The sequence below is a fragment of the Notothenia rossii genome (genome assembly GCF_949606895.1).
Source record: "Notothenia rossii genome assembly, chromosome: 1".
NCBI classification, from domain to species: Eukaryota; Metazoa; Chordata; class Actinopteri; order Perciformes; family Nototheniidae; genus Notothenia; species Notothenia rossii.
In genome coordinates, this window is record NC_136912.1 from 66,455,350 (window position 1) to 66,527,438 (window position 72,089).

Here is a 72,089-nt window from a genome sequence, read left to right on the forward strand (position 1 = left end):
TGATGTGAGCCAGTCGTTTTGTCGCACGAGACGCAGCAGAGATGTGTGAATGAGCATTCTGAATTTGCATCTTTTTTAGATACGCGTTCAGAGCCCTCAAATCTAGTATTGGCCGAATTCCGTTCCCTTCCCGTTTGGGAACGAGGAAATACTTGTAATAAAAGCCGCTGACTCCGCTCGTTTTCTAGGAGCGAGAGAATTTCTCTCTCCAGAATATGGGCTGACTCTCCCCGGGCCTGTGAATACAGAATGCCCAAGAAGCGAGTGGGGGGGGGGGGGTGACAGTGGGTTGGAGACCGTAGCCCCATGTTACTGTCTTGAAAACCCAAGCGGACATTGTGAGCATCTTCCACTAATTTCTCCCTAGAGTCAGCGGAGATGTCACGTCTCCTACCCTCAGAGTCTCCATTTGTTGTGTCATGGGGCCCTCTAGTGTCTGAACATGGTGGTACCCCATTTCAACAATCCCCACCGACACTGCGCATGCGCGTGACGGTGGTGTTATTACAACCCCAGCCGGCACTGCACCTGCACGTGACGGTGGTGGCTTCATAGCCCCAGTCGCCACTGCGCCTGCGCGTGACGATGGTGGCTTCACAACCCCAGTCGTCACTGCGCATGCGCATGGCGGAGGTGCCTTCACAGACCCGTCCAATGTCCGCCTTTTGAGAGAGGCCGTAGCTGCTCTCAAAAGGGAACAATAGGCGGACTGTTTATTGGTTTTATTGTTTTTATTGTTTTTTTTAGGGATGCACCGAATATTCGACCACCGGAAATTATTGGCCGAAAATGGTTAAAAAGGCCATTTCCAATGTGGCCACGCCTCCCAAGATGACAGCACGTTGATTTGTTTTCTGTCTCTGTTAGTGTTTGTCTCATCCTCGTTCTTCTTGTGCATACTGACATTTTATAATTTTTATTTAGCTTTTTAGACCCGTTTTTAAATTGGTCTGCTGCGCTTTTAAAAACGTTTTAAAAGCTTGAGTTTTTGGGCTGTTTTGTGCCGGTGCCTCGCTGTGACTGGATTGTTTGCTCTCTGCCTGAGCTTTCGCTCCTTCGGACTCTGGATTGCTGTCTGTCCTGCCGTGCTGTCGGGGGCTGATGCACCTGAGCTGCGGATTCACCTGAGCTGCGGATCCTGAATTGGGTGTGTTAAGGCACTATGTTGCCTAAAGCTACCCTTGTGTTCGCTTTCTTCCTGGGATTAATTGTCAGACCGCATGTCGGCAAAACTGACGGGTTGCCTCCCAGCAATATCTCTATTCACTTCGGACTTTCAGATGGTGGAACCTCTGGAGCGCTGACTCCATCGGATAGTTTTTACCAAAAGCTGATGTTTCATGGCACGAAATGCGCTCTCCCGTTTGCCCTATTTACTCTGGACTCGCTAATATCGAAGGATTGGAGGAGCCCCGCCCCCCCGAGGAGCGACGCGTCCAGAGCCCATGTGAAAAAATCATCTTCCAGACTGTTAATATTGTTACTGCTACTACTCTCTGGTAACGTTAACATTAACCCTGGTCCTGAGTGTTTCCCTGCTTCCTTGCATAATTTGCCAACTCCGAATGAGTTTAGCTGTAGGCAAGGATTGGGTTTTCTGCATGTTAATGCTAGAAGCCTAGTGCCTAAATTAGATGTTTTCAAGACTTGGTTTTTAGTTGCTAAACCTGATATTGTTGTAGTTTCTGAAACCTGGTTAAAACCGTCTGTCACTGACACTGTTATTCACATTGATGGATATAATGTATTCAGAACGGATCGTAAGGGCAGAGCTGGTGGTGTTGCAATATACACTGCTGAGAAACTACAGTGCTCAGTCCTTCACTCTATTTCAATTCCAAGGCAATTTGAGTTGCTAGCAGTCCAAATAACTATAGCAAATGCTCCTCTCACTGTTATTGGCTGTTATAGGCCTCCATCGGCCATCATGGATGCAACTACTAGCCTTACTGAATTGTTGTCTATGTTTTCTTCTGAAATCATATTAATGGGTGATTTAAATTGGGACTGGTTGAGTGATAAATCTTCACAGTTTAAGCAGGTTTGTGATTATTTGAACTTAACTCAGCTTATTGATAGTCCCACTAGAATAAACCCTGCCAAACCCAATAACGATACCCTTATAGATGTCATTCTAACAAATGCAGATCATAAGTATGTGTCTGTTGGTGTTTTTCCTAATGATATCAGTGACCATTGCACTATTGCTTGCGTTAGGAGCACTAAGTTGCCCAAAGCCAAGGGCCTTATTGTCCTCAGGCGCTGCTTCAAACACTTCTCTGAGCAGGCTTTCCTACACGATCTGGCGGAAGTTAAATGGCACTTCATAGCGTTAATTCCATCTGTTGATGTTGCCGTCCAATTTTTTATTGATCACTTTTTATCGATTATTAATAGACATGCCCCCCTTAGAAAATTCAGAGTCAAGAATAGGAACACTCCATGGTTTACTAGAGAACTATCTGATCTAATTCATGATCGAAATAAGCGATGGTCTTTAGCTAGAAAGTCTAACACTAGTGATGACTGGCTTCTTTTTCGTGTCCTCAGAAATAAATGTTCAGCCCTTATTAAAAAAGCTAAAACTGATTACTATCTGAGCTTAACCACTGATTGTTTTAATGACCATTCTAAGTTCTGGAAAACAATTAAATCACTTCAGAACAAGAAAGTTTCTAGTTTCCCACAAAAACTGAAGGTCAGTGATTATTTTATTTCAGATTCAGATGGTATGTCTAATGCTTTCAATGCTCACTTCAAAAAGGCTGGTCACATTTTTGATGAGCAAAGTCATGACTCTCTAAATGGTCGTACTCACAGCCCTAGTCAAGAGATGAGCTCCCCTGTTTTTGATTTTGCTTCTTTCTCGGTCTCTGAAGTCTTACAGGGTTTGCACTCAATTGATCCTAAAAAGTCTGCAGGGCCTGACGGCCTCGACCCATTCTTTTTAAAAATTGCAGCTCAGATTATAGCACAACCAGTAACTGATATTTTTAATCTCTCCCTGTCCACTCACACACTGCCAGCTCTGTGGAAGCAAGCTCTGGTATCGCCCCTCTTGAAAGCTGGTGATCCCACTGAGTTAAATAATTATCGTCCTATCTCAAATCTTTCTGTGTTATCAAAGATTCTTGAGTCCCTAGTTTCTACTCAGCTAAAACTTTTTTTAAATTCACACAACATCCTTAACCCTATGCAATCTGGATTCAGATCAAAGCACAGTACTGTGACTGCCAGTCTGAAAGTCTTAGATGATATCAAGGCTGCTTTGGATAACAAATCTGTTTGTGTTGCATTGTTTATTGACCTAGCCAAAGCATTTGATACTGTAGATCACCACATTATGTCTAATGTTATGTTGGTGTCTCGTTTCGGTCATAATGCCATTTGTTGGTTTCAGAGTTATCTAACCGACCGTACTCAATGCGTCAGGTTGGGTAGCACTGTCTCTGACCCTGTCACCTTGGAGAAGGGCGTTCCACAGGGCTCTATTTTGGGGCCTTTGCTCTTTTTATTATATGTAAACAATATTTGTAATCAGATGCAATTTTCTACCTATCATATGTATGCTGATGACACTATTGTATACTCATGTGCTCCTTCTCTGGACATGGCCGTTTCCAATTTAAAATCTGATTTTATCACGCTGCAGCATGCACTTCTTGATTCCAAACTGCTTTTGAACAGTAAGAAAACCAAAGCAATGCTTTTTGATCCCAAGTCAGCGTCCTCTTGCCTCTCCATTGACACCCTTGATGGCGTCTCTGTGGAGTTTGTTGATATCTACAAATATCTTGGCTTTTGGTTGGACAGTAATCTGAACTTCAAACACCATATCGAAGTTCTAACAAAGAAATTGAAATTCAGTCTTGGCTTCCTTTACAGACTTAAATGTTGTTTTTCAACTTCATCCCGTAAAAGGTTGGTCTCTGACTTATTCCTGTCCCAGCTGGACTACGGTGACACCATTTATAGATTTGCCTGTCCCACTGTCTTGGCCAAACTTGACCCACTCTACCATGCTGCACTGCGTTATATATCAAATGCACCCTATAGGACTCATCATTGCACACTGTATAGCCTAACTGGATGGTCCTCACTCACTATGCGTAGGATGCAGCATTGGTTTTTATTAATGTATAAAGCCATTTTAGGAAATCTTCCACTCTACATATGTGCCAGATTTGCTCCAGTTTGTGACTTTTACAACCTCAGATCCAGTGCCTTGATACGGTTCCAGGTTCCTGCTGTGCGGACTGAGGCTGGAAAAAGGAGTCTCTTTTATTATGGTCCTTGGTCTTGGAATGACCTTCAATCACGCCTCAAACTGACGGCACTTGTTTCTATAGCCTGTTTTAAATTGAAGTTGTCAGAAGTCCTTACCACCAGCTGCTCTTGCAGTAATAAGTAGTGCCTTTCTTACTGTCCTAATGTGCACAATGTAGTAACTGCTTTTTTTCGTCTTTTGTTTTCTTAGTTATGTTCTCTGTATTTTATATGTTTGTGTTATGTGTTATGTGTAACGTTGCTGCCTTCTTGGCCAGGTCAGCATTGTAAATGAGATTTTATCTCAATGCTTTTTATCTGGTTAAATAAAGGTTAAATAAAAATATAAAAATTTCGGCTTTTGGCCGAAAAAGTTTTAGTACCGAAAATATATCACCGAATTTCAGAGAACAGGGTTACGTTGATCATACTCTGCATATTTGTCCGGGTGTTTTGATTTCAAGTGGTGGAGTAATCCCGAAGTGGTGAACGTCTTTGCAGCTACACCCCCTCGAGAAATGTCAGCTGAACACGTTTTACAAATCGCAATCCGCGCCTCTCTCTCTGATATTTTTAAATATCTCCAAGCGGCAGACATGTTGGCTGTGAGCCAGCCGCGAGCATGGTCGCGCGCCGTACATGTCGTTTTGATTACGTCATCACAACAACAAGTTAGGTTACCAAACTTATAGGTGCATTTGTTGTTGTTGAAGGCCTGGCTGTTACAGTCTTTATTTACACTATTTTGTTGTAGGCCTACTGGCCTAGATGTTTATGCAGTTTTAAAGCACCTTGGCTTTGTTCTGAATGCACTTTGTTGTAGTTATCCTACAGAGAAAAGAAAATGCACTTGACTTGGAATGAATGTACTGTATGCATTCAAAAGTGCTGAATAAATGTTTTATGGACCCGTAATAGTGATTATTATTTAAGTTAAGTTTTGCCATAATCATGTCTTTTTCCATAATCAGGTAGCTGAACAACATTGGTAAAAAATGTATACAATATATATATATATATATATTTCTATTAATCATTTTCGGCCTTTCGGCATTCGGTTTTCGGCCAACTGTTTCCTATTTTCGGTATCGGTTTCGGCCAAGAATTTCCCATTCGGTGCACCCCTAGTTTTTTTCTTTCATTTTTTTGAGCTGCGTCCTCGGCCTAAGCCTGGATGCGTCAGCGGAAATGTTTTATACAGAAAAAACACAACAATATGTGACAGACATGTGTTTTGTGCACTTGAGGATGGCGTTGATCACAGAGGGGAGAAGAGGAGGCTGCCAGGTTGCCCGCTTCTTTCTTCCCGTCAGGTGGCTGAGGATCTGGGTCGGCTGTGCCTGCACGGCTGCTGCCATAACCGGAGATCTGCTCGGCCAGCTCGCCCTCGTCTCCTGCCTGGGCTGGGGACTCGGGGCGGGCTGTGGCCTCTGCTGCCTCGGTATGTCGAACCGGGCAGGGTGTGAGGCATCTCATGCGAACGACTGCCGTGAAACCGTTACAGGTAGCGGCTGGACCTTTCGAGGGAGACAGAGGTGGAGGGCCTCATCTAACCTCCTTTTCGACTCACGTCTCCGCTGCATTGAGACTAGAGCGGAGCCGAATATACCCTCGGGAACGATAGGCATGTCCAATACATCCTCCTTTTCCCGGTCTGGGAGGTTGGTCAGGTCGAGCCACCTGGCTCTCTCCTGCACCACCATTATGCCCATTATTTTGCCCGTGGCCTGGACCGCGCAGCGCTGCACCCGGAGGCAAATGTCCGTAATCGCTGCGATCTCGTCCCATATGGCCGGCCCAGATTCGCTCGACAGATCCCCGCAGAGCTCTGCCTGGTAGGCAGTTAGCAGTGAGGAAATGTTGAGTGCCCTGGCGGACAGCGCTGCGGCCTTGTAGGCCCGATCAGCCAACGCGGACTGCAATCGGTCTGCCTTCACCGGTAGCGTGGGGTTCCTGCTCGGTGTCGGAGCCAGTCTCGATTGGAGGTGAGCTACCACCAGCGGTTCCATGGGCGGTATGCGGAGCAGGCCGAGCCTCTCCATACCGTCACAGTCCAGGGAGGAGGCACCCTGGATTGGGGCCTTATTGCTGAAGGGACGGTCTCTCGAGGAGACCAACACCTCGTCCAGCATCTCCGGGAAGAATGGAAGGAGTTGCCTCTTTCTCCTCAGTGCTCGGGGCACAGTTTTCCCCTCGTAGCGGGACCTAGAGGTCTCCTTGGCCATTTCAGGCCATGGAATGTCTAGCCTGGACGCGGCACGTCGACACACGGCCTGCAGGTCCATACCCAGACAGGGCGAAGCTGGTGTGCTATCGCCCGGGGGAGCAGCCATCGCTCCTGGCATTGCAGCGTGAGCTGATGACGTGAAGATGTCCTCTTCCTGCACATCCGAGTCAGAGAGTAGGAACTCAGAGGAATCCTCTTCGTTCTCCACGCATTCCGACTCCAGGACATCATCCGCGAGCGCGGCCATGGTGAGGTCCAGCTGGGAGCCCCAGCTTGGTGTAGCGTGGGGTCCCAATCTCACGTCTCTAGCCGCTACCGAGTTCCAGCCTGACACAGGGCGGGACTCTGGTTTCGCAGCTGCCGCTGTAGATGAGCCCCAGACCGACACAGTGCGGGGTTCAATCTTAGCGGTGGGCGCCCTCGTGTCCTGATAGCTATCTGGCGCGCTAGCCGTCGGCGGAGGCTCTTTCGGGTGAAGCGGGAGCAATGTCCGCACGAGCTGGGGTTGTCAATAGCCTCCTGGGCGTGTTCCAGTCCGAGGCAGGACGAGCAGACCTGGTGTGTGTCTGTGCTTGAAATGTTCAACCCACAGTCGCAGAGCCGAGCAACCGAGGTCCTGACTCCTCTGGTGTGAGGGAGAGAGGCGTCCATCTTGCCCGCCGTGGTGACGGCGTGGAGCGGGCCCGCTCTCAACAGGAAAGTTGCCGAGGAAAAAATCTTCCAACCCGTCCTTAATCCGGAGAAAAGCGACGGTGTAGATTTATTTCCAAAGAGTATTAACTGGTATGTTAATAGTCGTTTAATCCCTTTCTTCTCTGGTGTGAGAAGAGATTAAAAAAGTCCTCGCCGTGGTGTCGATAGCGAGGGAGACAAGCTAGCAACGTGGTGTGCTGCTAGCTTGAAGTCAAAACCTTACCTTTCGATTTCCGGAGAAAATAAAAAAGGTGAGGTCGAATGTGGTACTAACTGGTGTGTTACCGACAGTCTTCTTGCAGAAGGATATATAAAAGTAGCCGGCGAGCGCCCGTCGACCGAAGTTAGCCTGGTTAACTTGGTTCCGTCTGGGGACTGTGTGAGCTAGGCCGGCTACCGATATAGAGATGTGCTCTGAAGCGAGAAGAGGTGTTTGAATGACGCATGCGGCGTAGCGCAAGCTACTTATAGGGGGTGGATTCCCTGACGCTGACGTCAAGATCACCTGCCAATCAGGATTGGCGTCATGAGATTGATGCTTCTGTTTGCTCCGCGGATGAGACGCATCCCATAGTGAGACATCAAACGGAGTGTTATGAATGAGAACTAAATCATACAGGTTTTAAGGGGTTTATTTGTGTGAAGACGGCAGCAGCCAGTAAAGTAAAGGGCGTCGTCTCTTGTCCTCGGCAGATTACGTCACTTCCGCCTAAAACCCAGGAGGTATACGATCTAGCCATGTATCTAGCCCATCTAGCCTAACCTACTCAAGATGGCGCAGAAAAATCAACTTCCGGTGAGACCGAGGAGCAGGCCCGGTTCTACGGGGGTGCATAAGGGTGCATTGCACCCTCAGTTGAGTCGTTATGCACCCTCATTTGAAAAATGAAAAGTGAAAAAAAAGAAAGTGACAAATATTACATATATATAATAATAATAATAGTAGTAATAATAATTATAATGAGAAGAAGAAGAATATAGTTGAAATAAAATACATTGTAATTGTGGTTAAATAACATTGTCTGCTGCATTTTATGCGGTGAAATTGCGGGAAGTTGCGAAATATGAGGAAAGTTGCGAAAAACGAATAGATTTTAAAAAAAATATTGGGCTGTCTTATTTATTCTCTCTCACACACAACCTGCCACTAACGTTAAACCGCTTTCCTATTAAATTAAATACATTCAATGTTTATTTATTGTAAAAGCAATTGGGCTATTTTAATCACTCTCTCTCTCTCACAGACACACACACACACACACACACACACACACACACACTTCTCCGCCTCATTCTGTTTTCATTTACTCGTTCGTTATCCGACCAGCTTCAATCTTGTAGGCTACTCACTTCATTTCTTGGAGCCCTCGAAAGCGTTTTGGAGGTTGATGCCTCGGTGAACGTGAGTTGTTTGGCTTTCTTGTCCGCAGCAGCAGAAAGCATTTTCGAATGTTTGAATGAATCAAAGTGGGTCGTCACCGTCGACTTTCTCTTATGCTCCAACACACAGTTGCACGGGGTGCAGAATAGTTTCCCCCCACTTTCGTGAAAGATATCGGGGTACTGCTTTGCCCGGTCTTTAGCAGAAATGTTCGTCGGTAAATGAGATGGATCAGATTTTTTAATCTTGGTGTTTTCTCTCTCGTGTGAGTTCCACACGTTCACTCTATGGTGTTGTTTATCTTTCTGTGATGCGCAAGCTGATGACGTCACGTCATCATCATCACTACTTCACGTCAAGACGAGTTCACTTTTTTTTTTCTCAACTTTGTGTGGAAAAATGCGGGGATTATGCGGCCTTTTGATAAATATGCGGCCTTTTAAAAATTTGCGCCATTTTGCTGATTATGCGGTAAATTCTGCGAACGCAGAATCGCATTTTTCTGGAGGGTCTAAATTTAAACGGTAAGTAACGTTATTATGTCAGGTGCGCGTTACCTGTGCCGCTGCGCGTTCATCATCTGCAAGGTGCTTACACAGCAGTCAAGGATGGACATCAGAAAATGGTTAAAACAACCAGCCCTTATCGCCAGCAGTAACACTGCATCTACTGCAGGTAATAACAATTTATTTATAATAATAAATTGTAAGTGGCTACATCCTGAGATCGAATGCTGTGGTTTTATTAAATGTGCCAACTGCTAGGACTGTCTTAGGGAAGATAGCTTTTAGATGCGCAGCTCCACTAACTTGGAACAGTCTGCAAAAGGAATGGAAGCTGAGCAATTTGGTTCCACTAAATGTTTTTAAAGCAAGGATAGATGCTATCCAATCGGAAACTGTTGGAACCTGTAAATGTCACTAGCTATGTAAACTGTAGTCGCTGTAAATATGCTGTATGATGTCCTTTTTGTTTTTCTGTTATGTTGATAATATGTATTCATGTGCACTTGCAGCAGGTTACCCTTGAAAAGACATCAATGATCTCAATGGGATTCACCTGCATAAATAAAGGTTTTAAATTAAATTAAATGAATAACAGTTCAGATCATGGGGACATTACGTTACCCGCGGCCACTGTCGGGGACACTAACGTCCTCCCGCCTAGCCCACGGAGGCAGAGCAGCCGCAGCCGTCTTCGTTGCCCCAAACACCGCCACCCCTCGGCGGCCCGCAATTGCCAGAGGACCTCGGCAAAACAGAACCTGCAGGTATATTTAAAAAAGTACACAACTCGCCAGGCCAAGGTGCTCATTTTGCAGCTCATGGTTTCAAAACAGTGATTGGCTGGAATATTCATGTAAAAAATATGTCATTTTCTGCTATACATGTAGACATTTCGGTCTTAAAAGGGGAGTAATTTGTAAAATATCCATAAAGAAAAAGTAAATCTGTTTACAGTTCTGTTTCATATGGGTGTTGAGATGTTTTCATAGATGTCTTCATTTTGCTCTCAAAGTGCACCAGATTGATGCTTTTAACTTAAAAATCTTCCTGGGGGAGCATGCCCCCAGACCCCCCTAGAGGAGGTGAGGACCCCCCTAGAGGTCGTTAGGTCCACTCCCCACTTAAAAAAAATAGCACTTTACCACTGCACCCTCTCTAATCTCAGATGCACCCTGAGTGAATATTGTTCTGGAACCGGGCCTGCCGAGGAGCGAGGAAATGAAAATAGTCGACCTGAGACGTAACCAAGGAGACAAGACAACTGAAGTGTGTTTTGCTATCGGTCCACTCAACTCATGCGAAAATAAGATACTGAAAGCTGGTCATCTCTCACAATATTGTATGTATTTACTTACTTACTTTACCATATGTACAGTACATTTGACAAAGTTAGTTAGGGGCCTGGATAGTAAATCACCTGGAAATAATAATGAAATATCAGAATGCTAAAACAGCCATGACACAGAGTTTTGCTCCATTCTATTGTTTATCTTTCCTTTGGTTGAGGAAGTGTCCTGGTTGCTGAGCAACTATTGTCTCTATCAAATAAACGTTGCTAGCTGTTTGTATATGCTTATTTGTTTACAAATGTAATAATACTTTTGGAGATAATAAGGAGCCTTTAACATTTCTGAAATGAATGAACGGATGGAAGGAAACATGATTTCCTTGGAGATGCTTCATAGTCCATACCGAGGATAAATAGGTGGTCAATTTCATTGGAGACTACTGCAGGATTAAGTTGAAGTATTAAAGTAACGTGGTATGGCAGGAAAGTTAAATCTGGTATATTCATTTTAATGTCACCTTATATATATTCATGTGTGTTAGATTTGAAGGGACAAAGTATATTTTCCCTCCCCAATATATTGAGGTGAAGTCTTTTTGTTTAGAGAAGGATGGGAGCAGGGGACATCCTAATTTGGGGATAGCTCCAAGACTCTGGAATGTGCCCCTCGTAAAAGAAGGGGGTGCGTTACACATGCTTGGGGCAAATATGTGTGTTTTCATTGCAGTAAATATATGTGCTACATGATTACTGTTCAACTATACCTCTGTTCTTATTCTTTCATGTGTGGGTACTAAATGGCTACAAACATTGTGGAGAAATTAGCTTAAACATGTTTTATTACTATATATGAAATGGAAGCAGCTTTTATGACAGGGAGGAGAGAGCTGGGGGAGGGGACATTCTTCCGAAGATTTTCAGCATGTCAATTATCAGGGAAATCTACTTGTTTTCAATAGATGTGTGTGGTTGGTTACTTTGTATTAATAATAACAGTATGTGTAAAGGAAGCTGGAAATATACAATGTGAAACCTTTTATTTGAAGTAAAGGTGGGAACGATAGCTCAAACAAATGGAAAGGCGGTAGGACAAATGAGTGTGTTCTCTATATTAGGCCTGTGTGAAGTTTGACTATTTGAAAAGCATCTCTAATACTGCTTAAGAGCATAGGTAATGTGTTCCTCGTTATTATTGATATGAAAGTAATTAACATGTATTACGTATATTTAGCCAACTATAACAACTATATCTTAAAACATACTTTTAACTTGTGTGTGGCAGCCTGAGGCGGGAAGATGGACAAAGGGCCATAAAGGGGATGTGTGTGTGCTGGCTACAAGTTGTGAAATAAGATAAGGAAACTTGTTGTTGAGAGCAAGTTCGTACCAGACACCAAAAGGTGTCTGGTCTTCGTCAAACTGAAAGAGACTTTTTGTTTCCGGGTTTCTTCTGCTGTGTCGCACTGATTGGGTGCGACAGGCCATGTGTTGGTCTTTGCCAATAAGATGACCTCGGGGGGAAAGCACGCACACACCTCCTCCTGTGTTTTTAGTATGAAACACTGTGTTTTCCAGGGGTTCGACCTCTTTTTCTTCAGGCTGACCAGGAGAGTAAGACAGGAGAAAGAGCAGGAAGTACTTCCTTTGTATTTGTATTGTTACCTTGTATCATTAAAGCAAGATTATTGTTTAACTTGTATTCTGGTGTTTTCTTAATCCCTTCCTTTTTACGAATTTACCCAGCTTATCAAACGACACGCGGAGACGAGGTTGGTTTTAAACATCCACCAAATCTCCAACACTACGGATCCATATGTTCAAGGTGCCCTGCTCTATGGCCTGGTCTAGTTCAGCTGTTGCTATTATTATCATTACTATTATTATTACTATTAGTTTTATTTACAAAAAGGTGGAGCAAAACACACAGCTGCAAACTTACTCAGTTAATGGAAGAGTTTGAAATCAGACAGAGGTGGAAGAAGTGCTTAGATCTTGTGTAGGAATACTCTATACAGTAAAAGTTGTGCATTCCAAATGTTATTCAAGTAAAAGTAGAAAAGTATTATCATCAAAATATACTCAAAGTACCAAAAGTAAAGGTAGTCGTTTTGCAGATTGGTCCATCTCAGAATAATATATATTATATGTTTTATAATGATTGATCATTAAAGTGTTCTCAAAGCTGGTAAAGATGCAGCTAGTTTAAATTACTTTGTATACTGCAGGGTAGATTGTGAATTTACTACAGGTGTATAAAGTCTGATTTAAGAGTTGATCATATTTCACATCATTAATCCAAATCTGTAAAGTAACTAAAGGTATTAAATAAATGTGGTGGAGTAGAAGTACAAAGTAGCATAAAATAGAAATACTCAAGTAAAGTACAAGTATCTCAAAATTGTACTTAAGTACAGTACTTGAATAAGTTTACCTAGTTAATTCCCACATCTGAAATCAGATATGACTTTTGATCCTTCAACTTGGCCTCAGAAAATGCAAGGACTTCACAGTTCTGGCAACAAGTTTTGGAGAAAGCAAATTGGAGGCTTACACAGGGACAGGGAGGTACAGTACATCTGCAGCATCTCCATTATCTACCATGCAAGAAGTGTAAATAGAGGACAGTGAAGGAGACACTGAGGAGGACAGTGAGGAAGGCTGCACTTATTAAAACCACGCTTCGTGTGGGGTGAGTACCAAACGCTGTCTCCTGGTACTCATCTGAGTAACTCACTAAAAAAGTGATGTGCACCCCAGCAGTGGCGGTTCTAGACCAATTTGACTGGGGGTGCCAGGCTGGTGCCAGTTATTTTCTGAGAGGGTCACAATAAATGCAAAAAGAAATACGAAAAAGACAAAGACAATATGAAGTAATTGCGCATAAGAAAACAATGCAATATAGTTATTGGTACACATATGTATTTCAGATACTTATAGTTACAGTTTTTACGCTCTAATGCAGGGGTACTCAAATACAAATCTTAAAGGTCCAAAGAAATTTTTCAATAAGACAAAGGTCCGTCTATTACGGTCATTGAAACGTTTAAACAAGTGCAACAAGATTCTTAACACGAGGTTGCAAAAACAAAAATAATCTGTATGCAGCAGTTTTCATTGTTATTGCGTCTGTGCTTGATCCCTCAGAGTCGCAGTGTAAGAGCTGCACAATTATGAATAAAGGCAGCTGCACCCTCTTTCATTCAGCATTCCCATTATTGCTTTATACATGTCTTGCCCCCTTGTGTGTTCACTGAGGTTCGTCAGGCCCAACACATCTTCAACAAACTCCCCCTTTGCCCTCATCATAAAAACTCACAAACATTTTCAGTGGTGTCAGTGGACTCATCCACAGCTAAGGAAATGCACTGTGCATTTTGTATTCCATCACAAAGCTGATTAATCAAATCACCAGCCAGTATTTATGTTCTTCTGGTTGCTGTGGAATCTGAGAGGGGGATTTGCTTGACCTGTTATTTCCTCTTTTTGTTTGCCTTCAAACATGGTCTCCATCACTTCAGTCATGCATTCTTTTATACTTCAGTTATTATCCAGTGGAAAGCCCTTACCTACTGGCCTAGTTAAATCAAAGTGGTTACTTTTTTTTGGCTGTGCAGTGTAGTTTTACACACCGTCTTATTTGACTTTCTCAGGAATTAAAACAGTTTTTTGGGGGCAGACCCCCACAAAGAAAAATATATATTTACACACGTAAGGTCATCATCTTAACAGTTTTGTATGCTCATCCGTGAGCAGAGCATCAAGTTGACATGTCTATTGGTCCACCGCCGCCCCGGTAAAACTCTCAATTTGCACTGTTTTGTGCATATAATGATCACAAGTGTCTCCGTTCTTCCAGCGTGACGCTGCTCCCTCTTCAACGGGCCCTCACTAACCTGAGTAAGGAGGCGGGACTTGGCGGATTTTTAGTCCAACTGTAATCATGATTGCGTTATGAACCAATGAGCTTTGTTCTTAAAAGTGTCACACTCCTAGGTTTATGTCACGGTTTTAGTGTTGTCTGTCTGGTTATGGGTTTTGTAAGTCTGTTCATTCAGTGTTTTGTCTTCCTCCTTGTGTTTTGTCTGGTCCTCCTCCCTGTCGTTAGTTTCCCTGGTGTGTCTGATTGTCTCATTGTGTTCACCTGTTGCCCTTGTGTTTCTCCCTCCCCTGCCCAGCTGTGTCTTGTCCTGTGATTACCCTTCTGTGTATTTAGTCTAGTCTTCCCCTGTGTTCCATGTCGGTTCATTGTTTCCCCTCCATGTTATTCCACGGTCTGTGTACCTTGTGCTGCTCGTTTGTTTTTGGATATTTTGGATACTGCCTTTTTTGCCACAGCTTTTGTTATTTAAAGTGGACCTATCATGCTATATTTGAATAATATAGTGTTGGACCATACCTATATAAGGCATATTTATACTTTAATTTTTCAAAATACCAAACAGATCATTCATTTTAGCCAATCCTCATTTCGCTCAATTTAACACTGCCTTTCATGCTCGGATTCAGTGAGAACAGCACCATCTGGTGGCCTGAAATATGTACTACAGCGTCTCCAGCACTTTGGAATGTCTGTGGCTGTCTCCTCCTGATTGGTGGAGTTGGCCCAATAGCCGTAGCGCAACTTCTGTGACGACATAAAAGTGTTCAAATCTGGATCAGTCTGTATCAGATCCGTTGCAACCCCTTTTTTTGAGATTTTGGTATGGAGGAAAATAGAGAGGGTTGTGTTTTCTGACACTTTTGGGACACATTATTGTATAAAAGACGTACAAAATTGCATTTTGCATGATAGGTCACCTTTTAATAAAGCTCATTTTTCGTTAATACTGCTTTTGGGTCCTACCTTTTCCACGCACCCTAACAGAAAGAACCGACCAACAATGGACCCAGCGGATTTTTATGATTTTGAGTTGGATCTGTTGGATCTGGATTTCTCCCTACAGTGTTATCATGCCGAGTGGAGTGGAACCTCTTCTAGAAGGGACAAAGAGGCTATCCTCAAAAAGGCACAAATGGAGGTGGCCGAAATGCCTTGGTTGAGGAGTTCGTTGCCTGAGTGGCTACAACTTTTCACAAGTTGTCCTGAGGACTTGTCCGAAGCTTCTAACCCTTTCCTGGGATCCGACTACTGTCCTGTTGGAGTTCCACGGAGTCTCCAAAAAGCCTCTAGGAGACGCAGGGCCAGGATTCCAGCCCGTGCTCCAACAGCCATGATCCTGGCTTCAGTTCCGGTTTCCACAGCCATGGATCCATGCACCAGTACTGGCCCGCAGAGCTATGTTTCCTTGCTCGATTACCTGGCCCACACAGCCATGGTCCAGGCCTCTGTTCCTGTTCCAGCGGCTCCAGTTCCAGCCTCAGACCTTTTCTCAGGAACCCGTCTGGCGTTTGGAGGTCCATGGAGCCTCCAAAAGGTCTCTGGAAGATGCAAGGACAGGATTCCAGCCCGTACTCCAGTGGCTCCGGCTCCAGTGCCGGTCCCAGCAGCCATGGTTCCGGCACCAGTTCTGGCCCCAGCAGCCAGCTCCCCGTGTCCTGTCGGCATACCGGCCGACTCCAGCACCTCGTCTCCTGCTGGCTCTCCAACCGACGCCAGCTCCCCGTGTCCTGTCTGCGTAACGGCCGAATCCAGCACCTCGTCTCCTGTTGACTCTCCAGCCGACGCCAGCTCCCCGATTCCTGTCGGCGTACCGACCGTCTCAACTCGCCTCTCGAGTTCCCTCTCGAGTCGCCTCTCGAGTCCCCTCTCGAGTCGCCTCTCGAGTCCCCTCTCGAGTCGCCTCTCGAGTCACCTCTCGGGTCCCCTCTCGAGTCCCCTCTCGAGTCACCTCTCGAGTCCCCTCTCGAGTCACCTCTCGATTCCCCTCTCGAGTCTCCTCTCGAGTTCCCTCTCGAGCCTCCTCTCGAGTCTCCGTTCAAGTTCCCTCTCGAGATCCCTCTCAAGTCACCTCTCACGTCAACTCTCAAGTCACCTCTCGAGTCACCTCTCAAGTCTCCTCTCAAGTTCCCTCTCAAGTCCCCTCTCGAGTTCCCTCTCGAGCCCTCTCTTGAGTCTCCTATCGAGTTCCCTATTGAGTCCCCTCTCAAGTCACCTCTCGAGTTCCCTCTCAAGTCACTGCTCGAGTTCCCTCTCAAGTCTCCTCTCGAGTCTCCGTTCAAGTTCCCTCTCGAGATCCCTCTCAAGTCACCTCTCACGTCAACTCTCAAGTCACCTCTCGAGTCACCTCTCAAGTCTCCTCTCAAGTTCCCTCTCAAGTCCTCTCTCGAGTCCCCACTCAAGTCCCTACTCAAGTGTCGTTGGAGGTTCCACTGGGGGTCCTGCCAACTCCATGTCCTGTCCCGTTGGGCATCCCGCCGACTGCTCTCCTGCCGGGGGGTCTGCCAACTCCATGTCCTGTCCCGTTGGGGGTCCCGCCGACTACTCTTCTGCCGGTGGTCCTGCCAACTCTATGTCCTGTGCCGTTGGAGGTCCCGCCGACTACTCTTCTGCCGGGGGTCCTTCCAACCCTATGTCCTGTGCCGTTGGAGAACCCGCAGACTACTCTTCTGCCGGGGGTCCTGCCAACCCTATGTCCTTTGCCGTTGGAGGTCCCGCCGACTACTCTTCTGCCGGGGGTCCTGCCAACCTTGTGTCCTGTGCCGTTGGAGGCCCCGCCAACTACTCTTCTGCCGGGGGTCCTGCCAACTCTTGGTCCTGTCCCGCGGGGGGTCCTGCCAACTCCATGTCCTGTCCCGTTGGGGGTCCCGCTGACTACTCTTCTGCCAGGGGTCCTGCCAACCCTATGTCCTGTGCCGTTGGAGGTCCCGACGACTACTCTCCTGCCGGGGGTCCTGCCAACCCTGTGTCCTGCCCCGTTGGGGGCCCCGCCGCCGACTCTTCTGCCGGGGGTCCTGCCAACCCTATGTCCTGTTCCGTTGGAGGAGCCGCTGAGAGTCCTGCCAATCCCATGTCTTGTTCCGTTGGAGTTCCCGCCGTCACCTGTCTCGCCGGGGGTCCTGCCAACTCCTGATCCTCTTCCGTGGGGGATCCTGCCGAAGCCTGTTCCCTATTTAGGCGCAATGGATGTCCACTTGCGGGAGACGACAGACAGTGGTGCGGTTAGCCAAAGTGACAATGGATGTCCACTTGCGGGAGACGACAGACAGTGGTGCGGTTAGCCAAAGTGACAGACCTAATGTTAGACCAATTTACAGGCAATGGACGTCCACTCTCGGGAGAGAGACCTCCAGCATGTGTCCCTGACATGGAGACTCTGTTTATTTCACTCATCCAGGACAGAGACCGGGGAAATCTCCTCTCTGTGGCCCCTCCAAGACCCCCAAAGGACGGACCACAGACCTCCAGCATGTGTCCCTGACATGGGCACCTCCATAACCTTGCACACCGTGAGTCCCCGGACTCCCGGACTTAAGCACTCCCCCACGGACTAAACCCAGATGTTCACACCCTACAGAACTCCATGCCCCTGGTTAACCTAAAGGGGGTGGATTTTGCGGTGCTTTACCGTCGGCACATCGGTATCCATATTCGGCCTTATTCACGGCACCACCACCCCTTCTGTGGAGGATATTCTCATGCTCCTGGTAACCCTTTAAATAGTCTGATACTGTCAGGGCTCATCACCGCACTTTACAAGCCATAAATAATGTTTAAATGGTCGGGGAAAGTGTTTTTAAACGTCTGGAAGAGAGTTGTAGCCTGTCATTTTGCAGGATATCATTTAACATGTAACCTCTCCTGGAAATGCACAGAATATGTCCATTTCCAGGAGAGGTTCCATGTTAAATTATATCCTGCAAAATGACAGGCTATAAGCCAGGAAAAAGTGTTTGAAAGGCGGGGAAAAGTTGTTTAAAATAGTCGGAAAAGTGTTTTTAAACGTCTGGAAGAGAGTTGTTGCCTGTCATTTTGCAGGATATCATTTAACATGGAACCTCTCCTGGAAATGCGCAGAGTATGTCCATTTCCAGGAGAGGTTCCATGTTAAATTATATCCTGCAAAATGACAGGCTATAAGCCAGGAACAAGTGTTTGAAAGGCGGGGAAAAGTTGTTTAAAATAGTCGGAAAAGTGTTTTTAAACGTCTGGAAGAGAGTTGTTGCCTGTCATTTTGCAGGATATAATTTAACATGGAACCTCTCCTGGAAATGCGCAGAGTATGTCCATTTCCAGGAGAGGTTCCATGTTAAATTATATCCTGCAAAATGACAGGCTATAAGCCAGGAAAAAGTGTTTGAAAGGCGGGGAAAAGTTGTTTAAAATAGTCGGAAAAGTGTTTTTAAACGTCTGGAAGAGAGTTGTTGCCTGTCATTTTGCAGGATATCATTTAACATGGAACCTCTCCTGGAAATGCGCAGAGTATGTCCATTTCCAGGAGAGGTTCCATGTTAAATTATATCCTGCAAAATGACAGGCTATAAGCCAGGAACAAGTGTTTGAAAGGCGGGGAAAAGTTGTTTAAAATAGTCGGAAAAGTGTTTTTAAACGTCTGGAAGAGAGTTGTTGCCTGTCATTTTGCAGGATATAATTTAACATGGAACCTCTCCTGGAAATGCGCAGAGTATGTCCATTTCCAGGAGAGGTTCCATGTTAAATTATATCCTGCAAAATGACAGGCTATAAGCCAGGAAAAAGTGTTTGAAAGGCGGGGAAAAGTTGTTTAAAATACTCTGATACCTCCAGGGCGCATCACCGCATTTTACAAGCCAGGGAAGGTGTCGGAATCCTGGGTAAACATTGTTTAAATAGTCTGACACCTGGCACTGTATTTGCCCCTGGGAGAGGTTCCATGTTAAATTATATCCTGCAAAATGACAGGCTATAAGCCAGGAAAAAGTGTTTGAAAGGCGGGGAAAAGTTGTTTAAAATACTCTGATACCTCCAGGGCGCATCACCGCATTTTACAAGCCAGGGAAGGTGTCGGAATCCTGGGTAAACATTGTTTAAATAGTCTGACACCTGGCACTGTATTTGCCCCTGGGAGAGGTTCCATGTTAAATTATATCCTGCAAAATGACAGGCTATAAGCCAGGAAAAAGTGTTTGAAAGGCGGGGAAAAGTTGTTTAAAATACTCTGATAACTCCAGGGCGCATCACCGCATTTTACAAGCCAGGGAAGGTGTCGGAATCCTGGGTAAACATTGTTTAAATAGTCTGACACCTGGCACTGTATTTGCCCCTGGGAGAGGTTCCATGTTAAATTATATCCTGCAAAATGACAGGCTATAAGCCAGGAAAAAGTGTTTGAAAGGCGGGGAAAAGTTGTTTAAAATACTCTGATACCTCCAGGGCGCATCACCGCATTTTACAAGCCAGGGAAGGTGTCGGAATCCTGGGTAAACATTGTTTAAATAGTCTGACACCTGGCACTGTATTTGCCCCTGGGAGAGGTTCCATGTTAAATTATATCCTGCAAAATGACAGGCTATAAGCCAGGAAAAAGTGTTTGAAAGGCGGGGAAAAGTTGTTTAAAATACTCTGATAACTCCAGGGCGCATCACCGCATTTTACAAGCCAGGGAAGGTGTCGGAATCCTGGGTAAACATTGTTTAAATAGTCTGACACCTGGCACTGTATTTGCCCCTGGGAGAGGTTCCATGTTAAATTATATCCTGCAAAATGACAGGCTATAAGCCAGGAAAAAGTGTTTGAAAGGCGGGGAAAAGTTGTTTAAAATACTCTGATACCTCCAGGGCGCATCACCGCATTTTACAAGCCAGGGAAGGTGTCGGAATCCTGGGTAAACATTGTTTAAATAGTCTGACACCTGGCACTGTATTTGCCCCTGGGAAACTTCAAGGTTATATTCATGTTTTATTATTTATTTAATAATCACATGATTTTTACAAAAACAGTATACACAGTATACATATATACAATAATAATAATAATAATAATATAACAATATACATAATAAAAACATGAAAAGTGGTGAAAATGAGAAAATGTATCCGAAAATAGTGCCTCCTAATGCGGGCATGTGGACAGTAGCCACAGACTCACAGGCACACACACACATGCAGAGATCCAGGGGGCGGAGCACATGGCTTTTTTTACCCAGAAATAAGTCTATGAGAGGCGGGGAGACTCAGAGGACAGGCTGCGTCACCTCACTTTGTAACCCAGGAAAAGAGCAGGAATTCTGGCTGCGTGAGTGTTAAAAGTGCATTCATCTGTGTTAATCCGACAGCCGCAGAGGTGCTGACGCAAAGCAGGCGGAACAAATTGATTATTTGAACCAGGAATAAATGTTTGCAAGGCGGGGAAAGTGTTCCTGCAGCCCCTCCATAACGGTAATAATGATTAGAAATGATTTCCAGGGCAGAAAGCGTTTTTTAAATGTGGAAAAAAATATGTTAAACTGTTTAAAAAGCACAAAGTGATTTGAGTGCAGTTCTCATGTGTCCCCACAGGAGGGCGCGTCGTCCCAGGGAGCACAGTACATGGTGACAAGGTACGATTTATACCCTAAAATAGCATGCTAAGTGTGGGTGGATTAGTTTCAAAGCATGCACACTCTGCTCGTGTCAGACTTCCATCAAATAGACCGGGGAAAACACCTCTCATTAGCCCCTCAAAGACCACCAAAGGACGGACTAAGCAGCTCCAGCACGGCTCCCTCACATGGAGCTCAGGTTATTTCATACCTCCAGGAGAGGGACCGGGAAAACCACCTCTCTGTAGCCCCTGACAGAGCCCCAAAGGACGGACTAAGGACCTCCGGCAACAGTGGCACTTCCATAACCTCGTGCACCGTGAGACCCCGGGCCCCCGGACTTAAGCACTCCCCCACGGACTAAACCCAGATGTTCACACCCTGCAGAATCTCATGCCCCTGGTCACCTTTAAGGGGGGGTGGATTTTGCGGTGCTTTACCGTCCGAACACAAGCATCAATATTCGTCCTCCTTCACAGCAGCAGCAGCAGCAGCAGCAGCAGCAGCAGCAGCAGCAGCACCTGCCCTGCTGCACTTCCATAACCTCGTGCACCGTGAGACCCCGGGCCCCCGGACTTAAGCACTCCCCCACGGACTAAACCCAGATGTTCACACCCTGCAGAATCTCATGCCCCTGGTCACCTTTAAGGGGGGGTGGATTTTGCGGTGCTTTACCGTCCGAACACAAGCATCAATATTCGTCCTCCTTCACAGCAGCAGCAGCAGCAGCAGCAGCAGCAGCAGCAGCAGCAGCAGCAGCAGCAGCAGCAGCAGCACCTGCCCTGCTGCACTTCCATAACCTCGTGCACCGTGAGACCCCGGGCCCCCGGACTTAAGCACTCCCCCACGGACTAAACCCAGATGTTCACACCCTGCAGAATCTCATGCCCCTGGTCACCTTTAAGGGGGGGTGGATTTTGCGGTGCTTTACCGTCCGAACACAAGCATCAATATTCGTCCTCCTTCACAGCAGCAGCAGCAGCAGCAGCAGCAGCAGCAGCAGCAGCAGCAGCACCTGCCCTGCTGGAGGTTCACACTTTAACTTATTTGTATTCGTTTTTTTTTGTTCCCCTCCTCTGCCTTACACATCCTCCCATGCTCGAGCACTCCTCACTCGGACTAAACCCCTCCATGCACACCGCCAGAACCAGAACCTCACGCCCCTGGTGACCTTAAAGGTGTTTGTCTTTGTTTGTTTTTGTACTCCACATAGACAGGCAGGTGTTCAGCACCACGGACAGAGCGGGCCCGCTGCTGCTGCTGCTGGAAGGTGGAACACTTTGAGTCTTTTTATTTTCTCTTTTCTCCCTGCTCCTGCACACACCTTTTGTTACCCTCCTCTGCCTTACACATCCTCCCACGCTCGAGCACTCCTCACTCGGACTAAACCCAGATGTTCACACCCTACAGAACTTCATGCCCCTGGTTACCCTAAAGGGGTGGATTTTGCGGTGCTTTACCGTCCGCACATCGGCATACATATTCGGCCTTATTCATGACACTACCACCCCTTCTTTGGAGGATATTGCAGGATATAATTTAACATGGAACCTCTCCTGGAAATGCACAGAGTATGTCCATTTCCAGGAGAGGTTACATGTTAAATTATATCCTGCAAAATGACAGGCACTGTATTTGCCCCTGGGAACCTTCAAGGTTATACTAATGTTTTTTTTTTATTTTTTATTTAATTATCACACCAATTTTACAAAAACAGTATACAAAATAAACATAATAACAACATGATTAACAGGGGCCTTGGGGCCATATTAGCCGTCTAACTTGTACAGTGCACCGGGGAAAAAAGGTTGAGTCCACGGCCCCTTTCCCCTCATCAGGAGTACCAATCGGTCCTGAAGAAGAGGTATCGCTGCTCTCCGCCCCTGAATCCTCTTCGGAGGTAGCTGACGGTGGTAGACCTCCTTCTGATGATGATGCTGCTGCAGCTGCTGCCGCCGCCCTGAACATGGAGCGGATCTTCAATGCCTCCTTTATTCCAGGCGTATTCGCGTAGAACCGGTCTGCAGTGCTTACGTCGTGGCACATAAACCTAGCCAGAATCGACCTGCTTTCTGGATCTTGGTGATGCTTGATATTGTCAGCCAGGGCAGTGCGCAAGATGGTGAAGGTGACGGCTGTTTCTAGCCCAGCATCAGCCCAAGCCCTCTTCAAGTGAGCGTTCAGGTTCTTGGAAGCCTGCTTCCCCGATGTGAAAAGGAAGAATTCATTCTGAGGACCCGACAAGCCCTCTTTTATCCCCATCCACCGCATGACCCAGCTAAACTCCTTTATTGTAAGCACCAGCTGTGCTTCACCAAATGTCTTGGCAGTCTTGTGATCCTGCACGTGGATGATGTAGCCCTCAGCAGTGCCCCTTCTGTCCGCCTCAAAGACCTCCGTGTTGGTCATGTTTGCATACACACCCGGACGGTGGCCATACAGGAGGCTCCAATGGAGGGTTAGATAGCCATATAGCAGGTACTGGGTGATTGTGGTCGGATTGCTAGCCATCAGGTCAAGGAGATCAGGGATGCGCTTCTCAGCGGCCGCCATGGCGGCGAGAAGCTCCGCCTGGCTCGGCAGACGATCCAGCTTGTCCCTCTTCACCTTAAACTGGTGGAGAGTGACAGACTTTTTCAAATCGTTAATGTTGGCTTTCACCTCTCTGATGATGTGGGTCATATCAGACTGGGTGAGCCTGCACCCCCGGAGCTTTGATGCAGACAAGTACCTCAGGAAATGGTTCACAGTCTTCAGGAACAACAGCGATGTTGTGACTGTCCGGCCCGACTCTGAAATATACTTGCTCCAGCCACGGACCCTCTTTGTGTCTTTTAGAAACAGCCAGTCTGACAGCCGGTCAAAACCATGGGCCATGAATACTATGAAGTTCTTTATCCGGCTGACATTGGACATACAATTCTCTTTCCGTTTTACTGTCGGTGCAAGACCCTCACAATGACCTCTGTATGTCTGAATGTACGTCTCCATGCTTTTAGGCAACGTGATTTCACGCATGGTATTCCGCAGTCCCTTCCCAGTGCACCATTGATTTTGGGAAGAGGGCCAGTCCTTAGCCAGATTAGCTTTCAGCTTATTGGAGACAGACGCACGGGTCTTCTGGCATACAGGGGTCTCACTACAGGAGGCTTCTACGGACCGCATGACAGTCTGCATCGGGGTCTTGCTTCCGGAGGCTTCTGGGGACCGCATCACAGACTTGAGAGGGATCTCACTCGCAGAGGCTTCTATGGACCGCATGACAGTCTTCACTGGGGTCTCACTACCGGAGGCTTCTGGGGACCACATGACAGTCTTCACTGGGGTCTTGCTTCCGGAGGCTTCTGGGGACCGCATCACAGACTTGAGAGGGGTCTCTCTACCGGAGGCTTTGTTGGACCGCATGACAGTCTTCACCGGGGTCTTGCTTCCGGAGGCTTCTGGGGACCGCATGACAGTGTTCACCGGGGTCTCACTACCGGAGGCTTTGTCGGACCGCATGACAGTCTTCACCGGGGTCTTGCTTCCGGAGGCTTCTGGGGACCGCATCACAGACTTGAGGGGGGTCTCACTCGCAGAGGCTTCTATGGACCGCATGACAGTCTTCACCGGGGTCTTGAGAGGGGTATTGCTGCCGGAGGCTACTGAGTTCATGTCGGGGGTACTTGGGATTGCTACGCCCTTAAATCGTATACATTCTTCGTCTTCCTCAAGCAGAGCAGCAGTGGCATTCTGCTTCCTGGGTTTTAGACCCTGTTTTAGCCTGGAGCGCAGGGTCTTCACCTCATCAATGAGGGCATCCTTCTGAGCCCTCAATGCCACATTGTCCAGCCTCACCTGCATGCAGTCCTCTTCGTCACACTCGGTATGTGGGGAGAAGGGTGGAGGGTGCACCGGGTATTCCTCCTCATTGTCTATATCCAATGATGTAGCCATTCCAATGATGGGATTAGTCTCTCGGAGGTCATGGAGCAACTGCAGGGCCACACTATGCTTCAGCCTTGCCATGACCTGATGTGCCTCATCTCGGGAGAACTCAGGGTGGTCACGAGTTACATGACGGTGTAGTTTCCTCCCAGCATACGAACACCCTGTGATGGGACAGGGTTTGGTCCGAACATTTATTCTACCACTGGCCATTTTAAGAATGATGCCTCTTTCATCCAGGTTCCGCACTGCATGTTTGTGCTTAAGGTGCTTATTCAAAGCCAGATAGCGGAGGCTGCACACCGGGCATTCGGTCAACATCCTTCCAAAAACACACACAATGAATTATATTTAAATGGTTTTCTGTTTCTCCGTTTATATGCGTTAGCCAACTGCTGATTGCAACCATGGGTCCGATGCTTCAATGCAGGGAACACGGACCAAGGGGAGGACTTGGGTTACCACCTGGTTAAAATGGTCCCACCTCCGCACCAACGCGACTGGCGATGGGTCCGATACATTGATTGTTTTTTGTTTCATGGTTCTGCCACGAACTCACAAGACAGTTTTGGGTACAAAACGTGGGGGTAACAGTACCTCCGGGCGCTCCGTCCCGCTCCGGCTTTCGCCGCAGCGGGGGGAGGAGGCATTGAACCCCTCGCACCTGCCCCCGGAGGAGGCAGGGGAGTCAGGTACCCGGAGGCGCACGGTGGACGGCCAGGGCGAGACCGCCAACACGCACTGGAGTCAGAGTTCCGAGTTTTTCGAGCCAGGTCCCGGTGAAACGCAGTACGGAGCACCCGGCAGGAACCTCCAGCAGACCCCCCCGCGCGGTTCCCTCGTCCCTCGGAAGAGGCGGAGAGGTGGGTGTTTTTCATCTGCTGGCGGACTGCCGGGGAGAACGTGCTGCTCGGGAGCCAGGCTCAGAGTTAGTGGAAGTGAGAGCCCGTGCACCTGCCTTTTACAGCAGGCACGCGCTGGTATCGGGGTGGGGAGAGAAGGTAGATGCAGAGGCTGCAGAAACAGCCAGAGCCTTTCCCCTCTAACACACCCCTCATTTGGTTCATGAGCACTGGTCAGAGTCCCCTGTCAACTCTCCTTATATTCCTCCGGAGACCAGTTGGGAAATGGCAGCATCCCACTTCACCTGGTAGACCAATATCGTTAAATGAGCTCAGTAATGTACTGCACAACATCACATGGGTAAAATGAGCTATATCATGCACTGCAAAATCACATTTGGTTTATTTCCAAAAAGCCTGGAAAAAACACATATCCATCATGTCCTGTAAAATATCATTCTTTGTTTATGTCCGCTCCAGGATTACCCGTAGTTTGGATGAACCGACCGCCAAGCACCGGAAGCTGGACCCGGGGAGGAGGCCCTCCGATGGCGGGTCAAAGTTGATGATACCGCAGCTGGCTGGACACTAGCCGTAGAAGAACACCTGGGCGGGACCAGGCATGTCCCTCTTTGCAGACAAGCATATGTGCTCCCAGGAGCAGAGTCAATCACACAGTTTGGAGGAACCGACCGCCTAGCACCGGAAGCTGGACCCGGGGAGGAGGCCCTCCGATGGCGGGTCAAAGTTGATGATACCGCAGCTGGCTGGACACTAGCCGTAGAAGAACACCTGGGCGGGACCAGGCATGTCCCTCTTTGCAGACAAGCATATGTGCTCCCAGGAGCAGAGTCAATCACACAGTTTGGAGGAACCGACCGCCTAGCACCGGAAGCTGGACCCGGGGAGGAGGCCCTCCGATGGCGGGTCAAAGTTGATGATACCGCAGCTGGCTGGACACTAGCCGTAGAAGAACACCTGGGCGGGACCAGGCATGTCCCTCTTTGCAGACAAGCATATGTGCTCCCAGGAGCAGAGTCAATCACACAGTTTGGAGGAACCGACCGCCTAGCACCGGAAGCTGGACCCGGGGAGGAGGCCCTCCGATGGCGGGTCAAAGTTGATGATACCGCAGCTGGCTGGACACTAGCCGTAGAAGAACACCTGGGCGGGACCAGGCATGTCCCTCTTTGCAGACAAGCATATGTGCTCCCAGGAGCAGAGTCAAACCCGCAGTTTGGAAGAACCGACCGCCAGAGCACCGGCACGAAGCCGGGCCGGCGGAGGCCTTCCGATGGCGGGTCACGTTTGCCATTCGATCAATGTCTTTGCAGACAAGCATATATGTGGTTGTTACGCAGGATCAAATAGGTAGTTTGATGAAGTAGGGTCCTGTGCCCGGAGCAAGGCCAATTGCTGAATGCCGCAGCCGACTAAGGCCGCTATGCCACAGTGGAGGATGAGAGAAACAGGTGTTTGTTTTGCATTCCGCGGCAAAGAGGGGAGGTGGAACTTCCACCCCGCTACGGAACCTGTGGTGGGACCCCTGAGTCAGACGGTTCGTCTTGGAAACGCTTCATATCGGTCGGCCTGGGAGGTAAGAGACACGCAGGGTAACGGACACGCAGGGTTACCCCCACGCAGCCCACGCAACACGGAGGAGGCAGGGGAGTCTGGTACCCGGAGGCGCATGGCCGCAACACCGCACTGGAGTCAGGGTTTCGAGTTTTTCGAGCCAGGTCCCAGTGAACGCAAGACTCCAGCAGGAGCCTCCAGCAGACCCCCCCGACGTTTCCCCCGTCCCTCCCGGCCATCAGAGTCGAACCCGCAGTTCGGAGGAACCGACCGCCAGAGCACCGGCACGAGGCCGGGCCGGCGGAGGCCCTCCGATGGCGGGTCACGTTTGCCATTCGATCAATGTCTTTGCAGACAAGCATATATGTGGTTGTTACGCAGGATCAAATAGGTAGTTTGATGAAGTAGGGTCCTGTGCCCGGAGCCTCCAGCAGACCCCCCCGACGTTTCCCTCGTCCCTCCCGGCCATCAGAGTCGAACCCGCAGTTCGGAGGAACCGACCGCCAGAGCACCGGCACGAGGCCGGGCCGGCGGAGGCCCTCCGATGGCGGGTCACGTTTGCCATTCGATCAATGTCTTTGCAGACAAGCATATATGTGGTTGTTACGCAGGATCAAATAGGTAGTTTGATGAAGTAGGGTCCTGTGCCCGGAGCCTCCAGCAGACCCCCCCGACGTTTCCCTCGTCCCTCCCGGCCATCAGAGTCGAACCCGCAGTTCGGAGGAACCGACCGCCAGAGCACCGGCACGAGGCCGGGCCGGCGGAGGCCCTCCGATGGCGGGTCACGTTTGCCATTCGATCAATGTCTTTGCAGACAAGCATATATGTGGTTGTTACGCAGGATCAAATAGGTAGTTTGATGAAGTAGGGTCCTGTGCCCGGAGCAAGGCCAATTGCTGAATGCCACAGCCGACTAAGGCCGCTATGCCACAGTGGAGGATGAGAGAAACAGGTGTTTGTTTTGCATTCCGCGGCAAAGAGGGGAGGTGGAACTTCCACCCCGCTACGGAACCTGTGGTGGGACCCCTGAGTCAGACGGTTCGTCTTGGAAACGCTTCATATCGGTCGGCCTGGGAGGTAAGAGACACGCAGGGTAACGGACACGCAGGGTTACCCCCACGCAGCCCACGCAACACGGAGGAGGCAGGGGAGTCTGGTACCCGGAGGCGCATGGCCGCAACACCGCACTGGAGTCAGGGTTTCGAGTTTTTCGAGCCAGGTCCCAGTGAACGCAAGACTCCAGCAGGAGCCTCCAGCAGACCCCCCCGACGTTTCCCTCGTCCCTCCCGGCCATCAGAGTCGAACCCGCAGTTCGGAGGAACCGACCGCCAGAGCACCGGCACGAGGCCGGGCCGGCGGAGGCCCTCCGATGGCGGGTCGCGTTTGCCATTCGATCAGTGAGAAATCAGAAGAGGAAGGGGGAAGAAAAAAGACTAACTTGTCTTTTTGGAGAACCATCAAAAATGGGTGAAAATGAAAAAATGTATCCGAGAATAGTGCCCCATAAGGCGGGTAAAGTCCCCTGTCAACTCCCCTCACCTTCCTCCACACTCTGAAAAAGTCAGAGTTATTTTTTGGAGAACCATCAAAAAGGGCTAAAAGTGTTGAAATGTATCCGGGAATAGTGCCCCATAAGGCGGGTAAAGTCCCCTGTCAACTCCCCTCACCTTCCTCCACACTCTGAAAAAGTCAGAGTTATTTTTTGGAGAACCATCAAAAAGGGCTAAAAGTGTTGAAATGTATCCGGGAATAGTGCCCCATAAGGCGGGTAAAGTCCCCTGTCAACTCCCCTCACCTTCCTCCACACTCTGAAAAAGTCAGAGTTATTTTTTGGAGAACCATCAAAAAGGGCTAAAAGTGTTGAAATGTATCCGAGAATAGTGCCCCATAAGGCGGGTAAAGTCCCCTGTCAACTCCCCTCACCTTCCTCCACACTCTGAAAAAGTCAGAGTTATTTTTTGGAGAACCATCAAAAAGGGCTAAAAGTGTTGAAATGTATCCGGGAATAGTGCCCCATAAGGCGGGTAAAGTCCCCTGTCAACTCCCCTCACCTTCCTCCACACTCTGAAAAAGTCAGAGTTATTTTTTGGAGAACCATCAAAAAGGGCTAAAAGTGTTGAAATGTATCCGGGAATAGTGCCCCATAAGGCGGGTAAAGTCCCCTGTCAACTCCCCTCACCTTCCTCCACACTCTGAAAAAGTCAGAGTTATTTTTTGGAGAACCATCAAAAAGGGCTAAAAGTGTTGAAATGTATCCGGGAATAGTGCCCCATAAGGCGGGTAAAGTCCCCTGTCAACTCCCCTCACCTTCCTCCACACTCTGAAAAAGTCAGAGTTATTTTTTGGAGAACCATCAAAAAGGGCTAAAAGTGTTGAAATGTATCCGGGAATAGTGCCCCATAAGGCGGATAAAGTCCCCTGTCAACTCCCCTCACCTTCCTCCACACTCTGAAAAAGTCAGAGTTATTTTTTGGAGAACCATCAAAAAGGGCTAAAAGTGTTGAAATGTATCCGGGAATAGTGCCCCATAAGGCGGATAAAGTCCCCTGTCAACTCCCCTCACCTTCCTCCACACTCTGAAAAAGTCAGAGTTATTTTTTGGAGAACCATCAAAAAGGGCTAAAAGTGTTGAAATGTATCCGAGAATAGTGCCCCATAAGGCGGATAAAGTCCCCTGTCAACTCCCCTCACCTTCCTCCACACTCTGAAAAAGTCAGAGTTATTTTTTGGAGAACCATCAAAAAGGGCTAAAAGTGTTGAAATGTATCCGAAAATAGTGCCTCATGAGGCGGATTGAGTCCCCTGTCAACTCCCCTTACCTTCCTCCAGAGCCCAGTTCAAAAACTTTAAGTTTGGTAAGAACCATGCTGGGGGGTCTCCAGGCAACAAAATGTATCCGAGCCAAAGTGCACATACAGCGGATGAATTCCTCCATGAAGTTACACAGCCGTTTTTTTTCTGAGTCCTCTCAAAAACCGGGTTTCCGATTTCGTGCAGAAGGTAGCTTGTAAAACATGAACGGTTTTTTACAACGGAGGAGGGGAAGTCTGGATTCCCCTCTCCGTTGTACCTTGCAACGGGGTAGGGGAAAAGTGTTCGGCGCTTCGTCCCGAAGCGCCGAACACTTTTCCCCTTCTCCAATTTTTCAGATCCCCTCTCCCATGTAATTTTAAAAGTTCAGTTTTTGATTATTTTAACATATAATTGACCGTTTTCTTTCATTTTTTTTTCATTCCACGGGTGGGGGCCTATGGCAGGCTGCCTATGAGCTCCCAAATTTGGCCCGGATCATCCGGGATTTGTGGGATAAGCTCCATAAACTGACAAAGTCATCCAAATATGTCGCTTTTATCGCCCAAAGATATATCATGCAAATACATTAAAATAGTAAAAGGTACAATTGTGCTCGGCATTAACCGGAATTTGATTTATATAGCCCCCAAAAAATAATTAAAAATCATTTTCGTGGGGAAAAGTGTTAAAACGCCTGATTAAAGCATTTGCGGGACCCCAGCGAGCTCCAGACTATGTGCATTGTGTCGGGGACCCTGGAGAATGATAAAACACATCATTTAAATACAAAAAACACCATTAAAAGTCACTTTTAGGGGCAAAAAACAGCCTCTGTCCACTTCGTTAACAAAGTGATGGGGAAAAGGACAAAATCGTGATTAAAGCATTTTGCGGGACCCCAGCGAGCTCCAGACTATGTGCATTGCGTCGGGGACCCTGGAGAAAGATAAAACACATCATTTAAATACAAAAAACACCATTAAAAGTCACTTTTAGGGGCAAAAAACAGCCTCTGTCCACTTCGTTAACAAACTGATGGGGAAATGGACCAAATCGTGATTAAAGCATTTTGCGGGACCCCAGCGAGCTCCAGACTAGTTTCATTGTGTCGGGGACCCTGGAGAAATATAAAACCCATCATTTAAATGCCAAAAACACCATTAAAAGTCACTTTTAGGGGCAAAAAACAGCCTCTGTCCACTTCGTTAACAAACTGATGGGGAAATGGACAAAATCGTGATTAAAGCATTTGCGGGACCCCAGCGAGCTCCAGACTAGTTGCATTGTCTTGGGGACCCTCCACAATGATAAGACCCATCATTTAAATGCCAAAAACACCATTAAAAGTCACTTTTAGGGGCAAAAAACAGCCTCTGTCCACTTCGTTAACAAAGTGATGGGGAAAAGTACAAAATCGTGATTAAAGCATTTTGCGGGACCCCAGCGAGCTCCAGACTAGTTTCATTGTGTCGGGGACCCTGGATAATGATAAAACACATCATTTAAATGCCAAAAACACCATTAAAAGTCACTTTTAGGGGCAAAAAACAGCCTCTGTCCACTTCGTTAACAAAGTGATGGGGAAAAGGACAAAATCGTGATTAAAGCATTTTGCGGGACCCCAGCTCGCTCCAGACTAGTTTCATTGTGTCGGGGACCCTGGATAATGATAAGACCCATCATTTAAATGCCAAAAACACCATTAAAAGTCACTTTTAGGGGCAAAAAACAGCCTCTGTCCACTTCGTTAACAAAGTGATGGGGAAAAGGACAAAATCGTGATTAAAGCATTTTGCGGGACCCCAGCGAGCTCCAGACTAGTTTCATTGTGTCGGGGACCCTGGATAATGATAAGACCCATCATTTAAATGCCAAAAACACCATTAAAAGTCACTTTTAGGGGCAAAAAACAGCCTCTGTCCACTTCGTTAACAAAGTGATGGGGAAAAGGACAAAATCGTGATTAAAGCATTTTGCGGGACCCCAGCGTGCTCCAGACTAGTTTCATTGTGTCGGGGACCCTGGAGAATGATAAAACACATCATTTAAATACAAAAAACACCATTAAAAGTCACTTTTAGGGGCAAAAAACAGCCTCTGTCCACTTCGTTAACAAACTGATAGGCAAATGGACAGAAGGGGGAACACGGCCCAGCCGCTGCTCCGCTGCTCCAGACTATGTGCATTGTGTCGGGGAGCCAGGTCAAACCCCTCCATGCACACCGCCAGAACCAGAACCTCACGACCCTGGTGACCTTAAAGGTGTTTGTCTTTGTTTGTTTTTGTACTCCACATAGACAGGCAGGTGTTCAGCACCGCGGGCCCGCTGCTGCTGCTGCTGCTGCTGGAAGGTGGAACACTTTGAGTCTTTTTATTTTCTCTTTTCTCCCTGCTCCTGCACACACCTTTTGTTCCCCTCCTCTGCCTTACACATCCTCCCACGCTCGAGCACTCCTCACTCGGACTAAACCCCTCCATGCACACCGCCAGAACCAGAACCTCACGACCCTGGTGACCTTAAAGGTGTTTGTCTTTGTTTGTTTTTGTATTCCACATAGACAGGCTGGGGTTCAGCACCACGCACAGAGCCTACCCGCTACCTCCAGGGCGCATCACCACATTTTACAAGCCAGGAAAGGTGCATGGATCCTGGGTAAACATTGATTAAGTGTTTTTAAATGTGTGGAACAGTGTTTTGTCACTTTCAAAACTCTCCTGTCATTGACCGGAGAATTTGGGTCGATTTTGTATTCAATCTGGCCATTAATATTCCAGTGAGACGAAGTACGTACATTGACCGGAGTGATCCCATGTTAATGTTGTCCAAATACCGGAACATTCCCTAACCACCAGCTCCGGTTCCTGTCCGGCCGACACCGGGTCCTGCCCGGCCTCCGGAGCTGTCCCGTCAGCGCCTTCCTGCCCGGCCTCCGGAGCTGTCTGGTCTTCGCCCTCGAGCCCGGCCACCTGAGAGCCGCGGTCTTCGCCCTCGAGTCCGGCCCCCTGAGTGCCGCAGTCTTCGTCCTCGGGCTCGGCCCCCTGACTCTTCCTGCCGCTGCCTTCGCCCTCATGCTCGACCCCCTGAGTTTGCCCGTTGTGGTCTTCGCCCCTCCATGGACTCTGCCTTGCCCCCGGGCCATCCGCCCGAGACCCCCACCATGGACTCTGCCTTGCCCCCGTGCCGTCCGCCCGAGACCCCCTCCTTGGTCTCTGCCTTGCCCCCGGGCCGTCCGCCCGAGACCCCCTCCTTGGTCTCTGCCTTCCCCCCGGGCCGTCCGCCCTCCACCCGTCCTCCAGACCCCCTCCACCCACCCTTTCTTGGCCCTAGTTATGTGTCCCTTCTCCGGTCCCCCTCCACCCACCCTGCTGGACTGTTTTTTTTGGGACGTCTGGGATCCGTCCCTTGAGGGGGGGGTTCTGTCACACTCCTAGGTTTATTTCACGGTTTTAGTGTTGTCTGTCTGGTTATGGGTTTTGTAAGTCTGTTCATTCTGTGTTTTGTCTTCCTCCTTGTGTTTTGTCTGGTCCTCCTCCCTGTCGTTAGTTTCCCTGGTCTGTCTGATTTTCTCATTGTGTTCACCTGTTGCCCTTGTGTTTCTCCCTCCCCTGCCCAGCTGTGTCTTGTCCTGTAATTACCCTTCTGTGTATTTAGTCTAGTCTTCCCCTGTGTTCCATGTCGGTTCATTGTTTCCCCTCCATGTTATTCCACGGTCTGTGTTCCTTGTGCTGCTCGATTGTTTTTGGATACTGCCTTTTTTGCCACAGCTTTTGTTATTTAATAAAGCTCATTTTTCGTTAATACTGCTTTTGTGTCCTACCTTTTCCACGCACCCTAACAAAAAGTTGACCATTAAACAAAAATATACTATAAAATAATAAATAATTATTAACAAACAAAATACAAGAACCTTGTAGCCTTGGTTTATCCAGTGGGTTACACCTACAAGGTGAAATACCCCCTTTATAAGCAATCTGAGGCTTCTGTTTTAAGGAATGAGCTGCCAACAAGATAAATGAAATCCTATAGAGAGCTGTGAGGTAGGCTGTTGTTTTTCTTAAAGCATATTCAAGTAACAAGCATAATTTACCTACATTTGATTTATTTTGATAACTTATAACTTAACTTGCATCCCGTCTAGTGAGTGGCCCAGCCCTTTGTATATTATTCTGTATGTGGCACCCCTGTTCTACACTGTATTACTGAAGTTCAGTTCTGGGGCGCTGGAGAAATCGCCCCACGGAGGCCGGTGTCTGTAGCAGGTTAGCCAATTGCTGATTAAAGATATGAATATATGCAGTGGGATTTTTATATGTACAAAAGTGGTGGGGCACAAAACACTTAGATGTCTATATATAAGCTTCTGCAGTGACGTGCAGTGAGGTTCATCGCTGGTGAGGCACTGGCACTGACTCTTCAGGTTAACAAATTGACCTAAATCAAATTATATTATTTTCAAAAGCTTTTTTTGTCTGGTCCTTCGATTAATTTTAAACAGAAGGTTCAACAAAAGGATACCCAAAAAATGTAATTTTATCATTTCAATATTGAATTGTTCTCTAGTAAGATCCCATTTTCAATAAAATTGCGGTCTTACCTTGACTTGAAGATGAAGTCCATTTGCCTATCCTTCTGGAAAAAAAAAAAATCTATTACTTTTTTGTAAAAGTCCTCCTTATCTTCTTGTAGTTTCAAAAGTATATCATAAATCTAATCGATAGATTTATGATTCGAAAATTATAAAAGTAGGGTAGACATGTGGATATTATCCGGCTGAACAAAACGTGCAATTATCTAACAGGTACGTTTCCCACAGATCTTATTTTTAGCTATTTTCTAAAATCCTATGGAGAAATCTCATTGCTTTTTCGTGGAGTGAACACATGCGCAGCTTACAGTACTTCCTGGTATTAGGACGCGTCTCTCGTCTCCTCTTCACACACCACACTTTTCGCGGCACACATACTTACAGCCAATCAGCTCTGAATTATTTGAGATGACGTATGGGGATGGCAACTCAGTGCCCCTATGGTCATTATTTTTTTGCCACACACATTAAATAGGACAATACTCTGAGCATGTGCAGTGTAGTTTTTACACTCACATTCACTTAGACAGTGAGAGGGAGGGACACTAATTAGAAGAACACAGACTAAAACAGCAATGTACAGACGAATCAGATGATTGAACATGATCTTAAAATATATTTTACATTTATTTTTATTTTTTGCATTTTTTTGTAATCATTATTTTGTAATACTTTCTGCTGACACTAGGTGGGGCTGTGCCCCACGTGCCCCTAATGACCAGTCGCCACTGAACATATGTCATAAAATGTAGCCAATCAGCGTCCTCAAAACTAAAACGAGTAAGTAAGCAACTGCTACGCAGCTGGACGACGGCCACAGGATTGCGGTGAGGAAACACAATGAGGAGGTGAATAAACAGGCATATTTTATCCAAAATAATTACGTTTTTTGGGGCTTTTGAGTTGACTTTGCGTGGGCATGACGAGACAGACTCTTCAGTCAACCCTGGAATTTTCAGGGGTTGGTGGATTTTGTTTCCTCCTTGGCCTGCACACTGTGCTGGAGGAGCACCTGAAGACCGCCACCGTTTTTAAAGGCACATCAAAGACGTACACTACATTGATTTTAAGAATAAGAATAATTGTTGTATTACTGTAGATTATACAATTTTTCTGTAATATATATATCATATTTCCATACATATATATATATTATATACATATATGCATGCAAGTATTGCTAATGCCATTTTTTAAAAGTTTTTGTACATAGTCCTCAAATGCTTAAATTGTTTATGGAGGCATTACAATTTAAGACTGGTAAATTAACACTGAAAACTGCTTTTTTTTTGCATTAAGTCATACTGGGATGTTTGCTCAAATTGATTGCATGTAGCACAGCCCTACCTAGGAAACCTTCCACCAGCCGCCACTGTGGTTAATGCTATAAAAGCACAAGATTCTGAGTTGTTCTGAGCTAAACTGTTACACACAGATTCAATTCACATCTTATTAACACTGGGATCATCTTATGCATTCATGGGTTTCCATCACATGTAGCAATTTGGGTTAGGCTGAATAGCTAATTTGCAGGTTCAGAACAAGATATCATCTAGAACTCAGGCAATTTATACAGTATACTGTAGACCGCCCACCGGCTTTTACATAAACGTCACTAGCCTTTCCCATTTCTACTGTATTTAAAGAGAGCGCATGGGAAACATTGAATGGGAGCAACAGGGCTGTTTATTATGTTAGTTGGAGGTGGGTTGGTGGTGTTGAGGGCTTCATTGATGGTCTGGTGTGTAGATTACACCAGCCAGGGGTGCTGTTTCAGTGAATCCAGGCTGAGTCGGCCTTCTGGACTTTTGTCCAGACAGCCCTGGAGGAAATCACGGCACTCTGTATACAGAAAAACAGGAATCATACTTTGATGCAAGACTATTAGTGTTTATCCAAGGTGGAACATTAATGTGTTCATCACATGAATGCATAAACAGCCTATGATAATACTATACATATTGCAATATAGGAGCTTTTTTGGGATTGGCGACTTAATGGCATTTTGGCCCTTAATTCAGCATCAACACTGGTAGTGCTTTTGACTTACCGTAAGAAAGACCCTTCCTAAGGTCTGGGATGACATTGATTATTTCATCGCTAGTGTTGAAGGGGAGACAGGAATGGAGAATGACAAAGAGCACCACACCGATCTGCCAAACAGTTGTTGGTTCTGCCCTGTAGCTGCCACGCATGAACCACTCAGGGGTGGCGTATATATAGGTACCTACAATACACACAGCCACGCAGAGACAACATTAATGGTAAGGGACACAGCAAAGGTGCTTTGTTGTTTCAGAAAACAAGACCATAAGAAAGAGTACCTACCATTTTCACTATAGTAAGTTCCTTGTGAAACAAATGTCCCGCAGCCAAAGTCTATGAGCCTCACACGAGGGACATCAGAGCCGGTCTCCATTAGAATGTTGTCCAGCTTGATGTCCCGGTGGAAAACACCTTTTGAGTGAACCTCGATGACTGCATCCACCAGCTGTCTTATTATAGTCTGAGGGAAATCAAAAGTCAAAGTCAACTTTATTGTCAATCTTTCAGTTTGTGTGTACAGACAGAGAGATCGAAATGCCGAAATAGACAAACACATGGAGACTGTGTGACATGGTGGGCTTGGACACATACGGAAAGAAAGAAACACAGCATCAGCTACTTACTTTACTTTCATGCTCCTTCGGGGACGACTGCCTGGAGTTCAGGTAGTCTATCATATCCATGCAGGGGACTGGTCTCTCCAGGACCAGAATGAGTTCTAAGTCCAGGTTATACCAGTCCAGCAGGGTGATAGCTGCACTGGACTCTCCTGCTGCTGGCCGGAGTTTAAGCAGCAGCACTACCTCCATCGGCACCATTAATATTTTCCCTTCCAGTTCCTTTTGATTTAAAAGGGGAGAGAAAGAAAATCTTGTAACTTTCATGTCATGTACACATACACAAATCTGCAGTTACAACAGTTAGTTACAATCGGAAGGTGTATAATGTGAAGAGATATGCAATAAGAAATGTTACTCGATGAATTAAATTATGAACATACTGGTTTGTATTAAAACAAATAACTTACCACTGCTGTGTGCTTAACGCCATGCTGGGAGATATGTTTTATGGCCACCTACGGGACAGAAACAGACATGGTCAGCTTATACTGCATACAGAATTAATCTGAATTATCAATTCTGTTACTGTGTGTGAGAGATTTTACAGGCAGATTGTCCTCTTTACTGTAGCCAGCATATACTGAGCCGTAGCCTCCTGTACCAAGCAGATCTTCTTCTTGGTACTTTGCATGGAAGTCAGCTGCAGAAACAAAACACAAACACTTCGATGATGTTCAGGATGTGATTAAACTAATCCCTAAAACAAACCTGCATTGATTGAAATGTAATCATATTTACAATAAGCTTCCCAAAGGCTGATCCTGAGGAATAGTTGAGCCAGCACACAATTAGTTTATCTTAGCTTAGCATAAAGAGTGGAAACAACTCATTTGATTTTGTCCAAATGTAACAGTTGTAAATATGCAGTGGGGTTTATTTGTAAATCATTTTGTATAATCACACAAATTCTGTGTCTTATATTAAGTAATTCTGTGTTCTTTATTTTATTGAATGTTCAATACCTGACAAGGTTGAAGATCAGTGGACTGTGCGGAACCTCTGAAGTGTGGTCGCTGTGCCTATATATTGAAGACTTATCAATTCTCTAATTTCCCCTCCTCGACTCCTCTTCTCGACTCCCCTCCTCGACTCCTATCCTTCTGGGGAGGGGAACCGAGGAGAGAGGAGGGGAAGCAGCAGGTGAAAAATTAGAAATCCTCTCCTCTGAGCGGTCATTTTAAAGAGACGTCCATTAATGATGACAGCAGGTACAGCCCTCTGTCTGATGGACGGATGCGTTCATGACGACTTATATATTTGCTTTTAAGAAATACTAGTATGTATATATAATATAATACTATTATACTAATACTATTACTATTCAGAAACACTATATATTATACTACAGTAGTACTATTTAAAATAATATAGTCTTAATACAGAAACACCAAAGAAAACACTATGGTAATACTTTTACAAACACTATATAATAATATGCATTCACTATGACAATATCATGCTATTACTAGAGGAGTGGTCTATAGTGTGTTCAAAAAGCAACTACAGAAACACTATATATTATACTATAGTTATACTATTTAAAATAATATAGGAATACTACAAAGATCTAGAGACATAGTATTACTATTGAAATATTATAGAGCTACTATAGCTAGTAAAAGGGCACTAAAGACTATAGTAATACGATAGCTGGTGAAAAATACTATAGAACACTACAAACTTACTATAGGATACTATACAACTCTTATAGTATACTATTGTAATACTATAGTTCATTATTTTCGTAAGGGGGGGGGGGATATATCCAGTCTCTGATTGTGTTATGTTATTATGAGAGTGCTCTCATACTTGTTTGATTCTGAAATTGTATATATTTATATAAATATATGTGTGTGTCTGCATCTGTAGCCTGTTATTGTCTCATTATACCGCACTGTGAATGAATTAAAAGTAAATATATAAGTCGTCATGAACACATCTGTCCATCAGACAGAGGGCTGCTTTGCCTCCTGTCATTATTAATGGACGTCTCTTTAAAATGACCGCTCAGAGGAGAGGAGTTCTCATTTCTCTAACCGCCTGCTGCTTCCCCTCCTCTCTCCTCGGTTCCCCTCCTCAGTCCTCCGCTCGCATCTCCTGTGGGCGGGACTAAGTATCGAGGAGGGGAGTCGAGGAGGGGAGTCGAGGAGGGGACATTTAAGAATTGAGAAGCCTCTTTTGAAACATCACTGTTGCCGGAAATACATCCGCAGAGGAGCCGTGGAGGACCCATCAGTGTATCCTCAATTATAGCTCCAGTCCAGAGAGCCAACTCGATGCTCGATGCTCGGTCTTCGATGTGCATTTAGAGAAATAAGATGTCCTTCAACATGGCGCGCTGAAATCCATTTCCGGGTCACTGCCGGAGGACCGAGGAGACAAGGAGTCGAGGAGGGGAAATTAGAGAATTGAGAAGCCTTCATTGTGTCCCTCACGTTTCCTCTTCCCTTTTTGTAAATGTTCCACGTGAGAGGAGTCACTGAGGGAAACCTAATGTCAAACTGATCATTATATCTGTTGTCAGGTTGTCAGTAATAAAACGGAGATCGTCAAAACTGTATGCTGGCTCGGGTCATCCATAAACAACGCAAACCACAACGCAGAGACCGCTAAACGACACCGGTTACACAACACAACAAAATCCACCAACCATTTCTCCCTACAGATATATACAAGAGTAAAGTAATCTGAATGTACTGATGGAAAGCAGACTTCTTTGATATTGAGCCTTTAATTTACAGCCTTCCCTTAAAAACATTTTCTTTACTGTGTTATCTTACCAATGCTATCGCGGCAGGCAGCGCTGACTGAGGAGGACGTATTGTCACTGGAGGAGTTCTTGCTGAGGGTCTTTCTGCTCCTCTTTGTGGATCTCTGTGACTCCTCAGAATTCCTCTTTCCCCTCTTCCTGACTTCAGCATCAGAGGTGATGCTGATGCTGGCTGGTGTGGATGCACCAGCAACCTCAATGGAGGAGGACGAGCCTCTGAAGGTCTGAGCCTGTTCCTCAGACTGAGGGGTCGGCAGCCTCTTTTTAGTGGACCTCCTCTTGTGCTTTTTCCTTTTCTTTTTGCCTACACTCACAGCTCCACTTTGTCCCGAGAGACTCTGGGTTTCTCCTGAAAAAAGCCAAGAAACATGAGCATTTTTGCGGTGTGGAGAGTTTATAATGAAAGGTGTGAACTGGTATCCAACTTAAATCAAACAAATGCATCTTCAAACCTACTTCTGTTTTCAATCATTGATATGCTTCATCAAGACATTAAGTTCAGCAGAAGTCTGATTTTTGATAACTTTGCTCTCTTATCACTTCAATTAGAAAGATAACTTCATTTTCTGACTCAATTTGACATATGGCCACTGGGTTGAAGCAGAATAGGCTCTTACTGAGATTTAACTGTATTTCTTCTTTTAGTTTCATCATAGTTTTTAAAAATATACTCAAATGTTTGTATAATTCTTATTTGATCTAACCTGTGCTGTGAGGTGTGCCAGAGTACTCTTGGGCACATGTTGCAACGGGGGCCCTTGATGAAGGCCCACTGGATCTGTGCCTGCGGCCCCTGGAGGGACTTGGACTTGCTCTGCTGCTCTCCTTGGTTCTTTTAAGACCCTCCTCAGAGTCTCTGTTTGAGGCCTTGGTGGGGTCAGTGTTGCGTATTACTGGCACCAAAAGAGATCATTTTGATTACTGCATGTTCTGTGTGTAATCTACTTTATTATCTGCTGTTTGAGTGACTTCAGGAAAGGTAGCTTAGTTTGGATTAGTCTACCAGCTAAATCATGTGGAGAGTGCGGTTTTAACCAGGATTTTGTCCTCACTACTCACCCTGTTGTCTCCTGGAAGACGGGCACTGAACAGTGGTTATTGTGGGCCATGTTTTTGAATCCATGACTGAGCAGTTATCTTTCACCAATGAAATGACCATCTGAATCTGAATCTGACCAGTTGCACTCTTAGCCCGGAATGATCAGAACTCACTCCTGTGAACTGACAATCCGCTTCTGGGTTCCACTCATTCCATTCCATTCAATGTGCTTTATTATCAAAAAGTTAAGAACTGATCAGATTCAAAAGGAAAGGAAATGTTAAATATGTTCATAAAATCAAATGAATTGCAGATATAGAATGAACACTCACTCTTTCTTCTATATTTTACTTGGTAAGAAGCATCTTTAAGTTTTGTCTTCAATTGTTTAACCTATCTCTACATAACTATTTCTGATCATCTATATGACTGTTAACTAATAATAATACTATTGTGTTTTATAAAATTATCACTATAAATTGATGATAATGATAATTGTTACTTATTGCTTCTGTTGTTATCGCTATTTATTTTTAATTGTTCTATCTTATTTTACTTTATCCCCTAAATCAGGGGAATCCACACTTTTTTCACTGAGGGCCACATACAGAAAAACATACGAAGGGCTGGGCCTCTCGCTGGAGGTGAGGTATTTTGCCTCATATGTTAAGTTATAAGTTAGCAAAATCAATCAAATGTGGGTAAATAATGCTTGATACTTGAATATGCTTTAAGAAAAAAGGGTTTCATTTATTTCCAAAAAGTGAAGCCTTAGATTGCTTATAATAAGGGTATTTCAGTCAGAAAACTCACATGTTTCTTAATATGTTTATTAGAAGCAGCAAATAATTTGAGTTTGGCGTCTAGGCTCGGGCCTCATCACTCCACAGATTTACAAAGAACATTGAGTGATGATTAGATAACCATCCCCCTAGCCTACAGGTGGAACCTGGGGTGGAGCTGGGGTGGTGGTGGGGTAGGCGAGTAGCAGCAACATGAAACACAGCAGCAGGAACATGAACGTAGCAATAGCAAGTGAACACAGCAGTGGCAGCAGCAGCATAGTGAGGAGGCAGAGGCAGGAAGACCTGGCAGCTTAAATAGAGCGGCATGTTTAGGAGAATGTGTTTGGTTGGTTGTAAGAGGGACAAGGTGCGTCACGTGTTAATGCATCATTGGTGCCTGAGTTGACTGCCTGAACTAGCGCGCAGGCTTCGCCCCATATATGAACGTTATATTTCAAGCGTGTTATGCAAATAAGTTATTGGGCTTTTTTTATCAACTAAGATTTGTCAGAGAATGTTTTCACCTTTAATTGACTGAATTTGTTCGAAAACTGGGTTTATGACATGAATACTACTATAATAATAATAATTCCTTACATTTATTATAGCGCTTTTCCAGATGCTCAAAGCGCTTTACAAATACACATTACAAACATATCATACATGTAACGGTCATGTACTGTGGACAATACCCACAGGAGCAAATTCAGGTGAAGTTTCTTGCCCAAGGACACAGTGGCTTTACAGACGCAGCGGCGGTGGGTTTCGAACTGGTGTTCCCCAACGCCCCCTTGATCTGATCAACGCACAGCCCACTGCTCCACTCCGCCCATCTTCACACCTCAAAGTCATCAAGGCGCTTTACAAGTACACATTACACACATATCATACATGTAACGGTCAGTGGACAGTACCCACAGATTCGGGTGAAGTTGGGAGTTCCCCAACGCCTCCCTTGATCTGATGATCAACGCACAGCCCACTGTGCCACTCCGTCCCAATACTGTAATATATGTTTACATATATATTTAAAAAGTACAATATAAGAAAAATACCCCCCCCCCCCCTCCTGTGCCTGTTGGCAAGTGGCGGTCGGGACCCCAAGGCCATTCATTGGAGCCCCCGGTTGGTGTGGTGACGCAGATAGGTGCTACTAAAGAAAGAATACACCTCCATAGACGAAGCACAAACAGCTGGCACGGAAGGAAAGACCCCCTCCTGAGGGTTTGAGGGGTGCGACAAATCCCCCTCTAAACCCAAAAGAAACAATTGAAGAATATAAAAACAGAACTTATTTGATACAATACACTTTATGTGTATAAGTAAATTAGCTCTGCCCTCTCTATCTTGCTGTTCCAGAGAAGATGAAAACGACATACTGTGGTGACTCTAGTTAACCATAATTCACTTTTGGGTCACAGTTCCTACACGGACCTTGTTTAGTGTAACACCGGAGATATAGGTTGCCAAGCTAGAGCTAGCAAGGCACTCTAACTTGACTCTCCTCACTGAGTACATGTCTGATACTACTATTGTGTTACGGCTGCTATTTCTCTCTGCTCATTAATATGCCTGTGAGTGTTTCCAGGTGTGTGCGTGTGTGTTATATGTAAATGAGCTGTGTGGTTGCCCTGACGTCATTGGCTGTCATCTCCTGGTCCGCGTCTGAAGAGGGTGATTGGATCGACGATAGCCAATCGCAGCGCACAGCCGGCGCACACCTGCTGGGGAGGAGTACAAAGCCCGCGGACTGTCATCACTCTGGAGGCTCTGTTGAGGAACAGACGCCTCTCGCTATTTGTTCGTCATTCTGTGCTTAACTTGTGTGGTTTTAGTGATTGTGATAGATTCTGTTAACAGGGGTTAACTCGTGTGGGGTTAGTTTTGTGTAATAGTTACCTCAGCTGTGTTCCCTTACGGCTTCCCTTAGTTAGATTGTACCACTTTGATAGTGAGGGTTTTCGTTGTTATTATTATTACCTATTTTCTTTGTATGTACACAGGCTCCCTTTTTAGAGTCCTCTCTTAGTTTGGTTGCCTATTTAAACTTGCGCCGTTGTGGCCTCTTTGTTTGTTATGTAAACCGCTGTTTGTGGCAATTTGTTTGTTTCAGGCTGCCTGCCTGCCATTTTGTTTACCGCTGCTATTTAAAATAAACCGCTTATAATTATACCAATTCCAATCTGGTTGTGTTGCTTCCCTCTGATTCCCCTAGCTCAGAAGGGAACGTAATATATTGCTTGATGGAAAATAAAGAGTGGAAATCCATCTTAAATACTCCGCCTTCGACTCCTTCTTACCGGCACTACACTGGTGACCTTGCGTTTTTCGAGATAGTTTCCGAAAAAATGTTGAACATGGCTGAACGAGATGTTTTCGTTAAGCTGCCGGAGTTTTGGGAGCATGCCGCGGAGGCATGGTTTAGAAACGTGGAGGCTCACTTCGCTTGCAAGCATCTCCACGACGAAGAGCTGAGATATTACCACGTGGTGGCTTCGCTGGGGGTTTCTACTTCAGCCAGCTTAGTGGGTTTCATCGCATCACCCCCACTCCTCGGCAAATACGAAGCTATCAAGGCTCTTCTCCTGAAGGCATTTGGTTTATCGACGAGAGAAAGAGCCCGCCAAATTATGGACATTCAGGGCCTCGGAGATGGCAAGCCATCTCAGTTGATGGAGAAGATGCTAAGCCTGCTAGGAGGGGAAGATACCCAGATTTTGTTCATGGAGATGTTTCTTCAACGCTTACCTCCCCGGGTCCAGACGGCGTTGGCCAACACACCCATCACGGAGCCCCGCGCGCTGGCCGGAGAAGCGGACCGTTTCTTCCTGTCTACACGACAGTCTGGTGCGGAGGCGTTGGCTGTGGCGCACAGCGGCCCTTCTGCGGGCAAGAAAGCATGGCGGAGGCCAGACACAGCGTCGCCGAGTCGGCGAGGGGATACCGGTGAGTGCTTCTACCATGCACGTTTCGGGACGATGGCAAAGAGGTGCATCGCTCCATGCAGCTACAAACCTCCGGGAAACGGAGGTGCCGACGCTCAGTGGTGGCTCTGAGCGTCGGCGGCACGGGCAGGCTCCTTTTCGTCAAAGATGGTGTTTCAGGGAGCCTGTTTCTGTGCGACACGGGTGCGCAGCGGAGCGTGGTTCCCGCGTCGAGAGAAGACATCACTCGAGGCAGGCACGGCCCACGGCTAACAACGGCTAACGGCGGGCCCATTCGCACGTACGGATTACGGCTTATGTGTTTGTGCATCGGTGGACAGCGTTTCAGCTGGGAGTTTGTAACAGCGGACATTTCTTTTACTCTTCTTGGGGCGGATTTTTTGTGTGCTCATGGGCTGTTGGTGGACATTAAAAGTAAACGTTTAGTGGATGTCTTAACGTTTTCTTCTCTGGTGTGCACACTCGGCAGCGCAGCGTACGACGGTCTGTCGGGCTCGCTGTCGGGCTCGGACATTTTTCTCAGACTTTTGGCCGAGTTTCCTGATCTGTCGCTGCCCACTTTCTCTGCGCTCACCACCAAACATGGCGTGGAGCACCACGTCACCACCGAGGGGCCTCCAGTCTACGCCAGGGCCCGAAGGTTGAACCCTTCTATGCTAACCGTAGCGAGGGCAGAATTCGCAACCATGGAACGCCTGGGCAACGTCCGCCACTCCAACAGCCCTTGGGCCTCTCCTCTGCACGTAGTGCCCAAGCCGAACGGCGGTTTCCGCCCGTGCGGGGATTACCGCCGACTCAACGATGCCACTACACCTGACCGCTACCCGGTGCCGCACATACAGGACTTTTCAGCGCATCTGGCCGGCACGAAGGTTTTCTCCAAGGTGGACCTGGTGCGTGGATACCACCAGGTGCCCATGCACCGCCTGGACATTTCCAAAACGGCAGTAATAACGGCTTTTGGACTCTTTGAGTTCCTGCGGATGCCTTTTGGGCTCAAGAATGCCGCCCAGACGTTCCAGCGCCTGATGGATTCGGTGCTGCGGGACCTGCCGTTCGTGTTCGTGTACCTGGACGACATCCTCGTTGCCAGCGTTTCAGTGGAGGAGCACCTGTCTCACCTCGGGGCCCTGTTCACGCGGCTCAGCAAACATGGATTGATCATCAACCCTGCAAAGTGCCAGTTCGGAGTGTCTGACATTAACTTCCTCGGGTACTGCGTCACCAAGGAAGGTGCAACACCCCTGCCGGCGAAGGTGGAGGCTGTTGCGGCTTTTCCTCGCCCGCTTACAGCCCGGTCGCTGCTGGAGTTCCTGGGGATGTTGAGTTTCTACCACCGTTTCATCCCCCGGACCGCCCACATCATGCGGTCATTGTATGAGGCTCTGAAAGGCAAGACCCCTGTTCAGGTGATCGACTGGACAGCAGAGGCGGAAGTCGGTTACACTGAAGTTAAAACCGCTCGCCTTTTTCAGCAGGCAGCTAATGCAGAGGGAACGCAAGTACAGCGCTTTTGACCGGAAGCTCATGGGTCTTTATTTGGCTGCGCGGTACTTCCGTTTTCTGTTGGAAGGCCGTGAGTTCACGGCGTTTGTAGACCACAAACCGCTCACCTTCGCCATTTCAAAGGTGGCGGAGCCTTGGTCGGCACGTCAGCAGCGGCAGCTCTCCTACATTTCGGAGTTTACCAGAGTAATTAAAAACGTGGCTGGCAAGTCGAACTTGGTTGCCGATTGCCTCTCCAGGGTCGTCATCGGAGCCGTCCAGCTGGGCCTGGATTATGCTCGTATGGCGGCGGACCAGGTCACCGACTCCGGCGTCCAGAGTCTGAAGACAGAGAGCGCTAGGCTGCGCCTGGAGGACGTGGTGTTCGGCGACGCGGGCATCACCCTTCTGTGCGACGTCTCTACGGCCCTGTCACGACCGGTCGTCCCCGCCAACTGGAGGCGTCCTGTTTTCGAGGCGGTGCACGGCTTGTCTCACCCTGGCGTTAAACCTTCGGTGCGCTTGGTGGCCGCGAAGTTTGTCTGGCTTGGGCTGAAAAAGGATGTAAAAGCTTGGGCCGGGGGGTGCGTGGCTTGTCAACGCGTTAAGGTGCACCGCCACACGAAGGCCCCTTTGGAGCGGTTCCTAGTGCCAGAGAGGAGATTTGATCATGTTAACATCGACCTGGTAGGTCCGTTGCCCTCCTCTCAGGGTTTTTCCTACTTCCTCAACATGGTGGATAGGACGACCCATTGGCCGGAGGCGGTTCCTCTTGTGTCGACTTCAGCCACTGACGTGGCTAGGGCTTTTATCGCGACGTGGGTGTGTCGTTTTGGCACCCCGTCAGACATTTCCTCGGACAGGGGCTCACAGTTCACTTCAGGGCTCTGGGGCTCGGTTGCAGACAGTTTGGGGGTCAAACTGCACAGGACTACCGCTTACCACCCCCAAGCTAACGGCCTCTGCGAGCGCTTCCATCGCCCTATGCAGGCGGCGCTCAAGGCCGGCCTTACGGACGGTAACTGGGTCGACAAGCTGCCCTGGGTGATGTTGGGCCTGAGGACCGCGCCTAAGGAGGATCTGCAGTGCTCCACGGCGGAGATGGTTTACGGTCAACCCCTGAGAGTCCCAGGGGAATTCTTACCCAAGGCAGCAGTTCCTTGGTCTCCTACGGCTAAACGGGTTTTCCTGGAAGATGCGGCGGAGGCTTTCGTTCCGGTTCTGACTTCTCAGCACGGCGCGCCGGGGTCTCAGGTGCCAGCAGAGCTATGCTCGGCTGGGCACGTGTTCATATGCCACGACGCGCACAGGGGCCCCCTACAACCCCCTTACGATGGGCCTTTCCGGGTTTCGGAGCAGGGGGACAAGCACCTGGTGGTCGACATGGGTGGCAAGGCGGAGGCCGTCTCGGTGGACCGGGTGAAGGCTGATCATTTGGACTTGGAGCAGCCGGTGGTGTTGGCCCGTCCACCACGACGGGGTCGCCCCCCGTCTTCGATTCCCGCTACAGGTTTGAGTCCTGTGGTCCCGGTTCCCACTTTGCCGGGAACCGCACGTTCAGGAGTTGTTTTGCCTGCCCCCATACTCAGGAGTAGAGGGGGTTGGCGTGTTGTTCCTCCCCGCCGCACGGACTTTGTTTATCTGTGAATTCTGGGGGGGCTTGTGTGGTGATTCTAGTTAACCATAATTCACTTTTGGGTCACAGTTCCTACACGGACCTTGTTTAGTGTAAAACCGGAGATATAGGTTGCCAAGCTAGAGCTATCAGGGCACTCTAACTTGACTCTCCTCACTGAGTACATGTCTGATACTACTATTGCTTGATGGAAAATAAAGAGTGGAAATCCATCTTAAATACTCCGCCTTCGACTCCTTCTTACCGGCTCTACAATACTAAGAAAATAGATATATCACTTTCATACGGTTATTGCCATATTTATGCTGTGAAAATTATATTAAAGCTGCATATAATCAGTTTGAAAGCCTTTCATAATACATGTAAACACATATTTCCATTTGAAGGGGCCTGATTAGTCAAATATGCATGAATAATCAGAAAAAAATGTTAACTAGGTGAAAAAAGGTAAGATAAACTTTAAAAACTTGTTGAGAGCTAAAACTAGTCTTTGCTGCTGCCTTAGATGAGAAGGGAGGAGAGGGAGACAGGTGAGGCTGATTCAGGAGCCCAGACACACTCACAACTATGAACCAAAAACAAATAAATAAAGAAGTTTCAATGTTTTTTCATATCGGTCAGTGTTTCCCCTAGGTTTACTGCCTTGGCAGGGTGCTGCTCGGGCGGCCCGAATGTTTTTTTAAATGTAGAATTGTTTTTATCCTCTGGAGCAGAGAGAGGAGCTGTGGATTATTGTTATTGATATCATACAGTAACAAAGTATTTGTACATTAAAAAGTAATACAGTACAGTGTTACACTGTACTGTATTACTTACGGAGCCCCGCCCTTCAGAAACAGAGCGGAGCTCTACGCAAAGCAGTGGACACTGAAACATGCACATACATTGGATAAATAAGGCGTTTAGCTTATTTAATAAAAGAGCACATGTTCAATGTGAAAAGTGAACGTGGATAGATTACTTCAGTTGCAATTTAGTGCTATATATTTTTTTTTTTTAAAGAAAAAGAAAAAAAACACCTTGAATTTCAGGCGGGGCGCGGGGCTCCGTTGGCAGGGGGCAGCGCCCCGCCAAGACAATGGTAGGGGAAACACTGATGGTATATTAGGTTATGGCCATGTTCTTATGATTTTATGATTATTTAAATGTATACAGTTCTGTTTCATATGGGTGCATTCTCTTTATTTCCCCCTCAAAGTGCACCAGATTGATGCATTTAAGTCCAACATTTTAAAAAAAATCTCACCGGGGGAGCATGCCCCCGGACCCCCCAAGACGATTTGAGGTCCACCTCCACTTAAAATATGTTCACGATAGGTTCCTAAATAGATTTGCAATTTTTTTTTAAATAGTAACCCATTTCCATATGTTTACTCTGGGGTAGTATAATTAAAGTTTAGGGCTATCACTATGGGCAGCAACGCTGTAAATATTGACAAATAAATCCAGGAAAATGGCACAAAAGAAAACTGGTAGTGGCCTGGCTCGGTGTATAATTCCCGGCCTGACTTATTGTCCCAGTCCGGCCCTGCTGCTCACACTCTTCTGTGGGATGGCATCCCATTCTTCAACCATGCAGCATTTGTCCCAAGTCAGCCAACACGGTTGTGTTGGTCACTCTGGCATGGACAACAGGGCCAAGTCGATCCCAAAATGGGGTTCAATGGGGTTGAGGTCAGGACTGCAGGCAGGCCATCCTCTCCACTCCTACTCTATTGGTGCAGCAAGCAGAAAAGCGTTCTCCGCGTCTTTTCCACACTTTGACCCTACGATCCAAGTGCCGAAGGCAGAATCTGGACTCATTGCTGAACATAATGTTCCTCCACATTTTGAGGTTCCAGTGCTCTGAACATAATGTTCCTCCACATGTTGAGGTTCCTGTTTAAGTGGGCCTGATGGTGAAGGGCAGTCATGGAAGGCCTCCTGGTATCCGTACGAGACCGGAGAGTGGCTGCTGTTTGGCATTGGCAGAGGAGATTTGTCACATTTCTCATGGGCGCACCCCACATACTCAGCTCTGCTTTTCACCTCACAAATGCCAAATGCTTGTTCCTCATAATAACACAATCAGAGACTGGATATATCCCCCCCCCCTCTCTGGTCGCTACAATGACGAAAATAAATTATGCGCCAAAAGTTTTATTTACAAGTATTAAAAGTAAGCAGAGGACACCAAACCAACTGAAACCTGTCTGTCCGCTGCATCTACGCACTGTACAACACACACCTACACACTGTACAACACACACACCTCCTACACACTGTACCACACACACACATACTCACTGTACCACACGCACCTACAGCTCCTAAAGCATAATAAGGCTACAGCCGTTGTGTATTTTATTATGTGAAGCACTAAATGGTTTAAAAAAATATTGACTCTTTGTTTGTATATATCTACTAAACTAAAGCAAATAAAGAGAGTAGGCCTGTTATACCGAGAGAGATATATTGTACACACTGCTCTGCTTTCTGCACGGACCTCACAGCTGTTCTCTCTGTAAACATCGCGTCACGATGAGAGCAGTTAATAAAATAATATCCAGGGGATGCATGTGTTACGGGTCCCCGATATGAGGACCACAGTAACAGTGATGATACCTGTAATGAGCAGGTGAGACAGGAGCAATGAGGACACGGGTTATTTGGTTTCCTTCCAGATTGCTTCTGCTGGTAGTTTTATTACACAAACTTATTTACACATCTTAATTCACTTATGCATTTCAGTGTATTTACTTAATCATTCACTTTTCTGACAGCTCCATCAACACACATCCACTGTCAATAACCCCTTCTGTGACAAACACACATGCAAGCTGAACTTTACATTCACTAATCTTTTTGTACCTTTCATACATCTTGTTTTACAGTATTAGACATATATTAAATATCCCTTGAACTGTAATTTCGACTATTACCCTTCTGCCATTCATTGCAGGTCACTAAAATGCATTTACTAGAGAATCATAATGCTACAAACACTACAGCATACTTGTGTTATAAACATCCAGTATAACACTACCTAAACTATACCTTTCATAAGGTGCATATTTATTCATAACTTCACATGTATGGAAATATTTACTGGGCGGGAGCCTTCAGACACACTATCTCACTCGCACCATATCCGTGTCAGACCACGTTATCCTCAAGATGGCGCCGCATGGGGAAAGCTAAGCTAATACCTATGGTTAAACGCACACACATTCATACATTCTTTTTAACATGTAAACAGTGCTACAAACACTCCACACTTTTAGTGGGCCGTCACACTATATACGCGAACATTATGGGGGGGTTCATATGATGTTTGCACCTTTTACCAACCTGTAATGAGCAGGTGAGACAGGCGCAATGAGGACACGGGTTATTTGGTTTCCTTCCAGATTGCTTCTGAGGAAACACTGGAAGTCCGTCCCTCTAACCAGTCCCCGGAACACAAACGTTCCGCCACACTACCAAATGCACTAATCAACCCCGCAAACGAAATGAAAATAGACAGAGGTACAAAACAAAGGCATATTCCAACTCCAAACAATAATAATTATTATATCAATGTGGTCACACATCCCAGGGGTGCCACACGCTCCCCGACAACAAAAGTGGCTCCCGACACTTACTTGAAATCACATGTTCCTATTCAAGATAGCTTTAACATCTTCATAAAACAAAAATATTTACAATGTCCAAACTATCACATCTAAAAATGTATGACCCTTAGGACTAACACTGTGTGTGACCTTTCAATAACCTTGTATGGGACATTTAAATGGGGAATGGGGATATGGAATGAGGGGTGTGTAGTGGAATGGTGGTGAGCATGTTTGTGAATACCAAAGGTGAGTGTAGGGCATGAGGTATGTGTCCATAGCATTTACTGTTGGACCTGACTGGTATGTTGGGTGGCCAAGAGATGAGTAGGTGAGGATTTAACCTGGTCGTCTCTCCCGAGTAAACCGTCTCAGTGGGACAGGTGAGTAAGGTTCAGGGTCTTGTACCCGTTCCTCGGGACATTCACGTTGAGGCAACTCTTGCTCATCTTCGTTCTGAGGTACATTAGGAGTTGTCTGCTCATTGTCCTCCTCTGAGTCAGTTTGATGAGAGATTTCCGGTTCATCCTCAAGTTGAAGTTCACCCCTGTCTGACGAGTACTCTTCTTCACAAAGACCTCTAGCCTGTTCTCCAGCTTCCCATTGCGCAGTGTCCATGTCAGGTAAAGTTTGGAACTCTAGCTGTCTCTCTACACCAGAGTTCCTGGTAGTCTTTCCAAACATCTCCTCAGAAGAATGTGGTTCCCACACTGATGTCTGTTCTCTTCTTAACATACTTGGTCTTTTTGGAGTAACTGTTATGTTAGGCTTAACCCGATTTGCAGGTATCCTCAGCCAGTAACCTCCTGTTGACTCATCCTCTGAATCCGATGTCTCAGCATTTTGGTCTCTCACATCCCTTTGTCTCCTTGGGTGGCTTCCTTGATTCTGTGGTGGCTTTGAGATTGGTTTGACTAACTGTGGTGGGAATTCCACTGGCAAGTCATTGACAAGCAGAAGCAGGTTTCTGTGCAGGGTTCTGGTTTTCCCTTTTGCATCACTTTCTGGATGGACGACATATACTGGGTTATCTGAAACCTGTTCCTTTACCACATATATCCCTCCCAATAGGAACGCAATTTACCAGGCCCTCCGCGCTCACTTACGTTCGTGACTAACACTCTATCCCCTTGCTTCAGAACCACTCCCCTCACCTTCTGATCATAATAGGACTTGCCCTTTGCACTAGACACCAGACTGTTATCAGTAGCAATCCGATATGCTTCTGTCATCCTTTCGCGCCATTTCTCAGCATATCCTTTGTGTGTCACTGGATCTGTCTCCTCTGACAGGCCGAACAGGAGATCCACAGGGAGACGAGGTTGACGACCATAGAGCAGAAAGTGAGGCAAATAACTGGTTGATTTGTGGCGTGTGCAGTTATACACATGTATAACCTGTGGAAGATGTTCTTTCCATGTCTTTTTTTCTTTGTCTGTCAGCGTTCGCAGCATCTGTAATAGAGTTCGGTTGAACCGCTCAGCTGGATTTCCTTGCGGGTGATAAGGAGATGTTCGAGACTGACCTACTCCAGCGAGCTGCCCGAGTGTTCGAAAGAGATCATTCTCAAATTCTCTTCCTTGATCATGGTGCAGTTTGTTGGGGAACCCAAAACGGGGTATAAAGTCATTATAAATCCGCTCTGCTGCTGTCCGTCCGGATTTATTTTTGGTTGCATAGGCCTGTGCGAACCTTGTGAAGTGGTCGACTATCACCAATAAATATTCATAGCCTCCTTTACTTTTCTCAAGGTGCAAATAGTTAATGCAGACCAGTTCAAGGGGTGAGTTAGACTTCATGCTGCTCATTGGTGCACGCACATGGACCGTTGGTTTCTTCTGTTTAATGCAACAGCATTTCTTTGAAACATAATCCTCTATGAATCTTTTAATATGAGGCCAGTAAAACCTTTCTCTGGCTAGTTGAATGACTCTCTCTGTGCCTACATGTCCCATGTTATCATGAAGGTGCTTCAAGACAAAAGACTGATATTTCAGAGGTAGGACAAGCTGTTTTCTCTCTGGTGTCCGCCGATATAGGATTCCATTTTCAAGGTGTAGACGGTTCCACTCGTGGAGAAGCTTACACGCGGTTCCCTTGACTGACCTCCTCATATCATCTGAAAGTTTATCACTTAATTATTTTAGCCTTGCAATCTCTCCAATCGTTTGGTCTTCCCTTTGGGATTGAACCAACTCATTGTGACTTATTTCCTGTGGAGGTGTGCACGGCTGTGGGATAACGTCAAGGGAGGAGGCAGAGAGGACAGCTACCCAGGCAACATCTTTTCTCTGAGCTGCTTGACCTCCTTCCCAGGTTACACTCACCACATCTTGCGACAACTCTTCTGTGCACGTTGACATGTAGTGGTCAATATCAAGAGGGATACGGGACAGTGTATCCGCATCAATGTTCATTCTTCCAGGTCTGTACTTAATGTTAAAGCAGAAGTCTGACAACTCTCCCACCCAACGGTGACCGACCGCATTGAGTTTGGCCGTGCTCATAACATAAGTAAGTGGATTGTTGTCAGTGTAGATCAGGGGTGGGAAACCTCCGGCCCCCGGGCCGTATACGGCCCGCGAGACCATTCGCTACGGCCCTCGAGGTAATTTATAAACACAGGCAAAAAAGAAAAAAATTAAGGAAATCTAGACCGCAAAAAAATTAAACAGGCGAGGGCCTGTTTTTCCTGGCCAAGGTCAGGGTCCTTGAACACAACACGAGCCTAACGTGTCATCACGTGGTATATGTCTCGTCTGACAGGGGAGCATGGCAGGGGAGCACCAGAACGTCGCTTCGGCACTTCCAAAAATTGCAGTACCCATAAGGAGCCGTACACATGCCGCAGTTTCTGCGTGGCTGTGTCTTTAGTTGTAAGCCCAGTGGCAATCTGTTCATCTGTCATACTGATCATACAGTCAATAACTTATTTGTTATTAGCATCTGGTTAGCTAGCTATGCTAACGAATATAAGAAGCTTTTTCTCCAACCAGTGAGGTAAAGGCACATCTTATGATCATTATAGTTCTAAAACAACAAGGGAATAAAGTAAACAGGTATAAAATACTATATGACAGTAAATAAAAGTTGTTATTAATAAACAAGAATACAGTTTCTTGCCGGGGAGGGGGGGTGAGGGCCCCCCTAGAGGAGGTTAGGTCCCCCCCCCCCCCCCCACTTAAATCACGTCAACATGGATAGGAAACTAAATACATTTGCACATATCTTGTGTCCAATATACTTTCTGTTCTGGTGGTCATGCCACAACCGTGCACGTGAATGCATGCACGAGTCATGGTAAAATATCTGGATTAAGAGGTTGCTTTTTCTTTGCACGGCATTAAAGAAAGTCGAAATGAATTGGCTGTGATTTTAGTATTTTTAAGCAGAGGTCAATAATTTGTATGGCCCTCAGAGGATGTTGAAAAAATTGAAATGGCCCTTGAGAGGAAAAAGGTTCCCCACCCCTGGTGTAGATGGTGAAGTGAGGAGCATAAAAGAGGTAATCTCTAAACTTCTCACACACTGCCCATTTTAGCGCGAGGAACTCGCCGCTGTGCAAATGATAATTCCTTTCAGCTGTCGTCAAGGTTCGTGAAACCATAGCCAATGACTCGCAGCTTTTCGTCCTGCTGTTGGTAAAGAACTGCTCCCAGTCCTTGCTCCGATGCATCGGTATGCAAGACGAATGGCATGTCAAAGTCTGGGTATCCGAGAACTGGAGGATGAGTTAACATGTCAACCAGTTCCTCAAGTGTAGTCTGATGTACAGCAGTCCACTCTATAGGCGCCCTGGATGACAGCTGGGGGCCTTTAGCTTTGATCTGTCGAGCTTGTGTTGAGGCTTTCACTTGGAGCAACTTGTATAATGGCTTTGCTATCTTTGAGAAGTCTTGTATGTACGACCTGTAGTAACTGAGAAAGCCGAGGACTCTTCTCAAGTCACCTACAGTCTTCGGTGTTTTCGCTTTCAGGGCCAGTACAGCTTCTAGATCTTTGGGGTCGACTCGAACACCCTCACCAGAGACCAGGCGTCCGACATAGCGAACTTCTCCCCTGAACACCTCACACTTCTCAGGGCGGAGCTTCACTCCCTGACTCTGTATCGCTTGGAGCACTTTCCGAACCACCTCCATATGATTTTCAAAGATCTGGGAGTAACACAGGATGTCGTCCAGGTAAGGTATACAGCACTCATTCCTCAAGGAACTCAACATCTCCTCCATACTCCTCTGAAAAGCTGCTGGTGCATTCTTAAGACCAAACGGGATTCTCACCCACTCATAAAGCCCCCAGGGTGTGATGAAGGCGGTCAGATGGCGTGAACCTTCAGCCAAAAAACCCTGGTGGTATGCTTTACCCTGGTCAAGGATGCACAACCAAGATTATCCCCCCAAGGTGTCCAGTAGGTCCCGTATCCGAGGCAGTGGGTGTCGGTCTGGTACAGTTTTCTGATTGAGCAGGCGATAGTCTATACAAAGGCGCAAAGAGCCATCTTTCTTCGGCACGCACACAACAGGGGCAGAATAGGAAGACTTGGATTTAACAATCCATCCCTTCACCAGTAGGTCTTGAATATATTCTTTGACCTCCCTAAAAAGCAGCTTTGGTATGGAAGTATACGTCCTTTGCACTGGAATATCGTCCTTCAGATTTATCACCATTGGGTTACAGCCAATGTCATTTCCGTCCCTCGCAAAAGCCTTTGATTCTTCATACAACATTCTCTTGGCAATCTCTTGTTGTTCCTCCTCCAAGTGACTGAGGTCCACTGGTGAGTGCCAAAGGGGTGGAATCGGCTCAGCTTTTTGGATTGGTTCAAGGGGTTGAGTTGAGACCTCATTGACTGTTGAAGTACATGTTGTCTTGTCAGGAGATTCAGCATCCATAAACCTTTCAATGTGCTGCAATACGCCCAGGGCTGTCTTGCGTGGTAAGGTGACATCATGTTTGGTGTTATTCCCTACTGGAATTGTGACATAAGGCTTTGCAGGGTTCTGTATCTCAAACGAACCTGTCCCTAAATCCAGTGCTCCCCTAACACTGACCTCTGACCCCCCTAAAAATGAAAAGTCAAAAAAGTGAAAAAAATGAAAAATGTATGATTTATTACACGTTTTATTGAATGACGGAATAGGCGGAACTAACGTTATTCGTCATTCTAGTCGGACCCATTAGAGCGGTGCACTCAGGACCCATTAGGGCGGTGTTCAGAACGTTTCGAGAGACTACCATGATAATTGAAGGTGAGTTAAACTATTGTATCCGTGTAATTGTAGATGTAAAGTAGAGATGTAACTGTTCATTGCCTTTATTTTTACATAAATATGATATGGTGTTAGTGCAAAAATTGTACTATAACTTAAGCTGAAGCTAACAGTAATAACTATAAGATATATCTGAAATAAATAAGTGTACTGAAACAAATACCAATAACTGTATTGCATTGTTTTCTTATGCGCAATTACTTCATACTGTCTAGTTCTCTTTTTCGTCCTGCATTTATTGTGCCCCCCTCAGAAAATAACTGACACCCCAGTGGCCCCCCCAGTCAAATTGGTCTAGAACCGCCACTGCTTGGCAATGTGGAGGAGTTATTTAGCTGACAAGGAGAGTAGGCTTCTTCTGATGTCCCACACTAGACTTTTCCTTTGGCTCTCCGACATGACAGCAGCTCCTCCAATTCACTCACGTTGGATCACTCAGTTCAGCAACGGTTCCACGTCTGCTCCAGCTTACAGCTCTCTGCTCGCATCAGTTCCGGTATTGGTCCTAGAAGTCATTAATGGATCAGCTCCCGACCAGTAGGTGGCACCGATCCCGGACGAGCCCCCAAGAACTGTTACGGGTCCCCGATATGAGGACCACAGTAACAGTGATGATACCTGTAATGAGAAGGTGAGACAGGAGCAATGAGGACACGGGTTATTTGGTTTCCTTCCAGATTGCTTCTCCTGGTAGTTTTATTACACAAACTTATTTAAACATCTTAATTCTCTTATGCATTTCAGTGTATTTACTTAATCATTTACTTTTCTGACAGCTCCATCAACACATATCCACTGTCAATAACCCCTTCTGTGACAAACACACATTCAAGCTGAACTTTACATTCACTAATCTTTTTGTACCTTTCATACATCTTGTTTTACAGTATTAAACCTGTATTAAATATCCCTTGAACTGTAATTTTGACTATTACCCTTCTGCCATTCATTGCAGGTCACTAAAATGCATTTACTAGAGAATCATAATGCTACAAACACGACAGCATACTTGTGTAACAAACATCCAGTATAACACTACCTAAACTATACCTTTCAAAAGGTGCATATTTATTCATAACTTCACAAGTATGGAAATATTTAGTGGGCGGGAGCCTTCAGACACACTAGCCTCATCCCAATACCCCTCCTCGACAGGGACGTGCACACATAGACTCTAGGTAGTGCTTGAGCACCTGCCCGTTTTGCCCTCTGGACAGCAATGTGCCCTTTTGAAAGTTCGTTTTCTACAGTTTTCTTTTTTTACAGTGTACTGTATGTGGCTCATGGTAACATCGAGCAATTCTGGATTAAAAGCTTCTAATACAACAATGCCCCAAATGAGCGTTGTAATTTTGTCAGACATCCCCACACGTGCCCCGCGGCATTCCCGTACTGCACTGGCTGCAGCCAATCCCTTCCCTGCACTCAACGTGAACGCGTTGCGCGCAGAGCAGACAGTCAGTCACTCAGTCAGACAGGCCACGGCGCGTGTGTGATGCAGCAGCACACAGCAACACGATTAAAAGTGCCTTAGTGACGACCAAGTAAGTAACCACCAGGTAACAAATACAACGAGTGTATTGTTTAATCCCCTAAATCAGATACCAAACTAAACTATAACTTCACTTATTTTCTTGCATCCATCCATTTAGTCTCGTTGTGCACTTTGCAATTACGACATACAAGATATGCCTTTAATAAATCTCACACTACTAAGGCAGCCGGCGATTCCACCAGGGGTCGTCAATCCCGGGGGGGGGGGGGTTCGTCCCCCCCTAGCTTCAGATTGGACCCCCCTAAGTCATTTAGAATAATAAAAATAAATGTTAAAATACTTTGGCGACCCCCTTGGGGAAAAACAAGGGATTTAACAGTCGCTTGAAAGAAAAGGCCCCACACTGCACAATATTTCACTGTGTGATACATCGCCAGGCCCTGGCCAGCAAGAAACTGTCAGAAGACCTCAGCGAAACACTCTCAACTGTTGTTAAAATAGTAAATTTCATCAAAAGTCGCCCCACCAACAAGCGTCTATTCGCAGACTTGTGCGAGGATGAAGCGCACCAAACCCTCCTCCTGCACACCGAGGTGCGCTGGCTCTCACGCGGCCGAGTGCTGGCACGCTTTGTAGAACTGAAGGAAAAAATTGAAGAGTTTCTACAAACTCGTAACCGCGCACTGTCAGAGCAAGTGACTGAGTCATTCTGGATTAAAACAGCATACCTGGCCGACATCTTTGGTCTCTACAATGAAACAAACAAGCGTCTGCAAGGCGTGGAGTCCAACATTCTCCAATGTAAAGAGGCACTCGATGCATTTGTGCGCAAACTGGAGTACAGGGTCGGGAAAATGGAGAGGGGGGAGCTGCAACAGTTTCCACTACTGCTGAAACAATCCCAAAACAATCCTGAAACGGTGCCTGTGTCTGTACGTCGCGAGTTCATCCGCCATATGAACGCACTGCAAACGGAAATGCAATCACGGTTCGCTGACATAGACGAGTATGTCTCCAAGGAATTGTGGGTTTTAGATCCCTTTATTGCCAAAGTTGAGGATGTGGAATACCTGGATTGCGAAGATGAGCTCACCGACATACAAGCTGACTCGCTGTCAAATAAATACTTCCAGGAAAAAGGATTTAAAAAGTTTTGGATTGTCAAAGGACCAAGCCTCGCTCCAAAGCTCACACTGCATGCCACGACCAGGATTATACTCCCATTCAGTACAACATATCTATCAGAAACAGCCTTCAGCGCACTTGTTGCCATCAAAACAAAAGCACGCAACACACTGGACGTTCACAACGACTTTAGACTGGCTGTCACTCACATTACACCGGACATTCCATCCCTGGCTGCGGGCGTGCAAGCCCAAGGTTCACATTAATGAACCTACTTGAACCTCGTCTTCTCTCTGCTACCTGTTCCATGGCAGACAAGCATTTGATTTACCTGCTTAATATGCCAGTTTTTCATTTTCGTTTTATACAGGCCTATGCCACCATATTACCATTATTTTATTAGACATAGTCTATTCTTTTGAAGTGTCCTGTTCTTCGACATTTGAAATAATTATGATGCATACTTTTGCAAGTTAGTAGCTAATAAAAGCATACAAAGACAGAAATGTATCATTTTTTTCTTTAATAGAAATGTTTCTTCTGCGCGTAAAGTGTCGGTTTCAGTTGGATTATTTGTCACAGTTGCTCCGATCAGATCGGTCTCCTCCATTTTGTAGATTATTTACGATTTTTGAATCCACATAAACACATCGCCAAAATCCGGCTTACTTTGAGCATGTGTTTTAAACAGTTGAATCCCTTTGTGAATTGTTTCCACTTGCGTCGTCCTTTAATTTCTTCATACAGCGGGCATCCAAATGAATTAATCCTGAGTCCAATAATCATCAAAATCACTCCAATTATGTGTGTGTGTGTGTGTGTGTGTGTGTGTGTGTGTGTGTGTGTGTGTGTGTGTGTGTGTGTGTGTGTGTGTGTGTGTGTGTGTGTGTGTGTGTGTGTGTGTGTGTGTGTGGGGTTGGTAACCGCTGTTACCAGGCACGGCTGTCACTACCCGATCTGCCCCCCTGCCCGATCTGTACTGCGCATGTGCGAGATGGTCCGCCATACTGGACAACTACATACGGCAACTCTAATAGGACACTTCACAAAGTGGCGTTTGGCAAAGCAGAAAAAGAACACAAAAAAATGGGAGAGATGAGTTATTGTTATTACAACGTGACTTCACTATTATTTAACAACTCTTTTTATTGGGTTCTTTTATTTGGGGTTAAGTACATTGTCAGAATAAGTGAGACATGGATTTAACTTCTGTTAGACAGCTATATGCCATACATTTTTGCATACATTCACAGTAAATATTTATTCAGTATGATAGCTGCCAAACAGAAGTTAAATCCATTTCTCACTTATTCTGACAATGTACTTAACCCCAAATAAAAGAACCCAATAAAAATAGTTGTTAAATAATAGTGAAGTCACTTTGTAATAACAATAACTCATCTCTCTCTGTTTTTTTTTGTTTTCTTTTTGTGCTCTGCCAAACGCCACTGTGTCAAGTGTCCTAGTTGGGTTGCCGTACGGAGTTGTCCAGTATGGCAGACCATCTCGCACATGCGCAGTACAGATCGGGCAGGGGGGCAGATCGGCAACAGCAATAATTAAAGTTTCAAAGTTTTGGGGGGTCGCAAATTCCAACAGGAGTGATTTGGGGGGGCCCTGGGTGAAAAAGGTTGGGAACCCCTGAATTAAATAACCTAACCCTAACACCGATATAAAGTAACCAAAAACCGAAAAGAAACTAACAAAATCCGCCATTATCCGGCAAATTTTTGCGCACAATTTCGGAATGCACAATTTCGGCCACGACGACTCAGAAGGTGGCTTTTTTTTTCTCTTGAGCACCTGCCCCTATAAATGTCTGTGCATGCCACTGCTCCTCGACTCGTCTCTTCCCCTCCTCCGGGACTTGACCCGGAAATCGATCAAGACACGCCATTTTGATGGACGTCCCAATCAAGCCCCCAGGAAGTGTGCCGGAGTCTGATGAGAATATTCGTTGTGGCCAAACGGCGGTACTACACTTCCGTTTGGTTGCTGGTCCCGGAAACACTTTTTCCCATTGACTTACATTGGGAAAGATTGGTCTGTAACTCGTTGGATAATTTTTTTTAAACTAAATAAACTACCCAGTATGAATGGTTGTATAGCCCTTATTAAAAACATGCGTTCCTCAAGTTGTAAACATGTGCTAATAACGTTATTCTGAGAGTTATATCCCTCTGCATTATAAACGCGCGTCTAACCCACGGGACCGCGCCGCCCGGCACGTTCATGTTACGTGTTCAGCAGGTTCAGCACTACATGCGTTTATCTTTACCCATGGATGCACAATAACAACGGACCCATATCGTCTCACTGCCATCCCACGGAGCTGTAATAATGGATATATTGCACATGTTTGCTGTAATTCATCATTTGTAAAATATTATACTACATGGGCTGTATGATTAAATCTTGTACCGTAAATGTTGTATTAAATAAAGTTAATATAACCGACGTTAGATGAACGTCCCTGTAGCTTCTTATTGCACAAAGAAGCTTATTGCACTGTATATATATATATATATATATATATATTAATATATATATATGCAGTGCAATAATTATTTCATGCTAAATGAAGCTATGTTGCTTGGATATCACTAGATCCTGTTACAGCGTAATATAAGTACATAACGATTGATGTGCACATTAGCATAATTACTAGCTAGCCGCTAGCTGCTAACTGCCGCCTCGTTAATATTAAATCCATCATAAAAACAAGCCATTACCATGCTGTCATGAACGTGCAGTGCTGTTACGTGTACGCAAATTGACGTGTTTGATGTGAACGAGCATTTTGGTTAAAGTTGCTTATGCGCTATGAGCGCACATACAGGTACTTCTCAGGCATGCCGGGTAATCTGTGACGTTTCGCTCTCTCAAAAGTTGGTTGCGCCAATGAGCAACTCTCATAGGAATGAATGAGGCCCCGCCTCCCACGCTGTATCTAGGGTTGCATTCCAATAGTCCATTTAGCTTAGGAACCTTCCTAACCAAGTGAAATGACCCGGAAGTACGTCAGTGGCAGCAATGTTAAGTGCCGTTCCAAGGTTGCGTTCCAATAGTCCATTTAGCTTAAGAACCTTCCTAACCACGTGAAATGACCCGGAAGTACGTCAGTGGCAGGCTGGCAGCCATGATAAGTGCCGTTCCAATTCTCCAAATGAAAGGAAAGGAGGTTTCAAACTTCCTTTATAACCTCCTTTAGCTTAGGAACCACTGGACCTCCCTAACCGAAAGGAGAGGAGCAAATGCTGCCCCACAATGCCTTGCAGCCGCAGCATTTGCGTCACTCAACAGTCGGCCGTTCACGGAAACAAACGATTATGACGGAGAAATAATATCATGAAAGTTACGGTGCTTATTAAGCTTTTTAAAATGTATGTGGTAACTTGCCAAAGTGCTTTGTTTTGAACGTTCATCAGTATTATAATCAAAAAGAGAAATATGAACGTTAGATTTGAACGGAAATGATCAAATAAAGTCACATTTCACTGAGCTGTGTGGGGTTTGTTCAACTTTTAAAAGATGTTTGAATGGTGATGTACACAGTGATAGGTGTTAAGGACTAACGTTTATAATAAATACATTTGTATTGATTTTAAGATATTTTCATACAATCATAAGTATTGGGATCATTTGTATTAATGTGGACTGGAGGGAGAGGGTGACGAGCATAAATGTCACTTTCCTTTTTTATTTCAATTCCAACTTTGGTCATGAAGAATATGTTTCTCTGTTGTCCACGTTCATAAAGCATAAAACAACAGCATCAGAGCACGGTGCAGAGTCTCTAGATGAGTTTACAGTAGTCCCTCGTTCTTATTAAACATCCATGTTGTAGTCCCCTGTATAGAACACTGTAGTTTCCATAGTTTCACCACAGCAGCAGACGCACACAATGACGTCCGCTGGCGCATCATAAACACGTCAGATAGTGAAAGTGCATTCGGATTCTCTAAAGTACCGCAGTCTCTTCTCCTAAGTCCTTTTGAATTCTCCTATCCACTATCCCTAACCCCGTGACGTTACACTCAGAGGTTAAGGAATAGGAGATAGGGTTAGAATTTAGGAGCTGATTTTTGGACTATCGGAACGCAACCCAATTCTCCAAATGAAAGGAAAGGAGGTTTCAAACTTCCTTTATAACCTCCTTTATCTTAGGAACCACTGGACCTCCCTTGACGAAAGGAGAGGAGCAAATGCTGCCCCACAATGCATTGCAGCCGCAGCATTTGCCGTCACTCAACAGTCGGACGTTCACGGAAGCAACCGATTATGACCGAGAAATTATATCATGAATGTTACGGTGCTTCTTAAGCATTTTAAAACGTATGTGGTAACTTGCCAAAGTGCTTTGTTCTGAACGTTCATCAGTATTATAATCAAAAAGAGAAATATGAACGTTAGTTTTTACTGAAATGATCAAATAAAGTCAACATTTCAGTCTTTACTGAGCTGTGTGGAGTTTGTTCAACTTTTAAAAGATGTTTGAATGGTGATATACACAGTGATAGATGTTAAGGTCTAACGTTTATAATAAATACATTTGTATTGATTTTAAAATATTTTCATAGTTCATACAATCATACGTATCGGGATCATTTGTATTAATGTGGACCGGAGGGAGAGGGTGACGAGCATAAGTTTCACTTTCCTTTTTTATTTAAATTCCAACTTTGGTCATGAAGAATATTCTCTGTTGTCCACGTTCATAAAGCATAAAACAACGGCATCAGAGCACGGTGCAGAGTCTCTAGATGAGTTTACAGTAGTCCCTCCTTCTTATTATACATTCATCTTGTAGTCCGCTATAGAAAACTGTAGTTTCCATAGTTTCCCCACAGCAGCAGACGCACATTCATGACGTCCGCTGGCGCATCATAAACACGTCGAATAGTGAAAGTGCATTCGGATTCTCTAAAGAACCGCGGTCTCTTCTCCTAAGTCCTTTTGAATTCTCCTATCCACTATCCCTTAACCCCGTGACGTTTCACTCAGAGGTCAAGGAATAGGAGATAGGGTTAGAATTTAGGAGCTGATTTTTGGATTTTCGGAACGCAACCCAGTTCTTATTATACATCCATGGCCCCAATAGCTGAAATGCACACGGAGGAGTCGAGGGGTGAAGGAGGAGACGAAAGGGAGGATACACGCGAGCAGACTACGCGGAAGTGTTTTCACTACTCGCGTATAAAAGCCCCGCCCCCACCTTCACAGCTGGTCGATTTCAATAGAGGAAAACAGACAACTGGAAGATGAGTGGAAAAGCGTCACATAAATGTATAAGTGCTCACAGCTCCGTGGGAATTATTATGTGCAATTCATTTCTAAAAGGCTTTCACGTTACTATAATTATATTTTTATTTAAATGTAGGCTACATTTTACACCAAAACGGAACACAAAAGCAGGACCAACCATCATACATTAAATTCCTTGACTAACAAGAGAAAGATTAATTCATTTAAATAAATATTTAACCAGAAATGGGCCGGTTCTAAAGGGTTATTCAGTTAAGCTGTCACGATTCTCATGTTATGTCACGTTTATAGTTTTGTAGGTTTGGGTGTTTTTGCTGTTTTCCCTGTCATGTTTTCCTCTGGGTTATTGTCTGGTCCTTTTCCCTGTGTTTTTCCTCTTGTCATTAGTCTCCCTGGTGTGTATAATTGTCTGATTATGTTCACCTGGGCCCCTGTGTTTTCTCCTCCCTCCTCACCAGTGTCTTGTTGTGTGATTAGTCTTGTGTGTATTTAAGTTCTGGGTTTTCTGTCTGTCTTGGTCGGTTCGTCTTGTTCCATGACTAGTTCTGCTGTGAGTGTTCTGTTTTTTCATTGTATATAGCATAGCCTTGAAATAAAGGAATTTTCAGTTTATATCTGACTTTGGGTCCTGCTTGTTTCACAAACCGTCACATGAGCCCGATAAGAGGGGATACAGCTGTGTGCATGTCATCATTAACAGACGTCGTTTAAGAGTGACGTTTGAGTGAACGAGGACATCCCAATTAATACCTGAGGACTCCTCTGTCCTCGCGTCACCTCCTAGTGTCTCTCGCTTGCATCTTACGGAGGTGGAGCTAAGATGCAAGGAAGGGACGCGAGTGAGGGAAAGGAGGAGTCGAGGAGGGGTATTGGGATCTCACTCGCACCATATCCGTGTCAGACCACGTTATCCCCAAGATGGCGCCGCACAGGGAAAGCTAAGCTAATACCTATGGCTAAACGCACACACATTCATACATTCTTTTTAACATGTAAACAGTGCTATAAACACTCCACACTTTTAGTGGACCGTCACATGACTATATACGCACACGTTATGGGAGGGGTTCATATGATTTTTGCACCTTTTACCAACCTGTAATGAGCAGGTGAGACAGGAGCAATGATGACACGGGTTATTTGGGCCCTTTCTCATTTCATCAAATCCCCCTCCTCGACTCCTTGGTCCTCCGGTAGTGACCCGGAAATGAATTTCAGTGCGCCATTGTGACGACCCCTGCTTGGAGGTCTCCTATGGTGCGTAGGGCCCTTTAATGATCCTCCTCTGCTTGTGCCCACACTGATTGAGGACACCTGACGCACTGATTGAGGACACCTGACAGCTCGCACCGGAGGATTAAAAGGCCTGAGCCAGAGCCTCGAGGTCTCTCCCCGCCAGAGGACTGGACCTCGGAGAGCAGCGGCGCTTATTCTTATTTTGCCTTGCCTTATGTTTGTTTTTTGGCCACGTTACGTTTTGCCAAATAAATACCTTTTTATATACATATTCTTTTCCTTCCCACGCTTTTTGTTATGGCCAAGAGCCAGGCCATGACAGATGGGGGCTCGTCCACTTCTTTTATCTGTGATACAACAACGGATAGGTAAGATTTGTGTTGGGAGTTGGTGCGCGTGTATAAAGTTTGTTGGGAGCGCGTGTGCAGGGCGGCCGGTTTCTTTGTTTCGGCTCATTGTGGGAAGGACATTAGATTTCAGATCGTTGTTTGGGGACTGATTAAATCACTTTGTGAGGCTTTGATTTGTTTTGCATTATATTTCAGGACAGGGTTTGCCAGTTGTTCTTAGCCGTGATCAGCTGTTTGCTTTATTTTTCCTTTGTCTCTCGTTGACACGGGTGCGTTGTATGTGGAGCAGTGCGGAGCGGTGCGGAGTTTTCCCTGGCAGGTTAAGCGGCTGTTCCCTTGGGATTGTTGAGCGGGGTGTGTAGTGTTGCGGAGAAAGTGGTTGAAGCTTCGGCTTGGGAGCATTGCCGTGGTCTCAGTAGTGTTGCTAGCCTGCTAGTCGCTTTGCTGGGCCAGCGGTCTCCAGTGCATAAATACCCACCACAAGTAACTGCATGAAGACTAGGGAGGAGATTAGTCAGTGGGATGTTAACAGTTAATGGGGAAACTCCAATCAATAAGTTAGTGTTGTTCCACTTTGGACGCATAGCAAACGTTGTGGTGTTGATCCGGTTTGTTTTTTTTGTTTTTTTTCTTCTCTCGGCTTAAAAGGTTCGGTTTTGTATTCCGGTGAGGGCCCGGTCTAAATTAATATGGCTGACGTAGAGGCATTTATTGAAGCTCCGTCTCAGGAGTCTCTTGGCACTTTTTCAAGAGACCAGCTGCTATTGATTGCTGAGCATTTCTCGGTGACTATTGTCGGTGATAGGAAGATGAAGGGGAACATCAAAGACTCTATAGTGTCGACATTGAGTGAGACAGGAGTGTTTGCTGCAAAGGAAGAGGGGGTTTTGTCAAAACCTCTTTTTCAGGCTAGTGCACTTTCTTTTGAGCAGCAGAAGGAATTGTTGTTGTTGCAGCTGGAACATGACAGAGTAAAGTATGCGTTGGGAATTGAAAAGGAAATCACAGTGGAGCGGATACGGCACGAATCTGAGAAAGCCAAGATAGAGTTGGAGGGACATCGCCTGTCTATTCTCAGAGATGGTGAAGGGCAGGGTGAACAGGTGCCCAGGTCTCATCGTTTTGACATTAATAACCTGCGCTTGCTGCCGCACTTTAATGAAAGTGATCCTGACACGTTTTTTGTTGTTGTTTGAACGTGTAGCTAGGGCTAGAGATTGGCCTGATGCAGACTGCGCACTGATGCTTCAGTGTGTTCTCACAGGAAAAGCACAGTCTGCATATTCCTCCCTATGTTTTGAGGATAGCTCTAGTTATAGTAAGATAAAATCGGCGGTACTTAGAGCATATGAACTGGTGCCAGAGGCCTATCGGCAGCGTTTTAGGTCCTTTGAGCAGAAACATGGTCAAACCTATGTGGAGATGGCGAGGGATTTGTCGGTTCATTTTAATCGTTGGTTAACTGCTCTTGAAATCGCTTCTTTTGACGATTTGTGTGAACTCATGATTTTGGAACAGTTCAAAAATATTCTTCCTGACAGGATTGCTACTTACATAACAGAACACAAGGTAACTTCCGCGGCTGAAGCTGCAGTGGCAGCTGATGAGTTTGTGTTGCTTCATAAGAGCAGGTTCGGAGGGTGCTCTGGGGCACTAACTGTTTGTGAAGGAAATAGGAAGGATGTTGGGATGGATCCAGAGAAATCGAGTTTGATCAAATCTAATGTGGTTAATAACGATGATTGCCACTACTGTCGTGAAAGAGGCCATTGGAAGGAAGAATGTCCTGCGCTTAGAGCAAAATCTGAGGGAGGAAGATATTTTGTTGGGCCTGTTGCGTTGGCTGCTCCTGTGAAAAGCTGCTTTGGTGCCGATGTGCTTAAATCCCACTTATGTGGATCTGAGGTTTTGGCATCTTATACTCCATTTATACGAGACGGCTTGGTGTCATTGGTAGGTAGTAATGTCAGAGTTCCAATCAAAATCTTGCGGGACACAGGGGCTTTTGACTCCTATATTGTTGACTCTGTTTTGCCGTTGTCGGATGAAAGTGACACAGGTGACACAGTTCTGAGTTGGGGAATGGGATTAAAAGTTCTTCCTATGCCTGTTCATAAGGTGTATATTGACTGTGACCTTGTTAAAGGTGAAATAGCTGTTGGTGTACGTCCAGCTTTGCCAATCGAGGGGATACATTTTATTCTGGGCAACGGTTTGGCACGTAGCAGAGTTTGGGCTGATGTTCTTCCGGCATTTTTAGTGAATGGTGGGCTGATTGAGTCTGGGTTTGAGGAGAGCTCTACAGTGGTGCCAGAGGTCACGTCCTCCTGCGTGATCTCGCGGGCTATGGCCAAAACTATGTTGCGTAGAAACCAGAAGGCCAAGCATTGCTCCACTGGTCAAAGTGGTTGTGGTGGTGGCGGCGGCTTTGATGGTGGTCGTGGCGGCAGCGGCAGCAGGGGTCGAGGACGTGGCAAGGAAATGTTCTGTTATCGGTGTGGAGATCAAGGACATATGGCTAGGGACTGTGACCAAACGGAGGACGTGTGCTACAACTGCAACAAACCAGGCCACATGGCTCGTGACTGTGGGCGTGCCAACGACCGGAGGTGCTACTCCTGCGGTGGGCTTGGTCACATCCAGAGACGTTGTAATAAGGTGGTATATTACAATTAGGGTTCGCTAAGAGAGGGTGCTATATATTTGTTGTGTTCTGTGACTTTTTGTTTTTGTTTGGGATAGGGTTCATTCGTTATGCCGGTGGTCCTGGGGACACCGACTTTAAGGGGGGGGGGGGGGGGGGGGGTGACGACCCCTGCTTGGAGGTCTCCTATGGTGCGTAGGGCCCTTTAATGATCCTCCTCTGCTTGTGCCCACACTGATTGAGGACACCTGACGCACTGATTGAGGACACCTGACAGCTCGCACCGGAGGATTAAAAGGCCTGAGCCAGAGCCTCGAGGTCTCTCCCCGCCAGAGGACTGGACCTCGGAGAGCAGCGGCGCTTATTCTTATTTTGCCTTGCCTTATGTTTGTTTTTTGGCCACGTTACGTTTTGCCAAATAAATACCTTTTTATATACATATTCTTGTCCTTCCCACGCTTTTTGTTATGGCCAAGAGCCAGGCCATGACAGCCATGTTGAAGGACATCTCATTTCTCTAAATGCACTTCGAGGACCGAGGATCGAGCGTCGAGGAGGATCTCTGGAGGAGCTATAACCGAGGATACACTGATGGGTCCTCCACGGCTCCTTCGTGGATGCATTTCCGGGAACAGAGATGTTTCAAAGAGTCGTGACGCATGGCCGGACTTATCTCAGCCAATGACTCTGCATGCATCCCCTGGATATTATTTTATTAACTGCTTTCATCACGACGCGATGTTTACAGTGAGAACAGCTGTGAGGTCCGTATAGGCCTGTTATACTGAGTGATATATATTTTATATTCTAAAGTAGAGAATGACTACTGTAGTTTAGATATCTACAAACAAAGAGTCGATATTTTTCTAAAACCATTTAGTGCTTCACATAATAAAATACACAACGGCTGTAGCCTGGTTATATGCTTTAGGAGCTGTAGGTGCGTGTGGTACAGTGTGTAGGTGTGTGCGTGGTACAGTGTGTAGGTGTGTGTGCTGTACAGTGCGTAGATGCGGCGGACAGACGGGTCTCAGTTGGTTTGGTGTCCTATGCTTACTTTTAATACTTGTAAATATAACTTTTGGCCCGTAATTTAAATTCCCCATTGTAGCGACCAGAGAGAGGGGGGAGGGGATATATCCAGTCTCTGATAGTGTTACGTTATTATGAGAGTGCTCTGTTTGATTCTGAAATTGTATATATTTATATAAATATATACATATATGTGTCTGTGTAAGTGTGTGTGTGTCTGCATCTGTAGCCTGTTGTCTCATTATACCGCACTGTGAATGAATTAAAAGTAAATATAAGTCGTCATGAACACATCTGTCCATCAGACAGGGGGCTGCTGTGCCTCCTGTCATCATTAATGGACGTCTCTTTAAAATGACCGCTCAGAGTAGAGGAGTTCTCATTTCTCTAACCGCCTGCTGCTTCCCCTCCTCTCTCCTCGGCTCCTCCGCTCGCATCTCCTGTGGGCGGGACTAAGTCTCGAGGATAGGAGTCGAGGAGGGGGGTTTGAGAAATGAGAAAGGGCCTTGGTTTCCTTCCAGATTGCTTCTGAGGAAACACCGGAAGTCCGTCCCTCTAACCCAGGGGTGGGGAACCTTTTTCCTCTCAAGGGCCATTTCAATTTTTTCAACATCCTCCGAGGGCCGTACAAATTATTGACCTCTGCTTAAAAATACTAAAATCACAGCCCATTCATTTAGCCTTTCTTTCATGCTGTGCAAAGAAAAAGCAACCTCTTAATCCAGATATCTTACCATGACTCGTGCATGCATGCATGCGCACGGTTGTGGCATTACCACCAAAACAGAAAGATATGGACACAAGATGTGTGCAAATGTATTTAGTTTCATGTGGACATGATTTAAGTGGTGGGGTGACCCAATCTCCTCTAGGGGGGGGTCCATTCTCCCCCGGGAAGATTTTTTTTTAAATGTTGAAGTTAAAAGCATCAATCTGGTGCACTTTGAGAGCAACATTAAGAGATCTATGGATACATCTCTCAACACCCACATGAAACACAACTGTAAGCAGATTTTGTTTTTCTTTATGGATATTTTACAAATCACTCCCCTTTTAAACTGTATTCTTGTTTATTAATAACAACTTTTCTTTACTGTCATATAGTATTTTATACCTGTTTACTTTATTCTCTTATTTTTTTATAACTATAATGATCATATAAAGATGTGCCTTTACCTCACTGCAGTGGCGGCGCCAGAGATTTCCTCTAGGGGGTGCTGTGGGGTAGCTTGACGTTTCATTGGGGGTGCTCAAACATTTAAGGTTTCCCATTAATGCACCGGCGCGACAGTTGAATTTTCTACTGCAACACTCCCCACACGCACAGTACACCCGCGACTGTTACAATGAAGGCGTGAAGATTTTATTTTAAATATTGAAGTTAAATGCATCAATTGGTGCACTTTGAAAGCAACATTAAGCGGTCTCTGCGTTGTGTTTTGCGTTGTTCATGGATGGATGAGACCCGAGCAAGCATACAGTTTAGACGATTTCCTTTGAATCACTGACAAGCTGACAACAGATATAACAAATCAGTATTACATTGTGTATCCCTCACAGTGACTCCTCTCACGTGGAAACATTTACAAAAACAAAAAGGGAAGAGGAAACGTGAGGGACAATATAAAGGGGGGGTGGGTGTATAATCTTCTGAGTATAGTGACTACATTTCAGAAGTTCCGCCCAATGATCTCCGACCTTGTCAGGTATTGAACATAAATAAACGAAGAACACAGAACTAGTGTGATTATACTAATTTAAATGATGTACAAACAAACACCACTGCATATTTACAACTGTTACAGCGGGTAAGGTCCACAAGCCTAACACACTGGCTCTGAACATAGAATTAAACACAAGTAGGCCACATAGAAATAACTACAAACAGTCAATATGTTTGCCTCAACCATCAATGCATTACATTTATAATAGGCAACAGAGGGGGTGCATCATCATGCACTTACCATTAGACGTCTTCATAACAAAACAATGCGTCTGTTATTGTGGTTGAGGGCAAATGCATCAATGATTTTGTCGCTGTCCAGGGCCCTTGTTCTCACTGTGTTTATAGCCAACAGTGCCAGGTTACTGGTTCGAGAGTCCCCACTGGTGTTCCTCAGGTAGTTTTTCAAACGACGCAGACAAGAAAAACTGCGCTCACAGCTCACTGAGGTCACGGGAAGTGTCAGAGATATGCATATCAGTTTGTACAAGTCTATAAATGCATCTCTGT

General features: G+C 46.0%; 1 protein-coding gene across 1 annotated transcript; it reads right to left on the minus strand.

The window, feature by feature from the left end:
• Positions 1-36,227: 36,227 nt before the first annotated feature.
• On the minus strand, positions 36,228-41,079 carry LOC307019379 (serine/threonine-protein kinase pim-2-like; the record flags this gene model as incomplete). Its single annotated transcript, XM_079650229.1, has 9 exons — positions 36,228-36,362; positions 36,571-36,747; positions 36,849-37,026; positions 37,190-37,405; positions 37,594-37,641; positions 37,732-37,826; positions 39,967-40,305; positions 40,661-40,849; positions 41,016-41,079. 9 exons carry the CDS (start codon positions 41,077-41,079, stop codon positions 36,271-36,273), a joined length of 1,398 nt encoding a protein of 465 aa, XP_079506355.1. The 3' UTR covers positions 36,228-36,270.
• Between the last annotated feature and the right edge of the window lie 31,010 nt (positions 41,080-72,089).